The following is a 69719-nucleotide window of genomic DNA, read 5'->3' on the forward strand; positions in this document are numbered from 1 at the left end:
CTAATTCTTTCAGTGGGAATTTTTGACACTGTAACATTTCAAAGCCAGCCTCACTTCTTACATAAAAGACTAGTCCCCAAATCCCTCGGTCCTCTAAAGAACAGCAACAAAAGACTAGGGAGTGCTCATGCAAATTCTTCTTTATGCCTGATCTTGGTTCTTTTTTTCATTCTGATTTTATGTCAAAAAATGTACTATACCAATCATTGCATCTTAATTTCGAAAAGTAAGACTGATTTTTTAAACTTGGGAATCCCGCTACTCGAGAGTGCATCAACAGATTTTGTACTCTTAGAAGTCTCATCGTTATTTCGAATTGAAAGTCAAACTCTTTATCAGCACAGTTGAACAGAAAAGTCATACCTGCTTAGAGAGGCATCGATAGATTTCCTGCCAGCCAAGTTGATGCGCATCCGAGAAGGATTTTTAGGAACAAACAGTGCTCAGCACAAATGGACGACACAGATAATGCTCTTCCAAACCTTCATGGCTTGGAACGACTGCAACGTAAAAGTATCATCATTCACCAGCTCGGGTCCGATTCTAGTCCAGTATAAGCTTTTGTCATCAACGAACCTTCCATATACAAAGAGGCATGAGAAAAGAAAGACACCTTAAATGAGGTGTTACGCCGAAAAGCACGACATATAACCTCGAGTATAGTTCACGGTCCCAGTAAACAAAGCAGTGCGCTAGAGTTCATTACTCTAATTCATAAACTTCCTTTCTTGCTAGGTCTGACTTTAGAGTATGGAGTATTGTTAAAAAGTACTTAACACAGCCGATCATATCATAAGACGTACCAGCTCAGAATTAGGATAGGTTTGTACTCTAAAAATTATTTTACTCAAGTATGAAGAAGTCCGAGTCTCATTAGTTTCGGAAATTAAATACAGTAAATTTTAAAACTGTCCATAGAAATCTGTGTCGAGAAACTTCGCTGTGCGGCTGGTCATTTGCGGCACTTTTTTTTTAAAAGTCGACTCTGAAAACACCAGTTTACTCTACTTTATGAAAAGGTAAAAACTTCTACGGTGATCTTGGCCGAAATTCTCAAATATGCAATTAACCTTTTAGAATGTGAAAGAGAGATAATAATCGTAATGTATCTCAATATTACCGGCAATTTAACAGCTATTACTTAGGTCATTTGCGGTTTCTTTTTTCATTTAAATTAATAGTGCAATTCTATAAGTTTTGACACTGTTCTCGTTTTTCAGGCCTATTGATCGGTTCGGTCATTTTATGTTTTACGTCTTTCTTTCAATAATACCATGATTCGTCTTCTTTTTTTAAGGCTTGTTGGCTTTTTCCTTTGTATTAAAACATATTTAATAACGCGAATTCTAAATTTGCAGCCAATTAAACTGTTTTGCTGATCAAATAGAGTGCTAAATGTGGTAAAAAATAACCGCTTACTTATAATAAGTGACAAAAGACCCTCAAGGTTAAATTCAGTCGATGACATCTTTTACTATTTTTCAAATTTCGAAAGTTAGAAATAATTTCAGCCCAGAGTAGGAAAAACGCAGATAAAAACGTCTCTAAATTTTTTTAATGTCAAGGTTTCTTTTTGTAAACCCCAGAATTATTTTTTATAAACTATCCTTGTTTTAAATGATAACTGAGAGCGTGTGTACTCTATGGCTTCGGTATTTTATCTCCCAGGCTCTCCCTTGCATCGATTTACAGCTGTGTCTCACGTCAGCCTGACAGTTATCCAAAGCGAAGCGAAATATGCCCACAAATTATCATACCGAACTAAACCAAGGTGATAAAAAGGGAGACGTTTCTTTAATCAATTCATCAGTTCATAGGAATTAGGAATAACATTTCGACGTGAGGATTGAAATTGATGTGCCAGTAACGGATTACTTGATATAAAGGAGAGACGATTTTTCCCCCTTTTCAATTAGACTTTATCTCGCATGGTAAAAGAGAACACATGGAGCGAAGAGCAGAGCGCTTTTCACCGGCTTGTCATCTGCTCTCACATGTAAAGTGAACCTCACAACGAAGATAAAAAAGTATCAACTTTGATGATCATTAAACAGAAATCAAATGCAATAGCAGATAATGATATTTCTTGAATGTGTATCAGAAAAAAGTAGGTTCTTTTTGGCTAAGGATAAGAGATCAAACCAACTTCTACAACTAAGTTTGGGTGAATTTAAAATATTGTAAATTAATGCAAGGAAATCACGACTTGGGCATTCATTTTGATTCGCGCGCCAAGATTGATTTCTAAAGCAAAGGCTGAGAAAACAATTCAAAAAATTTTCTGTACACTGTGGTTTAAACAAATTAGAACTGCCAAATTAAAGTCAACAAAAGTGACTAAAGCGGGCACGACGGATATTGCTCTTCATCACCTGTGACAAGTTTTAACCAATTTTCAGTTTCTTAAAAAGGCGAAGTGTCATACATCAAATAACGCTTCATTAAAACGTTCTTAAATTGTTAATTATCTAAAGGCTTCCGTTCAATATCGTTTGAAACCTTTGCTGAATAATCGATAGATTTCGTTCAAATTTTCTCAGGGTTCCTTAAAACAATTTTTAAAAAAAAAAATCGTCCGTGCGACTTTCAATGCTGGCATCATCTGGCTGCGAGTTTTAATTACTTCGATCAATGGAAACCGATATTTATTCCATGTCTGGGGTTCGAAAGACTTTTAAAGTCTTTAAAAGTGATATTCAATTTACCCAGCATTAATCACTTTCTAATTGTTATTGGGCTATTTAGCTAAAACAAGTTCCTTTTGTTCCACAACGTGTGGACAAGGAAAACAATAGGCTGCTATCTTAAAGATATTATACGTGGAGTGCACTGGTGTCAGAAAAGAGCCGTTTTATCCTGATTTTGAGCCACAAAGTATACAAACAGCGTTTGTCATGCAAATTTCTTTCTGAAAGCTTTCTCTAAAATGTAACCTCGAGGTTCTTTTTTTTTTTGGTATCACGAGTCAGCCGTTTGACTTCACGGACAAACAAACGGTCTTTAAGGACAGTTCCACAACATTAAAATCGCTACTTTGGCTTTATTTACAGATTTTTGAAGCCTCTACTAACCACACATGAGCAAAGGATACTCGTTAATCTGAACCTCAATTTTTGGGGACAGTATCTAAAAGCTTACAAAATTATTTTTGTTAAGGGCTAGTGAACAAACCTCGATTTATCTTTTCATCTTTGACTGACAAAACTGATAAAAAAAAAGCTGATAACAAAACGCCCCCGAGAAAATGCTGTGAGTTAACTCATTTGCAATCATGTTAAAAGTATTGATAATAAGTGAGCGAATAAATAAAAACTTACACACAGCTCTTTGCATCTTGTGTGCTGTTGTAAAAATAACATCCAGGCAAGTTCTCAGTTGGATTGAAATGATAGTAAACTGTGCGACTCGAAACTGAAACTAAAATGAGCATCGTCCTCCTTTCTTTAATGTTTTGCCTCAAGCTTCAATCAAACGAAAACTAAGCGAGAAGCGTTCTTTGAAACTTAAGTGAATTATGTTTTTGGCCTAAAAACGTATCATTTAGGATTCACATTAAAAAATTAAATTACAAAAGTTGTGCGCGGGAAAACATACAAGATTTCAAGGAACACGCCATCATACGACTATATTGCTACTGCTAGATGTTGATACTTCAATGGAGGGGGTGTGCATTACTCAATTCAGTGTGCCAACTGGATGTAGAACTGTTCGGATACATCCTATTTCGGAAAGAGAAAAACTGCCTTTCATTTTGAAGAGGGATATTTGTCTCAGATTAGCAATCTATGTGCCCACCGAGAAATACGTTAAAACTGAAAAGTAATGTAGTAAAGTAAAAATAAGAGGTACTTTAATCCCGTGTCGCGCGACAGTTTCCACAAGAAATCAGTGCAAAAGAGGACAGGTGTTACATACGAATTAGCATCTTACTTATTTGCTGCTAAAACGTTGAAAACAGGTCATTTTCAAGAAACTTCATCGCCCTTTGTCCCGACTCCAAAATAATGAAACGGGAGAAAATATCAAAAATGGGGTGGCAGCATTACTTGGGAGAGGTAGGGAGATACGGTTTTGGACGCGGTAAAAGTAATTATTCTCCTTCTATTAAACAGCAACATTGCTATTCAAAAATATGTAACAACAAGATTGAAAAACCCTCAGTTTTTTAAAGGATTTAACTCTTTTTTTCGTCTTGCAGAAAGGGTTCCAATTTTGAATAAAAATGTCGTGGCTACCGCAACAACTTTTATGTCCTTACACGTTTGGTAACTACAACAGCCAAAAGGGGAAAAAAAAGAAGAAAAATAACCGGCAAACGTGTCTCACTAAAACGACAGACAATATTTCCACAGTGTTGATCGTTTTTTAACGGGAAGGCGCTATGAAGAAAAGAAAGACGTTTTAATAATTGCAAGTCCTACTACAATCACAGAGAAGATTAAAGAAAGTTTGTCCTAAAATCTGAACCCTTATCTTCAGTTTCAAAAGATACATTAAGAGAGGAAAATTCGCTTAAATTCCATGCACAATGCGAAAGCTACCAAGACATTAAAATGGCGATCTCTGGGAACCCGTCATCTGTTATGCTTAGATTAAGACTAATTTCTAAGTTTGTTTGCTCACGTTCGATAAAACTGACTTGAGTACACGGAATAAAATCTGTCCGAGTTGTTATTTTTTCACTGAACCTTTCTTTGAAATACATAAATTGGTAGTAAAATTATTTGCATTTGGGCACTAAAGAGTGTGTGCTTTTACGGTTGTGATTTCGGCGTGAATCAAAACAAGTACGTTTGTGTCATAAAGATGACTTACTATGTCAGGTAACTAAGTTAAACTTCCATGTTTTCAGACGTTTTGTTGGCCCGGGTCTTTACGCTAAGTCAATAACTGTAACAAGAGATTGTGATAATTTTCACCGGTTGTATTGAAAAACGACCTCCTTTGTCTTCACAGCCTGTATTGTTTCCCGCTCTATTAATCTTCGCTAACTACCCGCAGAAACGAAAGAATATTGAATAACGAGGGGATTACTATATGTATTCTGAATCATGCCGCAAAATATCAAAAACACCACCACAAGTGCTATTTGCACCGCTCCAGTTTGACCGTGACGATGGATCGAAAAACAAAACAGCCCTGAAGTTAAATTCACTCCTTGGTTGTTTTTCTTTCACAATAGCGCAGCAGTCTAAGTCCCCTTATGAAGCATTCCTCGTTTCAACAGAACAAAAATGACTTTTCTTTGCCCGATCGGCTCATGAGTTTAGTCGGTTTGAGAGTAAAATTAAGTGAAGCCATATAAAAGAAATGCATCCTTAAGCTAATGGAACAATTTTCGAATGAATGGAAGCTTTCAATATTTTTCAAGTTAGTTGAAGTTTTTCTCGAGTGTAGAAGGTGCGATGTGTTGTCATACAAAAAGAGAAGAAAAGAGGAGCGAAATTCTCTCCACCACATGCTCTAAGAAACTTGTAGGTCCATTAATAAGTTGAAGACGTACAGTGCTGATTAGGCCTCTGTTCAATTTAGAAGTCACCTTCTTCTTAGCCTCGGTGCTAATGAGGTAATCAGTACGAGTTTACCAAGTGTCGATGCTTTGTTTCCTATCAGGAGGCGTTTTTATTCCCAGGAAAGGTTTTTAGATTCCGAAAAGTTTTTTGGAAAGGAAAGGTAAAGCGACGTGTTTCAAAAGTATACCGCCATGTAATTTGCATACACAATCAAACCTTGTGTCTACTTACTCTCTTTCCCTGACGGTTTAACTCTTTGCTTGTGTGTGCTTCGGTTATAATAATGGTAACTAGTTTAAAAATTAAAGAGCTAGAAATATCAGTATACCTGTAGACTTGGTTTATTTTGAGAGATTTCTTTATTACAACAGTGGTTGTTTTAAGACGCGATTCACAGCCTCGTCAGTATGTAACTTTCTGTTTGCAAAATGTAACACCTAAGACAAACAGCCTTATGTCGTCAGTAGCAATCACCTTCGCTGCAATTTTGAATTTAGGGAATCATTGAGCAAATAGCGGTGTAAAATGCATTACGTTTCATCGAATCTGGTCTATCCTTTTGTTATGTGGTACAAAAAGTTTATTTACTTCTGTTTTCTATGGAAGTAATAAAAATTGAACCTCGGATGTCTGTGAAACTTATCCTCCGTCCTATCATCCTATCCTCGCACACTAGGCATTACGCACAATAGAACTTCCACAAAAACAAAGCACAAAACTGAGTAATTATTAGGTTACCCTACTTCTCTCTTTTCCTTGACGAATTACTCTCCACAAATAAATAATCAGTTCACTCTCTAGTCTTAAATGTTGATAGAAAAAGTATGCAGAGGAAATATGTTTATATTAAAACAAATTACATTTCTGATGCTTTCTGTCAACAGCAAATTTGGAACGAAAAGATGAACGGAGCGACTGTGAATAAGGCTTGGAGAGAGAATTTCTTGCCAGTAGCCCCACCTGAGTTTTCATGTTTGCAAACTTAGACAGACTAATTACCTTTATTCACCCGCTCTCTGCTTCTAGATACGATCTTCCTTAACATACATATTCAGAGAGATATGATTCATGCAATAGAAGTAAGACTGAAATTGGAAAAATATGTACCAAAAAAGCGGAGGTGAAGTCAATCAAACAGCACAAAAGCATTTTAGAACATTATTCCAAACCTTCAGAGTATTCAGCGAAAAATCGGTTTCCGTTGCGTGCTTTCATTCGGTTTGGACTGTAGTTTCAAGTGTCGATCAATTCACTGTTTAAGGGGGAGGGGAACATGTTTAAGTTTACTTTTTTCACTCGCACATTAATAGGAAACGAATTTCCCTGTCGCTAAAATAACTCTTCACAATTCCATGGGATATCAACAGATTTCGAAGCTATGAATTCATTACCACTCTACACTACGAAGCAGAGATTGCAAACGTAAGTACACTGGCGGAAATGAGGTTCAAATCCCTCCTTAATTGCTCTTTACATTTCACGTATCCCTCATCAACGAAGATTGTTCTCTTTGATAGATTATATTTCGGAATGGAAATTGAAAATCCAATTTCCGACTTTCTGATGGGAGAAATGTGTTAATGGATTTAAGAGACAAATATCTTTCACCTCTGAATTTAATGAGGTTACGGACAAACCAAAATTAATTTCCCAAATCTGATCAGGCATAGCTTAATATTCATTCACTCCAACGAGGAATCGTTCGAGAGTCAGCATTTGCTGAGCAAAATTAGTTACGAAAGACAACGAGAGAAGAAGATATTTACATTACTTGGCTGGCCGTTTTGATCAGCTTTTTCCTAATGACAATTAAAATAAGAAATGGCTAAAACTCAGCGTGTTAAATAATTGGGACTAAACGACTTTCGATTCTTCATTTTCGCTAACATGTAAAAAATTTTTAATCAATTCAATTTCACTAAGAATAAAATAAGGATTCCAGATTTATTTTATTTCATCCCTTAATTATCAAATGTCCACTATCAAAAACAAGCGCTGTAATGAGATGAGCAGTTCGTGCGCCGTTTTAACCGACTTTCACTCAAGCGTTTTCTAATATTTTTGATTAACTAAATGAAACGCGTTTTTCTGGCGAGGAAAAATCTATTGTGAACTTATGAATTTCAGTCGTGGAGAGAAAATAGGAAAGAGCGCAAAAAGGCGCGCATGCGCAAATGCGTCGCTAGTTTTGGTATTATAAGAGCTCCATCTGGTTTGTTCACTTGCTGTCTCACACATTCCCTTCAAATCATCACAACATCCAAAGATAACAGCTTCTAAAGTCTCAATCAACCTGTGACAGATAGCACAAGTCAAGATAATAGAATATACTTTGATAAGCAAACTTTCGTGCAGCGGTAAACTTGCAAAACAGGAAAGAGCAACGTTTTGGGGATGTGCTTTTCAATACGAAAATGTATCAAGTGCTGATTAAGGAAAACGTGATGTAAAAACAAAAAAATAACAAACCGGTCTAGTTTGTGTCCGCTAACGGAAATGGACTGACTTACGTGATACATTTGAAACACGACACGATTCACATTAGAGAAATTTTCCTATTTGGCATTTGTGAACGTAGCTATTACAGGTCAATGAAATATTTCGCCGACTTTAATTTCTCGAGAACAATTCTGTTTTGACAATGTTGTACTCAAAATTAAACTTTTATTCATCCGTTTACCGACGTACAAAATATTGCGTTGATGGGTGGAAAACTGAAAAAAGGGAGCAATTTCCGGCCGGTGAGGGCCGAGGGTGACTTTTACCAATGCGAATGAAATCAAGGGTCGATCAGAAGGAAGATTTTAATTTGTGAAGGACAGATGAATCGGTAATTTTTCTTGACGGATACGTGCTGCGCTGAGAAGGAATTGTCGCCTGATAAACAGATTAACAGTAGTTAATTACTTTTTATGTACCAATCAGATAATTTACCATAGTGGCAAGGGGACTAAACAAAGGATTTTTAAGAATTTCGGGGTTGAGTAACAATTTTGAGATTTCACTGCGGTCTGTAAAGCAAACAATGCAATATAACACGAAAAAAATTAATTTCTAGATGTATACGATCATTTGGCATTTTAATGAGAAATCCTCCGCGAATCGAATGTTTCATACTCGCCTGAGGAAGTCAAGCAAATAATCATATTTCCACCCAGCAAATTTCGAAAAGCTTTTTTCTTTTTCTTTATCATAAAGATGAGAAAAGAGATATGCTTCTGACGCATTTGTCATGTAGAAATGATGTCTTTTTCAGTGTCATCATACTTAGAAATAAACTGCTTTTTTAATATGATTGAATCTTTTGGATCAGATTATTATTTGTTTAAGCGGGGTTCGCCTAAAACACACTGTTGAATAAAAGTACAACGTATAAAACAGAAATATTATTATTGTGGTTAGAAAAAAATGGCACTATATATTGTATCCAATTGATTTGCACAAACAAAATTGAGTTAACATTTGGCCCATCTCTTTATTAGACTGTAACGAGTGTTAAGGGGATTTGAAAGGATCTATTCGAACTTTCATAAAATTAATTACATGGCTTTGAGTCGGTACATCAAACTGTTATTCTTTACTTTCTACATTGAGCCGAAGTATGCAATTTTTCCCTTTCACTTTCACAAACCATGTCCTTCTTATCGTCGTGCATAATAAATTAAGGTGATGGGCTGCCTAAACCCAAATGATTGACTGTTTTGATCTTTTGCTCTTTGATCTGGCGTGGAAAACGAAAATCTGTAGCAGATGATAGTATTTCTTCCATCAAAGAAAAGTTAATATAGAAAATTACATAAAACGCCTAAATCTTTTGTGCCAACAATAAAGGAGTAAAGGTGCTGTTTATATTCAATACATCATCCAGAAAATGGTACATTTCGATCAAGTGCAGTAAGCCGAATCACACGTCTCATACTACAAACGCTAACAACAATCGATTGTACAGCAAGCTGTGACTAAGACTGTCCTAAGGAGCACGATTCATGAACAAGGTGACAGTATGAGGCAAAACAGTCGAATAGGGGGTGCGAAATTTAGGGGTGTATCAGAAATTGGTGCAGGAGGGGTAATTAGATTAAGGCAGACCTACCTAGGGCCTCACGTGGGTTGAACAATTTAGCCACCATCTGTTGACTATTTAGTATTCTATTAGCCATAAACGACAGATGGCAACTGCATGCTAGAATCCCATGTGAAACGTTCCACAAAGAAGAGCGCTGCGGTTCGCGCAAGATTTGTTGTATTCTCTCTCCACTTGGCCCCATTGCTTAGTCTTGATTTGCAATGTGACTCTATTAATAACCTAAACACACAGCTGTGGTGCTGAGAGAAAAAAATGCTGCTGATTTAATTTGATTTTAAAAAGATTTAAATGGGTATAAATTCTGAGTGAACAAGAGAAGTTAAACACTCATTGAAGGGTGATCACTCGGTGCGAGCAAGCATCAACTCACATTCGAAAGAAAACTTGACCGCAGGATAATTACTGTTGAAACTTCTGACCACAAGGTATCAAACTCCAGATCGAACAACGCAATTTGTTTAAAACACAAATGTGCTAAACTACCAAACACTTAACTGTTTTAGGCTGCTCTACGATTTAACGTCTCGAAAGTCAAAACAAGGACGAGAAAAAGAAGCCTTATCGCGAAGGAAATGGCACATCTCGGTAGGTACATATTGTGCACTTTATAAGCAACTCCAAGGTCTCATTTTCACTCTACCTTCAAGCTTCCATCTCTTTGTATTTAAAGTTACAAGCCAAGGTGAACCCGTGGTTGTCTTTTCTAGTCTGATATTGTGAGTCAATTTACTAGTGAGGTAAGCACCAAGCAACTTTAAAATTAGAAGCAAAAATTGAACGAGGCTATGCAGCTAACTTGAGCTGTGTTACTAATATACGTGTAAGAGAAATATCTGTTATATTTCCCTACATTCTCAAAGCGTGTTTCAACTAGTTTCCTCCGTTAAACAAGCTAAGCTCGAGCGAAGGGAAATTTTAATCTTTTCTTCCAAGTCCTCGTGTTTTGTACACAAACGCTTCTTCGACTTTTGTTGCCCCCAGCGTGGTCTCAAAACTAACGCATTGTCTGGCAAACATAAATATCCGTACACATAACAGCAATTTGAAAATGAGCATTTCAAATTCTCCCACATTTCTTTCTCCGTGGAAGATTCTGTACGTTGTTTGTACAAGTCTTTTACACTGCCCGCTTGCGGAAAAGCAGGTTCAGTCTCGATACATACGCCGTCACGCCTTTTCAATAGAAGCATTCTCCCTTTTCAATACCTGTGTATGGTTAAATAAACGTATTTTGTTTAAATCTTTCATTGTAATTCAATCTTTGGTGAATGGATTCTTACTGAAAGACGACGTTTCTATGCGACAACGAAAAGGATACAGATCAAAAGCTTTCTCCGGAACATTGATTTAAACGGGACGGTCGCGACGAAAAAAAACTATGAACTACTTAACATACATCAAGGTTATAGCAAACAGTCATAACAGTATCTTTCTACGCATTTAAAAATTTCTCATTAAGCTTTCGCAGTAAGAGGCATCTTCACTAAGCATGAGATCGTAGCAGCGATAAAAATTTAGAAAGAAACAACTGTTCAATTACATACGGACGGGCTGACCTTCCTTTAATAACTGCAGTGCACTTGCACGAAAAGTGAAACGTTCAACTTAAGGTATTGTACTACTTACATTATAATAATAATAAAAATCAGATTTAAAGACATCCTTTCTCTTGTAAAATTCGCAGCCCCCTCAGCGATATGAAATATTAAAATCCTCTTCACTCCCTCAGGCACCATAGTATGGCGTTGAAAATTGCCTGTATGCAGGATAGATTTTGGCGCGACGTTAGAATGTTTGTATATTGCTCCTTGTTGTTATTACCCCATTTGTGTGTTTAATTAAGCACGGGCCATCAAAGATGATTTACGGTTTCTTAATTGTTGAGAAAACTAATTAACTGACCACTGCGAGAGAAAATAAATGTTAAACGAAAAGCAATTTACCTCAACACGGTCTAGATTCTCATTAGGACGTGCTAAAGCTTCGGAAAAGGAATAAAGGAAGTTACGAAAGACATTTTGAATTCATAAGTAAATTAAAAAACTATTAGGTCGTTTAAATTTTTCATCGCAGAAGCGTTTGCAAGAGGATTCCAGTTTTAAAATAAACTTTTTCTTCTCTCAATTCTGTCACGTGAAAGGCTCATCATAACAACACAAGTAGTGTTAATTTCATGGTTTTTAATTAAAAAAATCTGAATTGTGCTCGCGAAGCCTGAGGTATATAAGACAGGAATTGGTGAATCAGAAACTCATTTACACTCATTCTTATTCATTTTAACGAGTTCAGCAAACATTGGTCACCTTACATCTTGCATTACTATTTCAAACCATAATGCACTAAAAAGTCTCTCTGACCATTTTTTTTCTTTTTTTAATGACAGTGTTCGGTGATTGACACTTTTGGTTAGCATGCTTACGGCAATACCGGGATGTTTTTAATCCAATAAATAATCCGCGAAACTAATGTGGCTAGAAAAATTATATTATTAATGAAGAAATGAAAGGCATGTACGTTTTACATCAGTCCTCGAGTAATATGCAAGTATCTCAAAATTTTTCATCGCCATGGTGAGTCTTAAACAGATTAAAAGAGAAAAAAAAAAGAACAGCGAGAAACTAACGATCGTGTGTCTCTAAATATTGCCAAATACTGATCCTATCTTTTTCCTCTCTTACTTGATTGGTAAAAAGCTGAGTTGGCGTTAATCAGATAAAATTAAAAGTTAGAAAGGCCTCTAATGAACAGGTGAAATATTGAAGGTATCATTCTCAGTAACGACCAACCAGCCATGGTGAGATATTCACTTTAATGTTATTTCGTATAGCAGTCACAGAGTACAGCCTGAATGTGCAATTCCTGGGAATGTGAAGCTTTCCCTCTCGTCAATTCTTTTTAAAAACTATTTATTTCTTCATAATTAAGGTATTTACTTGGTTTGTTATTCTCTACTTAGTATTCCCTAATATTTATTCAATGAGCATTGTTTTTTTACCAGACCTGTTAATTAATATTTTACCATTTTTCTCCTTATTTGAATTATTCAAGACGAGTTTTCTTTATACTGCTTCGTAGGAACACATTTCCAAACATTTTCCAAACATATGTGAAACGTATGTTTGCATAAGTAGGCATGAGTTAATAACCTTTTGGCCATAAGCAGTTTTGCAATAGTTTTTTCGGTGGGCTTACACATTAAAATAAAAGACAAAGAAATATTTACATTTGTAGATATCGTTTACTTACCAGCACTTCAACTTTTTTGTACTCCATTACGTGACAAAAATCTAAAGACGAGTTACGTGACAGCACTGGTAAATTGTACTTGGGACTCGTGGATTATTAACTTCGCTCTATTGACAATGATAATTTTTCCAAATCTCTGGCTGTCTTTCGTTTCCATTTTGGTCCACCTCTCCTCGTCTTCAGTTTAGATAACATGGCTACTCTTCAAGAAGTCCTCTGGAAAGAGGAGTCACCGAAAAATACTTCAAAAGTTTATCAAAACAACATTGGTAGCCACGTTGTGAATGTATTTCCTTGGTTAACCATTCCTTCGTCACGGTTAACGAGCACAAATATGCTTGAAAAACGTATACAAACCTCCCTAATTTCTCTTTTATCCATTTCTGCGAAGCAATAGCTTAAAAGAAGATTTTCTCGTCCACAACAGCTAAACCTTTGACTGCCATTATCTGCATCTGTATAGCAATGTTGTGATGATGAAAGGTCACGTCACAACTCGACGCTTACATCCCGTAGATTTCCCGCCAAAACTAGCCGCTAATTCGTCACCATTCCCACTAGGAATGTTTTTTGACAGCCACAGAAAAGGACGAAATAGGCAATTTTGCCACTTTAAAAATCTAATAACGTGTAATGTCCATCTCTTCAAATTTCATATGTTCAGAAAAAAAGGCAAGAAGGTAAAAAAAACTTAAGTCTCTCTTAGTTAGAAATTTGACAAATCAAAACCTTATCTTTGTTCTCTTTATAAATTTTTCTTCGGCAGCGCCTTTTCTTTTTCAAAGTCATGGAGGGATTAATCAGCTTGGAGGACCCTTTGTAAACGGTCGACCTCTCCCAGATTACATTCGTCACCGTATCGTGCAACTTGCAGCCTGTGGGGTGCGACCGTGCGAGATTTCTCGCCGTCTGTTGGTTTCTCATGGCTGTGTCAGCAAAATCTTGGGCAGATTCTATGAGACAGGTTCCATTCGTCCAGGATCAATTGGAGGAAGCAAACCAAAGGTCGCTACTCCTCCGGTCGTAAGCAAGATTGTTCAGTACAAGCAACAAAATCCCACCATTTTTGCGTGGGAAATTCGGGATCGCCTTGTCGAAGAGGGTGTCTGTGATCGGGAAAACACTCCAAGCGTCAGTTCCATCAATCGCATCCTGAGAAACAAAGCTGCAGAAAGGGCTGCACAGTACGCAATGATTGAGCGTGAAAGACAACATTTGGCAAGTATATATGGCTTCCATCCATGGTCATCCATTTGTGACCCGAGTGTTCCGTGGTCTTGTCACGCTTTGCCTCAGCATGAAGATTTTTCACATCATGAGTACGAGAGACGGGGCATGGAACCTGCCCCTGGGATGTCACTCATGGCACCGTCAGAGAGTAGCAACAGTCACCAGGAGCACAGCGAAGGTAATTTAAAAGTGTGTTTGCACGAATCAGGCTATATGAGACAAAAATATAATTAATAAGATGTTGATGTATATTCGCAACTAAACGAAGGTGTAAAACAACTCCTTCTTCTCTTCCCCCCCCCCCCCCCAAAAAAAAAACATAACTCACATCTAGATCTTCAATTGCATGAACTACCCAATGGTTGCGTGTGCATTCAAACCAGTTGCGTTGAGCTTGAGCCCGCGATCAGAAAACGTCACCTCGTTCAAATTTTTCCCGAAAATTACGAAAAGAAACTAAACCAACTGCCTAGAGAATCCATCAGAATTTCCACACTAACTTTACTGTTTCTTGTGCTTTGACGAATTTTCAGTGAGGCTGAAAGAGGAAAATGACGAGGAGCAACGTGAGTCGCAGTATGCTACCAAAGAAAGAGAGGTCGTTAAAACAGAAAGAGATAAACCAATTCTTCACCGAACTGACATTGAGAATGATCATGAAGACGACCTGGATGAGTTTGAAACTAACATCCAAGAGACCAGCTTCCTTGATGACAACACTTTTAACAGCAAAAACATCAACAACAACAACAACAACAACTACAACAACAAAGACAACGAAAACGACACCCCTGAAACAGAGAGCAAAAATTTCAATAACAATTCAGAAAATACCTGCTACAACAGTGGAAGTGAAAGTGGCAAAGATGAAAACGATTCCCAAGCAAACCAGAAAAGAAAAATACGAAGAAACAGGACAACATTTTCTCCCGAACAACTGGAGATGCTTGAGAAGGAATTTGAAAAGTCGCATTACCCAGACGTAGCTACGAGAGAGGAGCTTGCAAATAAGATTGAAATGTCGGAAGCCCGTGTACAGGTTAGACTGAATCCTTTTAAAACATAACTGTAACTGTCCTTTTTCTCTTTAGATCTCATTAGTAATTCTTCTTATTGTCTGTCATACAATTTTTATAATGATAATTCGGAGGACTTGGTATTGGATCTACGAATAATCCCCTAGTCTGAATTTTTTCTCTATTCTCATCACTTTTCTGTTTAAAATAGTATTAATATTGTAAGGATAAATTCTGCTTTGCTCACTCATGGGAGTTTTAGGGGAAAGTCTAACTGTCCAAAATATTTTTCAGATTATCTGACAGATTGCAAACTGTACAAGAGAATCACATTGGAACGCTCTGCCAATATGCAGAACTTTCTAATGAAGCTATTCATTTCGTTCTGCATTTGACTTAAATGCACAAGCAACTACTCAGTAACTCTGCCACTCACAAGATATTTTGCTTGTTGCTTTTCAGGTCTGGTTCTCCAATCGTCGAGCCAAATGGCGTCGTCATCAGAAAATTAATAGCTTACCGCACATACGTCATTCACTGTTGGGTGGATGTTACCCTATGTGCACAGAATGTGACATGGCTGATCAACAGTGTACCATGATACCTGGTCCTTACAGTCCGCCGATGAACTCTCTGAGCCTTCTGTCACCGAACGCTGACCGAATAAGTTCATCGTCAACTTCCATATTAGGAGGTGAAAATGCTGTGAGATCTTGTTCACCCAAGGACTGCACTTGCTCGCGAGTTTGAGCTTGACTTTTTGTTAAAAATGAAATAGAATGGTGGTCCTATTTTGTAAATAGCTTCCAGGGGTTTTTCAGGTTTCTATGGTAATATTAGAGAAAATGTGTGCGTTTGGTTTTGCGATTTTATGGACAGCCTGATGATGCATTAGGTTTGCGATATCAGATTAATGTAAATACCAGGACGAAAAATAAAGCATTTCATTCCAAGTATGATTACGAAATTCCATTGAAAATTTCGCTTATGAGATTTTCAAAGAGTGACGCCAATTTATCCTAGACTAGTGTTTGTGATTCTTGTACAGAAATAAAGGGAATAAAAACTATGAAAATTTTCACACGTCTTTTGAAGTGTACGTTATTAATTTCCTTCGAGCAGCAGCGTTTCGCGGAGCCGCGAATAGTGTCAAGATCATGGACGCCTTGCCATAAAACTGTTCTTTGGCGCTTTAATTTGTCATAAGATATATAAAATTGTTGTAAAGGGTGTTTCAATCGAATTCGGTGAGGCCACCGTTTCCATTCTGTGGGATATCAGCACACTGACTCAACAACAACATACAGCCTGTCGTCGGATCATATGCGGATAATGATATGGATATTGGTGCCTCTAACAACTGAAAACGCAAATGGGCAAATGATAGGTAAATTCTTGCTACCTCTTGCTTGATTCCTCCAATTTCGAGTTTCATGCAAAATCACAAAGAAAATTAAAGTGTAACAGGTTGATCAGTGGCGCAAAATTTACAAAAAATTATAGAGGAGACTGTTCATGATCTATCAACTACCCCCTAGGTCGAAATTTCCCTAAACCAACATTCTCCTGCCTTCAAAGTCTACTGTTGTGGCCAATCATTTCGTATGGACACCTTCACCATAGCCTATTTTGCCTGCTGTTGCTTTACCCTCCATCTCTCACTCGAAGGTGAGGCCGATGGTAACCTGGGAGCGAGTCCTTAATCCATCATGGCGGGACAACAGATGGAAGTCGTAGTTGGAACCTATGAACAAGTTTTGGTCGGATTTGACGTTGTCGATGGAGAGGAAGAGCTTGAGGTAACTTTCACATGCTTAGAATTCCACAGAGAGAAGATTTCTTAAATAACAATTGAATTATTTTTGTGTTCATCGTCGAGCAGTATAGACTAAAACCGATCTTCGCGGAGAAAGAGCATGCGGGCTGTATCAAATGTGCCGCTAACAATGGCCAGTTTCTCGCGACTGGAAGCTCAGATGAAACGATAAGGTGAGTTAATACCATAATTAATTTTCAAATGTTAAGAGGGAGAAAAGATCAGAACAAGCGCTTGAAGTAGACTGCTGATCAGAGGTAGGTTCCAAGACCTCTTTGTTCCTCATGCTCTTTTCCATGGTGTAGCACCCAAGAGGAGAAACAGCTCTTCACCCTACAGGTCAACAATGGAATAACAATACCTGGTACACCATACTTACCAAGATAATATTAAGGAAAGATGAACAACTTTGTTACCGTATAGAAAATCAAGTCTAATATAGAAAATCAGCCTGTGAGGCCAAGGCCATTTTTTTGAAAACTCACTACCTACACAAGCCTCTCAAGTTTATAAAAGTTTTCATACGTTGCATAATTTTCCTTCAAATTGCACCATGTGCTTACATTATATTGTTTAAATTACGTCATTGTAATTACTAGACTTAAAAATTATGAGTAAAATTAAAACAAAATGGTAAACAAGTGTTCCACCTCTTTTTACTCTGACTTAGATTATACAATCTTAAGGATCACAAAGAGCTTGGTGCCTTAATGCAGCATGAGGGTATGTAGAAATGATTGAAAGCATTTTAAAGGTTTTAAAAAATTGCTAGCTCCTAGTTAAATCATGATCTTCAAGGTTTTTGTATGGTGTCGTAGCAAAAGTGGACTGCCCCCTATTGAAAATTTTGTTGTAATACAGTTCAATTCCTTCAGTCAACTGTAGCTACTGAATGGAATTCATTTTATGATCAGGGTTGTAAAAATAAGGTGGCAATTGGCACATTTCACTATCTACTCTGAGAGATGCATCAGTTACTCCTGGGGAGTGGCATTGAACCCTTAATGCCATGTATTCTATATCACAGTCTGGTCACTCAAAACCTTTCTGACAATCCTGTGTAATGTATAAAAGTAAACATGCCTTCTTTCTGTGAAGTCACTTGATGTTAGTGTGTAGAATTATAATGCCAAAGCAAACTTTAGAAAGCCTTTTGTATGTAATGTTTTAAAGGGAATGCTGTTTAATATATGTCATTAATACATTTCTACAACTTGCTAGGATATTCCTTTGATTCTTAAGGCAAAAAAGAGGCAAAATCTTGCATTTGCTTGCTAATTCATTAACAGTTGCAATATTGCAAATTCTTCTCTCCAGACAATCCTATTCCCACTGTCAATGGCCTCAGCTGTTGCATTTTCCCCCACCACCTTGGTCATTTTCATATTTTCACTAAGTCATAAGTATTGGTTAGTTTCATGTACTTGTTTTGTTATCCTCCAATGGAACAAAGCTCATAAAGAAAGAATGATACATGCACATAACTATTTGGTTTGTTTATTCTTAATACTCCTTTTGTTTATCATAGGCACAATAACATGTTTGACATTTCATAACAGTACTCATATGCTAAGTGCTAGTGAGGACAATACAATTTGTGTTTGGGAATGTCGTACATGGGAATGCCTTAAAACATTAAAAGGTCACAGGTAAATGTTTCTCAAAGTTGTTTCCACCTACATTTAGTCTCTACTGTACTTGGTGTAAGGCCAAGATAATTCTAAATTGTGTAAATGATTATTGATAAGTGTTAAATTGTGTAATAAATGTTAAAAAAGTTCTTAAGTCAAAGGAAACAGTTCATTTCTAACCTTTTCTGAAGACCTGAATAAATATATGATGAACTGAAGTCCAGGCCTTCACATTGTGTAGACCAATGCTTTAGCACTGAGTTAATATGAACTAGATGTAGCAACCAATGTCAGCTATTTTCAGTGACTGGGCTCCAAAATTTGTAATCTTTCTTGTTCTGTTTCTTGTCCAAACCTTTACTAATGAGCAGTCAAAGTCTTAAACTTCAAATTTACAGTACAAGGATTTTTACAGAAACTTTGACCTAGTGAAGGAGAAGTGAAAATTGATCCTCCATATATTTTATTACCTTCAAAATTTAAAACAAAAGGGCTTAATTCACCTTCATTAATCATGATAGCTCTGTAACTAATCATGGTACAATTGTCTGTAAAGCAATGATTTAATGGAAAAAATTTATACTTTTCCCAGGGGCCATGTAAATTCAGTTTCTGTACATCCCTCTGGAAGACTGGCTCTCTCTGTTTCTAAAGACAAAACATTAAGGTATTGTATTAAAGTAAAACAGATATTATCACTTTATTTGACTTACAAATTGCATCAAGACAACTTTCTAAGTATACTTATAACTCTCAAGTAAGTCATTACAAGGCCTTGGTAAAGTTCTGGTATCTCCAAACAATCTTTCCTTTTATCTCTTTATTTCAACTAATGCTTTTCCAATAAAGAGTCAAGGAACCTTTACTATGAAGATAAACAAAATTGATATGATATTCCTTGGATGCCACTGATTTCATTTAAATCTGAATTTCAATTGGAAAACAACCTTATAGCCAATGTTTTGATGAGACTGCTCAGTTCATTTAAACTGAAATATTGCATACTACATTCTGCTAATAATTAAACCACCCTGCACAGTTTTTGCCACATTATGCATAGAGCTTCAATTTCTTTTGAGGCATTTCACCTTTACTAAAGGTACTTTTTATTAAGCAAATAACATTTTTTTCAAACAGAACATGGAATCTTGTGACTGGAAAATCAGCCTATGTCACCAATATCAAAGAAGGTATGCTATTACATATTATTAATCTTTTGTTAGAGCCCTGCTTTCCCTTACCCTGTCAGTTATTTTGGGTGTACAAACTTTCATTTATTTATTTGTTTGTTCCCTGGGACTCCAGCTGCCTTACAGGTTAAGTGGTCCCCTGCAGGAGACAGCTATGCTGTTGCTATTGGAACAAAAGTAGTTGTTTACAAACTTGCAGTAAGTTTACTCAGACTCTAAGTATACTTTATGGCTCATTCAAAAGGCAGCAAGCATGCACATACATTCAGACATGGAATGAAGCTTTTGAATTTTGAAATGTGGCAAAGGCAGCAGTGATCAATCCACTAGACTTATTTAATGTTGAATTGCCTCAATTTTATTCTATTATTTGGCCTAGCTTCCCAATAACTTTCCCCAAAATTCAATTGGTATAATATCTTACCAAAAAATTAGAAACTAGCTCCAGTTTAAATATCTTTTTTTTTTTTTCTATGTTCCATTCTCATTCAAAAAAAATTTTAACATCATTCTTTATTTTTATCATATTTAGACAGCTGCCTTATCTTTTACAATGGAGTTCTCCAGATATGTGTTGGCTTTGGAGTTTCTCTCGGTAAGAGAACAATACTTTGTAGTGTTTGATATGGCAGTTAGATTATTTGATCTTAAAGAACTACACTGTACTGTGCAGTAGAAAAACATTTCTGTTATTTTTAACCATCTTAGGAAAATATCCTGGCTGCAGGTGGAGAATTTGAAGGAATAAGAATATTGGATATTGAAAAGGAAGTGTGTCTTCAGACAGTGAAAGGACATGAAAGCAGGTGAAGAACTTAAATTACCCATAGAAAGTACATGTAAGAAATGCAGTCAGGTAGACCAAGACAATATTGTCTTACAGGTTGTCTGTTTTCCGGCTTTTGAGCCTTGAGTTTCATAATCCTTTTACCCCAAAGACATGAGAGCTAATCTTAATTGTCAATTAACATTCACTTCTACATGTATGTGCTGAAATGGAAAGAATTTGATGCTTCATCAATGCAGTGTCCATTTCCTAAATTTTGTTCATCATTCTGTTTACTGGTCTTGTAAATTGTAAGGAGAATATGGCATAGATCTCTTGTGGTAACGTGAAATTCAATTTTGTTTATATTGCCTTCTTCAAAGAATACCCTTTTTGACTTGCTGCATACATTACATTCCTTTCATGAACCCAGATACCCACTTAAATATGTGATTCTTTATTTAACGCGAGTTTAAGTCCTAATCCACTGTCCAGTTGACAAGAATTTAAATTGGTTGCGAGCTTGATATAGTGCCAAATTCCCCTTAAATTGTGTCTAAGAAAAGATATGCACCCTTGATGGGAGAATTGCTAATCGCATCTTGCTCATCGAAGGTTTAAATCGAGTTACTGCAGCGCCAGTGGTAGCGGTATGAATGTAGTAACTTTAAATTGGCATGTCTTTCTAGGATAAAAGATCTCTGCATGACAGACGATTTGCTGAAAGAGGAAACTGGGCGTTTGGTTTTGTTTTCGACGTCATCCGATGGAGATTTAAGAGGCTGGGCTTTCAACCCTGAAAACGTAAGAATTTACCTTCTTTCGAGTGAGTCTTGAAATCTCTATCTCCAACTGACTTGTTTTTCTATCCATATGTGAAGTTTGAAGAAGATGCTAAGCTTGTAGCGAGGTATCAAGTACCTGGAAGACCAACATGTCTAACGGTCGTGGGCAGGCGATCGGTACCTGCTGCGGCAAAATCTGAGCTGGAGACAAAAGCTGTGGAGTCCGAGCAACCTACAAAAGTGAAGAAGAAAAAGGAAAAAGGAAAGAATGAAAGAAGAACCACAAGTGTTTCAGGTATTTCGGTTCCATGGCAAATCATATGCAAGCATTGAGGTTTTTAAAATAACTCATCGCTGCTTCATTTTTTTTTTTTGATTGACTAAGACGATAGCTGAGAATAAAAACATGTTTTTGAATAAAGTATTTAGGATTTTCTTAGGAAACCTTACAAGATTTCTAAGACAGTCCTTGCCTAGATTAGCACCAGCTATCTGCGGGCCAGACTAGCTGTAGCTTCTATTTTGAGAATGAAAAATAGAGAACGTTGTTATTGTTCTTGTTATTTTAGAAATTTACAGCTACCTGTTTCGTTTCTCTTTAGCTGACGAGCCCAAAAAGAAAAAGAACAGAACAAAGAAGAGGAGAAGGTCCGCTAAGAAACGAGGCGATTCCGGTCTTAAAACGACAGAGGGATTTAGCGGCACCAATGAAAAAACTAAAGATGAAACTGAAATGGTGGAAGGAACTGAAAACGGACAAAGCGATGGTAGTAATTCTAGTGGGGAAGACGAATGAAGTCAAAGAAAAGCGTGGGATTTACTTTATATTGATACACTCAGTAAAAGGATTCAGTAAAAGGTCGTGGTCAAACACTTCTACGAGCGAGGAAACATGCGCGCTATGGGTTCGCCCTATGTGCATCTCACTGCACTGCTGCCCTGGCTCAGTTGTCTGTGTTCCTGTTATCGAGGATTAGTCTGTCTTGAGCTGAAAAGACCTTGATGCTCAGCTAATCGAAAAAGTACGATTAAGTTTGGTTAAAATCTACTCCGTGTGCTCTCTAACCATGAGGTGTAAAGATCACTCTAAAAGGTGGAAAATCTGAAATCCCGTATGGTTAATTCAAACCTTATATGTGAAAAGGCAGACAGCCGCCAAGAAGAGTGGCAAGAAGAGTTGCGCTTAAATTAATGGCCTGGCCAGATACGATCAGTATTTTCCGTCCATCACTCAAAGAAATGCCTCGGTGGTAAATCTACACCAAGCAGTGAATTATTAAAATGGAGATCTGCTCCATGACAATTTTAGCCTCGTGATAAATACGAATGAACTAGCGTGCGTAGCGAAGGAGATTATTCGCATGATGGCATAATCGGTAAGGGGGTTTGTTAACCGCGGAAAGAATGAGAAGAAGCGATTGACATCTCTAGACACTTCGTGGTTCTTACGAGAAATAGTTTTCCGCTCTTTATTGTATAAAGACTATGAATAAACCAGTTTTCCCATGCGTTGTGTGGTATGAGATACTATGAACTTAACACAGAGACAGTAATTGTTGATTTACGTTTTAGCTTTGGGCTGAAAATTATTTTACGGAGAAATGTTATTTATTATCTTTCTCTCTTTCCCCTTTTCTTTGACTTTTTTTTTAATCCCATCAAGATCGCAGATTATTAGGTATTTCTCAAAGCCTGTTCAAGAGTCTTGGTTGAGGGGACGAGTGACATAGCTAAGGAAAGCGCTTGGCAGGTGCTAAGGGAGGCGAAAATTCGTCCTCCCACTTTTTTGCTTTTCTGCACTGAATGAGGTGCTGTTGCAGTTCTTGCCTATTAAAAGTTGCAATTCTTGGCTATTTTTGCAATTCTTGCCTATCACAAGTTATTTGCGTCCTCTGTCGGGTATTAAGTTGTAGCAATAATTCTTGTTTTTTCTAAACTCTTACTAAGTGTCAGAGTCCAGTCAGCTCTGTATGGTGTCCAGAGCGCGGGCACAGCGAGAGCTTTAAAATGCCGTGCAATCGGGGTGGCCTTAACGTTTCTCTTTCCTTTACCGGAACCTTAACTTACCGGTAAACAGCATTGAGGTCAGTTTTATTTTTATTTATTTATTTTATTTTATTTTATTTTTTTTGTCTCGCAACTACTCGCTTGCTTTCTGGCCCTACTAATCTTGTCTTTCCCTCAAAAACTTTTCCCAGAGTTCTTCGGTTCCGTGGTCCTTGACGTGGCGTTCGTACCCAGACTCTTTTTGGTAGCCGCTATTCGCTGGCGTCCGCCATTACAGATATTTGGGGTAGAATCCGGTTACTATCAGGTGAATCATAGGCCATCTCGTCCTTTATGTAGCTGCCTTTGAGAAATATGGCATCCAGGAGGAATCATCTGTTATTTCTGCTTGTTCTTTTGAGCTTGGAGGCTATCACGGGGGATGAACATACCCATAAAGTACGTCAATATTGTTTACGTTTAAGTCTTGATCTTTTCCTTTATGTTCCACCGCAGTTAATCGTATCTTCTCTATTATGTTCATTTAAAGTATCACTGAGCTACTTCGTAAAGTTTAAAATTATCGTGGATGGAAAATTTTCTTTTTGTTGATGTGATCGATCTTATCTTCCTCTGTGGGAATATGCGATCGCTTATGAACGAATTAAATTTATGAGAAATTGACACATCAGCATATGAGATCGTGTCCAGATATACGTTGCATTCATTGCTGTTACGTTGGAAACAAGTCACTCTAGCACCACGATGTGAAGGAAAAACCTTGTTGCAATGTTTAACATCCATTTTACGAAATCTGACCTGTAGAGTGCATTAAATATTGCTGGAACATTGTTTGTTTACGGTAATGGTTGTGTGATCTTCCCCTTGTTATATGTCAGTGTCGGTCTTCATTTGTTGTCGTCTTTTGAACTGTTGTAATTATTACGCAAACTAGGGCTTTTAAGATTTCTCCATAATTCGTGAAGGTTTTGACGAAGCTTTGAAATCTTATCCAAGCGTACCTGTTAACTTAATGGTGTGACTGAACAGATGATCTCTTGTCTTGTCGCGAGTTTACTTTACTTCACCTAAATAAGAGAGAGGAATGCAAAGCATAGCTTCCAAGGTTTCCTTTCCTCAATCCGGACAATTTTTTGTTACTTGGTTACAAGAATTAGGAGCATACTATGTAAGATTTTGTGCTTATTGACTGGGTGGTAGGGCTGCATGGGAAATTGTTTGGTACCAGGTCATGATATCAAGACTCTTCTGTACTAAGTTTTGAACTTAGGTTATGACTCATGGCCAGAAATTTTTTTCCCTCCAGCCTGACCTGACTCAGGCAATAAGCATTTTCCTACATGAGTACTTCACTTCCTCTTTCTTCTTCTATTTTGTCTCTTAAAAGCCGGGTAGGGCTGTCAAGGTTTTTATGGCCCTGCATGAACCATCTCTAATGGGGATTTTTTCACAGTGTATTTCAGTTAAAGCTCATGTGGGTCTGGTCTTAAAAAATAGTCCTCTAAGATTTTTACAGCATATTTACTTAGCTTGTGAACTAAACTATTGCCTCAAATTGGTTATTGAAAATGGTGTTCATTTATATATGAATGACTTTTTGCTTTGAATAATGATGTGCGGCTGCACTGATATATATTTCTGATGTGGTATAGATAAATAGATGGAGACTGCCATGCACAACAGTACTGATATACACAAGACTTGCTTTAATATGCAATTAATAACAATGCATTAATATTCTTTGTCTTTCAATTGTAGTATGAGGATGGTGAGGAGGTAGTGCTTTGGATGAACACAGTTGGCCCCTATCACAACAGGCAGGAAACATACACATATTTCTCACTTCCATTTTGTAAAGGAACCAAGAAGGACATCAGTCATTACCATGAGACACTGGGCGAAGCAATTCAAGGAGTTGAACTTGATTTCAGTGGAATTGATATTTCTTTTAAAGGTATAGTTTTGGAGTTATTTAGTTTTTATTAGAATCCTTGCCTGGTCATGATTTGGAATTGGGATTGCTGTAAAATGAATGAAAATAGAATGTGTGCATGCATGTTTCCTGGTCAAAGCTACGTATGTAGGATGTTGAACAATATGTGCGTGTGTTGTGGAGTGAAACATTTGAGGAAAAAAAGATTTCAAACCAGTCTGATTTGTGTTTTCTTTTTGACCGGCTTTGATGATATTTCATGACCAAATACAAACACTTCAAACTATTGGAAAACATTTAAATCATTTTGATCAGTTATTTGTGCTTTGTTCAAACCAATGTTAACGATTCTTAATGCTACTGAAACCAAAAAATTATATAATTTATATATTAATAAAAAGAAAAGTTGAAAATAACTTACTCTTTCATCCCATTGCTTCCAACTTCACTTGTACATTGTAAATATATGTACAGTGTATCAACCCTATTTTATACCTGTGTTATTTATTTCACTTCTAGTTAATGTACCACCTTTAGAGTACTGTACTATGGATCTGAGTCAGGAAAATCATGATGCATTAGTTTATGCTGTAAAGAATCATTATTGGTATCAAATGTATATAGGTAGGTTCTTGTATCATGATACTTAGTCTTGCATTTATTCGCAGTGTTCACATATGACATATGCTCGTAAGCTGTGTCTAAAAGGAACTTTACAGGACTCCAAATAATTCTTCATTCTTTATATATTTTCTTGCAGATGATTTGCCAATTTGGGGTAAGTGTTGTAGTTTTGTTTCACTTTCTCTAAGAGATTTTCCAGGAGTAGATGTTGATAGTTTTCATAAATGGTCAATTATAGCCTTAGTCAACCAAGAATGTCTTAAATTTGTTACACTGTAACTTGGTTAGAACAAATCAAACAAACAATTTTTCAACAGAAGATGGTGGCTTTATTGCCTTTGCTGGAAAAGGTCACCAAAATACAGTAGCTAAATTATAAATTTGCCTTGTCAAAGTACAAAATCAGCCAGAAATATACTCACACAGAAAACAAATGTCAAAGAATTCTCAGCTCAATTTATAAGTTTTTGTCCATATAGATTTTTACAGAATGACAATGCATATTCATTATATGCATATGACATACTATCACTTGCTTCAACTCTCTTCAGGAATCGTTGGTGAAATTGGTGAAAGTAAGGATGAGTTCTATATCTGGACACACAAGAAGCTTGATATTGCCTACAATGGTGACCAGATTGTAGATGTGAGCTTAACAAGTGAATCCAAAGCAAAACTTGTTCCCAATTCAAAACTAAGCTTCACTTATGAGGTAAATAACTTAAATGAATTCAGCTATAGTGACTGTAAACTAAACTTAGAGATAACACTGTTGTTAAACTAATGTAGTTGAAAGTCATCACACTGTGGAGATGTTGGTTTGAGAGTGAAATGGAAAAAGAAAATTGCTAAAACTATATGGCTTCCAACAATGAGAGCTGCCTCATGATATTTATTTTACATACATTATATTAAATCGTAGTGTTTTGTTGTTTTGTAGGTTAAGTGGACAGAATCCAAGACAACTTTTGAGAAGAGATATGAAAAATACCTTGATCCTAGTTTCTTCCAGCACAGGGTAAGATTCCTTGCAAAGTTTAAATTACTACAACACCTTATGGTCATTTAAAATAGTTTTGCCTATGGTTAAATCTCCGTATGTTTTAGATCCACTGGTTTTCAATCTTCAATTCCTTCATGATGGTTATTTTCCTGGTGGGTCTTGTCTCCATGATTCTGATGAGAACTCTGAGAAAAGATTATGCAAGATACAGCAAAGATGATGATCTTGATGACATGGTAAGATTGTCATTCTCATTGGTAATGTTATGGCCTTTTGCAAAGTTTTTTGGGAGAACCGAGTAGGTTAGAAGCCATACCAAATGTCTGGTAAACTTAATGACATGGTGGGGGATAATCTTGGCATGGACTGGTATCCCATTCAGAGGGGAGTGGTAATACTCCTTGTCTCTTCATAAGGAAACTGGAATAAGCTCCAGCTGGGTGGGCTATTTGGCTCAAATATAGCTGCAACCTTAATACTTAACACCTAATTACATGTTCTTGTGGCTGTCCAGGAGAGAGACCTTGGAGATGAATATGGATGGAAGCAGGTTCATGGAGATGTGTTCAGGCCTGCATCACATAGAGTGATGTTCACCAGCTTGATTGGCACAGGATATCACCTATCTAGTGTTGCTGCCTGTGTTATCATGTTCACTATCATGGGAGACCTGTACACCACGTAAGCCATTTTTATAGTAACCCACTTTTGATGTTGGGATGTTGAGAGAACACTCAAAAACACTCACCTACGCCTTGTGATTTGGAAACTTTTTGCATGTTTTCAAGTTTTCTTTTTTACAGTATACACAATTATAAGATTTTATTTTGTAACTTGTGTGCTTCCTAGGCGTGGATCCATTCTTAGCACTACAATATTTGTGTATGCAGCAACAGCCCCTGTCAACGGATTTATGGGCGGCAGTCTTTATGCCAGGCAAGGAGGTCTGTATGACTTGTTAGATATTTCACCCATTTCAGAATCACTGTTAGGCTTTTGGTGATATAAGTGAAGTTACATGAACATACACTGTTTTACCACAGGGAGACAATGGATAAAACAAATGGTGCTGAGTGCAGTGTTGTTTCCTCTCCTGGTTTGCGGAACAGCTTTTATGATCAATTTCATTGCCATATATTATCATGCATCTAGAGCCATCCCATTTGCCACAATGGTGAGTTATTAAAGTTTCACCAGGAAGTATTAGTGATGTAAACAACAAATTTTTGCAAAAGGATTTCAAGCAAATAACAGCATTGTAAAATTACCCACTTAAAAAGGAAACAGGTTTTTTTTTTTAATTTCGATTTTATTTTTCATTTCATTCCATGTATTTATTTACTTAGTTTTGAACAGGCTTAGCACAATGTTTATTTTAAAACATGTTAAACTGGTACTGTGAAATGAACTCATACTTGTAAAGGAAGATGGAACATTACATGTTGTATATCATCAGCTGATACTATTTGAATCCCTTACCCAAACAAGAATACCAACCTTGTTTAAACTTTTTAATTTGTTAATGTGAAATCTATAAACCATTTACTCTACACTGGGAGTGAAAGTCTTTTAGATGCTCTGTCATTAGCCTATTTCAAGCTGTCAGTCAAAAGAACTAATAGACAAATAACAATCAATAATCGATGTTTATGTTTTTAGTTGTTGAGGTCTTGTTGGTTTGTGATTTGTAGGTTGCTGTGACAAGCATTGTCATCTTTGTGATCCTGCCATTAACCTTAGTGGGAACTGTATTGGGAAGAAATTTGTATGGTGCTCCAAATGTTCCTTGTAGAGTGAACACAGTTCCCAGACCTATACCAGAGAAGAAATGGTGAGACAAGAGTAAACCTTAGAAAATCACCCTCAACACTGTCCATATTGGAGGGTTAAACATACCCTCATTATCTGCCCATAATCACTTAAGTTTTGGAATTCACATTTTTGAAGAGGCATTTGATGCTACCAAGGACGTTTTTTCATTCGAAATACTCTTATAATCGCAAATCATGTTATAATTACACAATGTCACTGAATGGTTCACATCACCTCCAAGATCAAGGAACTAACCCTAACCAGTCCCAACTGATTGCCAGATTTAACGTTAGTCTTAAGAAGTTAGTGTCTTATCAAGAAGAAGGTTTTTATGTACCGAATGAATCACCTTGAAAGAACGAAAAAGTGAATGTATTTCTTGTTTCTTTTTGGTATCTTGTAGGTTCATGGAGCCCCTAGTAATCATAATTCTTGGAGGAGTTCTACCATTTGGATCAATATTCATAGAAATGTAAGTCACTGAGCTTGCACTTTAGATGTCACACATAGATAAATACATGTATTTCTGACGCTTTATGAAAAAGTCCAGGCCGAAGCCTTGGCCAGGATCAATGTGTTGCTTTCATGAGCATGTCAAACAAGTTTCTCTTGACCATCCTAGTAACCTGAGATAGGCTGACTTCCCTTCCTTGTGGGAGAAGCACTACTCCTTGCCGCCTCATGCTACAGAAATCGTGATAGCTCTGGAACCCAAAATCTCTGGACCAAAAGGATTAGTTTAAATCCTTTTACAGATAAACCTCGTTATGTATATTCTCTATAAAGTTCTCCATTCATTTTTATGATACTAACTAGAGAAATTTGTTCAAAGTCATCAAGAGTTGGTGATCATTTCCTCCACTCTCATGACCAGAGTTGATACTGCCAGAAGAAACTAGATGTTAGTCTTTGGAATGAAAGGGTTGACTCTCATAGAGAAAAGGAGATGTGTAGGCTTTAAACTCTAATAGACATCAGGAACTGCATTGCCAACTTGACTGGTGTTATTTTGGCTTCTTTCGCATGTAATGAATCTCTCGTGCGTTTTTACCTGTAGGTACTTCATATTTACGTCTTTCTGGGCATACAAGATTTACTACGTGTTTGGATTTATGTTCCTGGTGTTTGTGATCCTTGCCATTGTAACAGTGTGCGTTACTATTGTGTGCACCTATTTCCTTCTAAACGCTGAAGATTACAGATGGCAGTGGACAGCGTTTTTGTCAGCTGCCTCCACAGCTGGTTATGTCTACCTTTACTCGTTCTATTACTTCTTTTTCAAGACCAAGTAAGCTACCAGTTGTTGTGTGTCTTTTAATTTTGTTCTCATCTCCTCATTTGCATACTCGAGAAAACCATCTTATGTCGCACAAATGTGGGTGGGCAGTCGCGATTCGAAGCTCGAGATTAGAGTGTGAAGACGCTCGAAGAATGTTTCGAGGAAAAGATTTAACTCTGGAAAGTACAGTGACACTGACGATAACAGCGCTTTGCTACTTCATTCAAAAAGTGTCGGTAATTTAATGGTGATATGATACGGGGTACTGCCAGTCTACCTGGAAAAGCTTGAGAGCGAAAAAACTCAGGCAATCAGATTAAAGAAAAGACATACATATACATGTATCGCTTGTTCAGGAACATTCAACACACTTGCAACAAAGTTCGTTCTACATATGATAACAGTGTGAAGTAATCCTGCTTTTGTCGTGATTTTCAGAATGTACGGCTTATTCCAGACAACGTTTTACTTTGGTTACATGGCTCTCTTCAGTCTCGGTCTCGGGATTATGTGCGGTAAGCACTGTTCATGATTGCTTTCACTAAAATGTCTTGATATTGTTAGGAGAAGTTACATGTTTATTACCTCTGGTAAATACAATTTTCCTTGTGTTCAACAGGTACATTTGGGTATGCCGGGGCAAGTGCCTTCGTCAAGAAGATTTATTCTACGGTAAAAATAGACTGACGAGAAAACTTGTCAGAAATGTCGCTTTTGGTCCGATGGCTGTTTTTAAAACAATACCGAACGATAATCTTTGTATTTATAGGTATAAAAGAGTTTCGTGCGTATGTTGAAACGCGTCGAGCGAGGAAACACTATCGCCCCGTTCTCAGATTTCCTTTAAAATGGCGTATTCTTTGAATTGTTCAACTTGAACTAGTGCAAGACATTTCCTACAAATTGAATGATATCTTCAAACCTTCCCTAAGCAGACATTCTCGGAACAGGATGACTTTGATTTACTAGTGGTTTAAGGTTTTAAGGGTGCCGGCGCAGTTGGTTGTGGGTAGTGAAGATAACAGAAGAATACTAGAAACCTGTAATAATTCAACAGAAGGGAAAATCAACCTATCAGTGTCCTAAAATTTAAACATGAGAAGAAGCAGCGAAATTCACCCATTTGGCTTGGTAAATCCTTTTGTTGGGACTGATAGGTTTTTTTTTTATTGGTGCATTTTAAGATAGACTTAGATATAGTAACCTTGTTCCCCTAACGATTCGAATGCTTAAGGAAGGTTTGCTCGTATAGCTCGTCGGGGAATCCACTAGCGCCAGACTAGGGTCACATAGCATTGATACCTGGTACATAACGACTCAAGTGATAATCTTACCAATGTGGACGTGGTAACGCAATATTCTTTTTAGCTGTTATGTTCCAAGTGTGAAACGGTCTAAGAGGCATTGTGCAGTATTCTAGGGTAATGAGCGAGGGAGCTTTTACTGAAACTATCTTTAATGGTAAATAACACAAAAAGGGATTGGCTGTCATCCAAGCGACAAACTGACTCGACCAGATGATGATCTCTGATTTGTTAGCAAGAATTGGAATGCTTTCGCGTCTTTGAGAGTACTCGTCGAAACGGTCGTGATAGCAAATTAATTTAAAAGGTGTCTTACACGACTATTAGTTGTGCAACTCACAAAGTTGTTGGTAGCGCTACGATAATACAGGACAGAGAGAGTGGAGCGCAGCGCTTGGCCTGTCATATCCAGAAGTGCAGTAATGGCATGGCTTTTCGGTATTCAAATTATTTCTTTGTAAAAAAAAAAAAGTAGAGTTATTGAACTTTCTGTGGTAAGTTTATAGCAGTGCTTGTAAACTGTTCGTTTCTTTGTGTGTTATTCAGTTTAAATGTTAGAGGAAGAAATTCATTCACAAAATGTAGGTACAGGTAATATAATTATTTCCTCTTTTATCTCAGCCTGTTAGTTTGTTGGTAGTGAAATCTCTTGTCACTGGAGCATCAAGGTTCCAATTGAAGCGACATTTGTTCCCTCTAAACAAATTACGCTCGCGTCTTAAAAAGTTACCAAGCTAAAGGTGACTGAAATCACTGTCCAGTTTGTTTATATACTGTAACAGGGTCAGAAAACAGGTAACGATTCCACGTGTTCTTAGCTGTGAATTTGGCTATATTCAGAAGAGATTTTCCAACAAAATTAGCTTTTTGAGAATCTAGACTTCATCAGCTGACCCTTTGAAGAACTGATATGTATATTTTTCCGAGGAATATTGGAAAGAGATCAATATACTAAACTATTCGATTAAACAAAGTATCTCGAGCTCATTATAGTTATTGGCCCGTCATCAATAGGTACTTACTTCATAAATGTGTTAAATATTTATTGTGGCACTTAACCTTGTTTCCGTCTAGAACAGAAAAAAAATAAGTATTAGGGTCTTACATTAGTATTGGTTATCTGTTAAAATTGTGAACTAGACTACTGAATGTGACGACCATCGCCATGTTTTTTTTTCCCGTTAAGGGATACCTCCCCCCTCCTCCCTAGGAATTTCTTACTCTCCACCTTCAAGATGTCACCTCGTCCCTTGTCCTCCTAAGGGTGGTCCTGTTCTCTTAATCGCGTTTAATTTTCTATAATGCAAAGTCACTACCGACCGATGAGTGTATTTCCATGTAAGTGAAAGGTCTTTCTGCCAAAGTGTACGCCTATGAAGTGCGATAATTTTTTTTTTTTTAATATGAAATATAATAAGTGAGACTCAGGCTGAATTAACCTGTAATGAATATAGAGAACTCGCTTTACATGAGAGGGTGAACTTATTCCTTTGTCGACTTAAGAGAGATTTTAAAGTCTTTCCAAGAAAGTTTGATTACTTAACTAAACTTAATTAAAATGTTTTAAATGCAGTTGTGCATGGATTTTTGTAATGAGTCGCCATAGCTCCCAAGGAAGAACTACAACTTCATTCTTCAAGTTGCTTGCGCTGCCGAAACAAAATTATCTATTTCCTTATGGCAAGTTTCTTTCTACAGCTGTACTATTAAGTTTCATTGAAGTCGCTCACACCATGAGCCAATTATATTTCAGACTATGTATGCGAGACAAGCAAAAGCGCGGGATAACGAGTTTACTCGGCTTATTAGGTGATTGGAGTTTGTTTACCTTTCTCGTTGTCAACAACCATCGTAATGTGAGAGTGGGCCTGAGCGCAACGGCCTGTTTGCTTAATGTCATGTTATCTAAAAACTTTATGATGACCCATAGAACCTGCGTGCCAGCTTTGGAGGGAGTTGTAGACATGGAGGTATTCCCGTAGCGTAAAAGCCTCTTGAAAATTTCCTGCGGTCGCCTTTTAATAATAAATCAAGAAATAAAGCATTAATTGTTGGGATGAAAACACTCGAAACGATTTTAAATATATCTTTCGTAAATTTTAAAATTGAGGATGTTGGCCGTTCTTTAATTTGCCTCAAACGAAAATGGCCTAGGCTTGCAGTAATTATTAATTCGGCTAAAACAGTACGCTCCTTTGATAACTTCGTACCCTCCTGAGCTGCCTGACCAATTCATAGGGACATGCGCAAGTGGATTCCAACCCAGCTCCCTTCTTTCCTTCTTCCGGTAAACCTCTCACAGGTGACATTCTCGCCCGCTATGCTGACAAAAAGTTTTTCGGCTAGACTGATGTGCGAGCGCAATTTTAGCTAACGAACGCTAGGTATTTCTTCTTAAAAAACTTGGTTGGCACCTCGGATTTTTAAAGTACAGGAAGGCTGGGGAGCGAAAGAAATTACCTTGGTGAACGAAAATGGCGGCCTGGTGAATGATCGTTAGCTTGTAACGCTAAGGAAGCCCCGCCTGAAAGACGATTCCATGGTAATCATTACTGTATGGTACCTCCAGCGCAAGTCCATCTTGCAGTCTTGAGCTCGAAACAGAATATGAATTTTTATTTAAAAAATAATATTTAAAAAGGACTCACCCAGAAGAAATACAAAGGGAGAGCGGCTTGATCAATATAAGATGAGTTTCTCGCCAGTTGTCAGTCAAATTAACGCCACCAGCCGATGCCCCTCGTAATTTTATTGGTGAATATATATTTTTGCCCCAGGGAGGTCGAGACAATCAACACTAATAACATTTATGAGCAAAAATCTTTCTCTAGCACGGATATACAATATCAAACCTTTGCGCATCTCCGCAAAAGTTAGGAAAAATAGAAATACTTTTAAGTAAATAAATGAGAATGATAAAAATGTTTCGAGAAACCTTGCGATCATGACATTAATCATTGATGAAGTGTAAACATCTAAACTGTGGCTGTACACAGCCCTTACTGCTATCATCCTAGGATGTAACAGAACAAAAAAGAGCAATGGCGAAATTTTAAGAAAATATCTGTTTTGAAAAAGCAGTATTTTCTTCAGAAGTCGTAATTCAAAATTGCTTTCTAAGGCATTTTTTGTCATCATAATTGATGGTAGCACACAACACAAGGACATTCAATGTTTTTATAAAATCGTAATTAAACACTATTTAAATTTCAACTCTGGAAGCTTCTTGACAAGAGGATCGCCGCTAATTTAAAATTTAAGGATCATGAATATTCCAATTTTAAACAGTGGTGAAAGTTTATTATCTTAAAGCACTCACCGTTTCTCTCACTCGCGTAAAACAATGAGAGTATAGTGAAAAAGAAATTTCAGATAAATTTCTCACGCACAAATTTCGGATCGTAAGTTGAAGTATTAACACGTTTTAGGATAATAATAAAAAATGTACATAAACATCAGCCATCGCACTAACTAATTTATACCAAAACAAAAGGGTTAACTTAAGCCAAAATATTGCGACACGTGGACTTTCGTGCTCCAATAAGAAACATCCCTGTCGCACTATTATTGAATTTAAGATCTCTTCAAATACACAGCCATTTAAATTTGTTTTCTGCAATTGAACTGGATGTTGAAATAGTTGCTCGGACAACGGATTTACTCAAATTTAAAAGCAGGCATTTATAATTTTTTCGCGGAAATTTTCAATGACGCTTCGAGCTCTCGTCACGCTAATCCACTAACGGTTTCGAAGTTTAAATATTGTTATTCTGTTCCACTTTTTTTATCCCGTTGTTTTCATTTTTCAAATTGCATTTTCAATGGGAGTCGATGACGCCTTTCTTGAAGCTGGAAAGAAGCCTGGCATGGAGATATGGCGAATAGAGGTTAGTTGCAGTTATCTAATGTTCAGCAAATGATTTATATTTTTCTTCCCTTGATTAAAATCATTACTAAGGCACATAAATGGACCTGCTGTGAAGATGATTTTACAGGCGGCTTTATGATAACAGCCGGCTAACCCCGGATTCACATCCTACGCTCAACCATAATTCGACAACTTGTATCGAGTGCTAAATTATTTTCGGAAGCAAAATAATCCTCCTATCATGATATGTAGTCTATTTATTCATATTTTATAAAAACAGCTCTTGGCTATTTAAAATAACAATCAGTTCTAACCTGACGCACGAAAAACGAACTGTAATTTTTTACTTGCTTTTTCGCAACTATACTCATAATTCCCAAGCGATTCGTTTTCAGTTACTTGCAGTGTGTTGATTTAAGTTAAAGCGACAACCTGCATGGCCAATATTTTTTTTTCACACTGGCTCTGGCTAAATTTAAAAATGTAACTTGCTTTAGGTTTTTCTCCCCAATAACAATATGCCTACAATTATATTATAGCCAAACAATAACAAAAGTCAGTGATATTTTTTCTTTGTGTGCTATTAGGAGCGGGCTTTTACTAAGTCGCTACTCCATAGCAAGACCGCTCGAGTTATGAAAATTGCGCATAGGTCGATTTTATGTTAATTCGAACGCGACGGTGTTTGCATATTGCGTTTGGAGTGTTTTTGTCAAGTAGGTTACTTCATCCTGACTTTAGTTACCTTCTATGGATGCTCAGCAGGTGCTTGGATAAGGAAAGAGACTCGATATTTAGGTGTTAGGCACCAAAGAACCACCTAAGTTTGTTTATGATTCTTAAGACGTGAAATGAGCCACTTTCAACGTCTGGAACATTAAATATTTACAATCCCTATTACAAAAGGAAGCGTTTTTTCCCATCATGTCACAGATGATATTTAAGTTACACCTTTAAATTATTTCGAAGAATTAAGTTATTCTCGTCAAAAGCTATCGATGACATACCTTAACTACGCGTTATTGGTTTGATAAAAAGTAACCACATTTTTAGCTTATAACAATAACATATGAAGGAGACCGGGTAAATCCAGCGGTTCAGCTAAATATCGAGGCTCTATATATTTCGTAGCTGTATTCTCGAGTTGAGCGTTTGGATCGGGAAAAAAATAATAAAAAGTGGGTATCATCAGAGGTTGTCAATAGCTGAGGTATTGCGCCTTTCGAAGTTTTCCCTTTAAATCATACGTCTCGTTGTACCGCCTGAGAACGATTAACAAATCTAATGCAGAGTAGGTTGTTGGTCTGTAACTTTGCCTTAAAAAAAGGCGCCAAAGCTATGATTTTTGACCAAACAAAGATAGACTCGTTTGCATCACGATTCGTGGGCGGACACCTGTTATTTTAATTTTATTGCATCATTGAAATATTTGTATCACTACTCCACCTTTCCAAGTGTATTTCTTTCTTACGTACAATTTCAGTAAAGATGTCGAAAAGATGCTTTTATATGTGTATTACATTATTTTGACTAAGAAACAATACAGAAGCGTCATTGCTCTAAAATAAGAGGTGACGCTGTAAGGAGATTAGTAAAGGCATCCTCGGGTTGCTCTCTCGCTCAGACTTTAGCTGCAGGTACGCGTACTTCGCAATCATAATTTTGCCCTCGTGTCGACATGCAGTAGATAACAGCCGAAGAGTTCTAGAAATCGGATTTCATTGTACATTGATTGTAGAAATTTGTCATTTCAACATAATTTCGAATAAAATTTATAGAAAACGGCAGGTGCTGAGCTTCCAGAGCTCATCGCTGTATGGTATGAAAAAGAAGGAGGGATGAAAATAAAGGGGAATATGATTCAAGACTTCTTGTTAATGTTCCCTCACCAAATACCCCGCTTTAGATTCTTACATTTTTCTTTGCTGCCTCCCCACCCTCCCCTCCCCTCTCCACCAGTTCCCGTCTTGCAGCTCGCGAGGAAGCAAGGTCAAAGTCAAACTTAATAAACCCGTTTGATCAAATATTGAAATTTTCTGCAATATCGCCAGCTTCAAAGGCTTCTTTATGATGTTGTAATTATTTTGTTCATTTCCTCAAAGAAACTGAAAGTTGTCGCTCAAGGTACTGAAACCTACGGCACGTTCTATTCAGGGGACTCTTACATCTGTCTATCGGTGAGTTGTGACCATACGCTGATGAAATATTTGATGACATAGTAATCAAGCTTCTAGTAATTTTCTTAATAAATCACCATTTTATTCATCTACCTTTAGGTTGACTTTTTTTAACAATTTCTTTTGTACATATGTTTATTTGTTTAGACCAGAAAAGTTGAATCTCATTTAGAATGGGATATACATTTCTGGCTTGGCACTAGCACATCTCAGGTATTTTGATTTCATTTTGTTATTTTGGTTTATGACAATTCGTGCACCATTTTGTTTTCTAAACGTCCAAACCTCTCTTTCAGTCTCATTTTCAATTTGAAGGGCTAAATTTTTTAAATTTTATTTATTTATCCATTTGTTTTTTTTTAAATATTGTTACCAAAGCTCTCAACAACGTTCATTTTCATGGAGCCACCCCGTTCACAGTTACCTAATCAACCTTTGCTAACTTGTACAACAGTAGCTAGAACCCAATTTTTCTGTCGGAGATCACTCTGACCAGTTTGCGTTGGAGCTCCTTTTTTTACAATTTCATTTTTTATTTCTGTTTTAAATTTTTTTCTGTACAACGCCATCATGAACTTATAACACTAAATCTTTACTATACCACACACCAAGAGAATAGTACAGAAAATACGCCTAACAACAGATATAACTACAATACAACTTACAAACCTTACCACCTTTTTGTAAACTTTATAGATGGTTTGAGCTTATAATTCCATCCTAGCGTGTTTAGTCCCAGTTTCGCGCGGCTCGTGGTGGGCAAATCGTGCAGAAAAAGCGCGGTTCCCTAGACTTGTCTCTTTACACAGGACGAGCAAGGCGTGGCAGCTTACAAGACAGTTGAACTGGATGATCATCTGGGAGGAGGACCAGTGCAATACAGAGAGGTAAAGAGGTCTTACTCTGATCAACAATCAGTGTTGTCAGTGTTCCGTATAAATTTATTTGTGTTCAATGAGACACTAAAAGTGTCTGTCACGAAGGCCGTGTCCACACAAGTGGTCTGCGTTTAGGAATTGTCAGACCGAAAAGAGACCGAAATGTCGCTTTTCCGCACATTTTCAATTATAATTCAGCTTGGTATTGCTTAAAGCGTTCTTGGAAAAGTTTAAATTTCAATTTTGCATCTTTCCACGAAAGCTATGTTAGAAATATTTGTATAAACCATAAGGCTTAATGCTCTTCTGTTTGATTACCTCTAAAGGTTCAGGATCATGAATCAAGAAAATTTCTATCATATTTTCCCAAGGGTATAAGGTATGATCAAAACTAAACTGCAATCATAGTAAATCCTAAAGCATACTTCTCTTCTTTTTTAGAAAAAGTGCTTCATCAAAATAATGTCTGGAGTTCACAAAGCCGTAATATCGATAAGGACCTGGGCCTCTCCTCCGCCCCACGCCCCCTTAGGAACGGCCGACAACAATTGAGTTTAATGAAAATTCCCTAAGTTCGGGTTCTGAATGTGAATGAGGTAGGAAACATTATGACTACAAGATGAATAACGGGCTCTCCTCTCGATTAACAGATACCTTGAAGGAGGAGTGGATTCTGGCTTCAGGAAAGTACAACGCGGTGTGTACGAGAAAAGACTCTTTCAGATCAAGGGAAAGAGAAATGTGCGAGTTTCACAGGTCAGGGACAGGAATATCTTCGCTTCCACCCATTTCAACCCGTTTTACTTTTTATTATCCTCTCTGGTTTTTCTACGTGCTGTTATGCGAAGCCCTATCAACATAAATATTTGGTTTACTGTGGTCATAGACAAAAGTTATCGTAGCAATTAAATCTGGATTAAGGTGAATCACTTGTAAAATGGAAATTCCAGAGTCTCTTATCACCTGATGGAAGTATGACATGAATATCTCCAATTGATTAACTCCACCGAAAAAATTAATAGAAAAAGAAAATGGTGAATTTTGGAAGCAATCGTAGAACTGAGAGAGAAGTAAACTTTTTCTTTCGTCATGGTATTTTGTCATAGTGTTTAATAGTCATTTCCATCTTGTTAACACCTACCCAGAAATGGGCGCAAAAGGAAATTTCTCTATTGTACTGTATACATTTTAAATCTCAGGTTGAGATGCACTACACATCATTAAACAAAGGAGACGTTTTTATTCTTGATGAGGGGATGACCATTCACTGCTGGAACGGATCACAGTGTAGCAGAACAGAACGAATGAAGGTAATGATAACAAAAAGCACTTTTTGCGCGTTCAATTCACATCTTTGTTATCATGCGTATTAGAACTCACTTAATATTAATTAAATGATTTGCTTTTGTAAGGGAATTGAAGTGGCAAGACGTATAAGAGATGAAGAGAGGGGAGGAAAAGCCAAACTTGTCATCATAGGTAAAATGCTAAAATGCACCACGCTTCCAGTCAGTTAATCAAGTTGTACAAATCGCTTCAATTGTGCCCATTTTTGTTACTGTTAGAGGAGAATATGAGGACAAAAAAAATCTAACATTTTTTATTTGTGTTTATGTCAGTGTAAACAAGAGACATAAATATTTCAAACCTCACGCAAGGGTATTTTTAACTGGGTTCGTTCTATGATTTGTCAGACGAAAACAAAGATCATCGGGACGAAAACAACTTTTTCCAAGCCCTTGGGTCTCGCGGTGAAATAAAAGAAGCCTCTGAAGGAGGCGATGACGTAGCGTTTGAGAAGAACAGCCAGACAAGTGTCACACTGTACAGGTATGCTACCTTAAAGGTTTACCTCGTAGATTTAAGAATAAGTTCGCATGTAGTGTCAAAAACCCTAGAGCCAAAGTAAGCATACTAGTCCACCAGACCTAAATTGATTCGATAAAAACTGAAAGCAAGTAAAGCTAACTCACTCAAACGCGGGAAAACGCGGACGACAAAGTTTGGGGTCTGACTCCAACTGGCTGAGAGGGTGATGGGAATTATCTATACCACCACAAAGCGCAGAGAGGATATGCAAGTTCAATCCCGATTTATTTTTGACACTCAATTGAAATATGGACCATGTTCTTTTGCAGGGTTTCTGATGAACGTGGGACCCTGGAGATGTCAGTGATCAATGAAATGCCTCTTAAAAAAGAACATCTCGATCCAAACGTGAGGGCTAAATAACGACTCGTTTTCATTCTGTATTTTTGTTAACAAATGGAATCTCAGAAGCTTTGGACGACATTCTTTACCACGGCTTCTCTCATTTGGACGATAAGACTTAACCGATCAACTGCTTTTCCTCACCTCAAAGCATTCATTGTATTTGCGAGCTGTTTAACTTAATTTAAACTGCTGATACCTCGTTCGCACGCTATTTTGCACAGGATTGCTTCATTCTGGACTGTGGCAGCAGTGGAATATTTGTGTGGATCGGGAAGAAATGTACTGATGATGAAAAGAAGGGAGGAATGAAATTTGGAATGGTAATTTACATTGCAAAATTTTATTTGTCGTTGTTCAATTGGATTGTAAAGCTTTGATCGCATCGTAACCACTTATTCTCTTTCAAAGGATTTTATCAGCAAGAAGGGCTACCCGCAATGGACACAAGTCACCCGTGTAGTGGAGGGTGGAGAGACACCGATCTTTAAACAATTTTTTTCAGGGTGGAGGGATGAGGGCGAACAAGTAGGACTGGGAAAGGTGTTCAGACAAGGGGCTTTGGGTAAGTTTAGCTGTTCAACTGCTGTAACAGGATAGAAAAAAGATCTAGCTGTATATCAATATTCGAACCTTCTCTTAAGTTGGGAAAATCTTACAATGAAGTGAAACCTTTGTTTAAATAGATGGAAAACGTCAACAGGTGCATTGCAGTATTTTTAAGTGCAAAGTAGTTAACAGTTTCTGAAATTTCTCTTTAACGCAAACTGCCTTAATTCATTTTTTAGCCAAACAGAGCAATGAGAAGTTTGACGCTTCACAGTTACATGACAGAGAAAGACCGAAACATAAAACGGAAATTCTTCCTGATGATGCAACAGGAGATGTAGAGGTGCAATGAAAACATTAATTAACTTGATTCCTTTGTTTGACGGATTTTTGTTTAAAATGTGCTGCCTTGATATCTTGCTGATTTTATTTTAATTTGAATCTTCTATTGATTCCCCAACATGTTGATACTTTGAAGTAAAGAAATAAACTGGCCACAAAGAAAAAGGCTTCAATTAATAATACTCCTATGTATGCTTCATTTATTTATCTATTTATTAAGTTATTTGTCAATCTCTCAATCCATTTACCTTTTTTTTAGATATGGCGTGTTGAAGACCATGACCTGGTTTCATGGGAGCCAAACTTGCACGGAGTATTCTTCAGCGGCGATTCTTACGTTATCAAGTACAGCTTTACTGAAAACTGGAGAAGGCAAATAATAATTTATTTTTGGCAGGTATCAATCAAGTCTGCATTTAATATGTATTTGTGCGTCGTTTTTCTGGTCCCCTAGAATCTATGGATAAGAGTTGACTTCGTCTTTAACCAGGGAGCGAGAAGCAGCCTAGATGAGAGAGCAGCATCAGCCATGTTAGCCGATCAAATGGACAAAAATCTCGGTGGGATAGCAACACAGGTAATAACGCGATGATAACATTTTTTTAAAGAGAGCCCATTTAGTTTATGAGGCACTAGCTACTGAACTGCTTTCCTTCACGCAATTAGCATTTATTGGAGCAAAAGATAGAGTTTTATTTTTTACATGAAAAGAGTTTAATTCCAACCGACATTACCGCAATTTTCATTGACTTTTGTCTTGTAAAAACTGTCCATTGTCAAAAAATAACTTTAAGCACTTGGTGAGAAAGCTTAAGAGTCAGAGTCGAGGGGAGGGGAGGGACAGTAAGAACCTCTGAAGGGAGGAAGTAGGAATTTCAGATATGGCAGAAACCAAACATTTTGCTTTTTGCTTTTAGATTAGAGTTGTTCAGAATAAAGAACCGGAACACTTTTTGAGAATGTTTCGTGGACGCTTCATAATACTGGAGGTTGGTATTCGATGAGATACTGTTGACTTTTGGTAAATTCATACTTCATGCATAGTATCATTTTACAGAGATTGTCTCTCCTATTTTAATTTTGTGATTTAACTCTCTTATCGTGTCTCGAACTTAATTCCTAGCTAGCGTTTATTATGTTTTTTTTTCACCTGATTGATAGGGTGGCAAAGGTGCAGGCTATCGCGCTGGTTCAGAGGAGGATACGTATGACAGTCAAGGAAAAAGAATGTTTCATGTTCGGGGTTCGTCGGACATGAATGCAAAGGCGATGCAGGTTTGTGCTTTAGTAAACTAACTCGTAAGATCTGTCAGTAGGTGTGGCTTAAGGCTGTTCCTGTACTCAGTTTATTTTAAACATTTACCATATTTTTACTGTCAATTTAAAAACTTTTCCCAGGAAAAAGCGATACGGTATAATTTAACGTGTTTGTGGATATCTACAGGTGCCTCGAAGAGCCGCTTCGTTAAATTCTGGAGACATGTTTGTTTTGGAGACTCCGTACATAGCCTATTTGTGGAGAGGAAAGGTGACAACTTACATTCTTTACACCTACTATCTCAAGGAGATCGTCCACCAATCTAAAGATTGTCATTTCGATTGGTTCCACTAAGTTTCTATCAACTCCACCGAAATTGATAGCGAAAGCAAAGCTTTAAGGCTGAATAAAACTTTCTCCAGCTCTTGTGAAAAATGTTTAAAAATTCAGTCGCCCGCGGAAAACTGCTATTTGGCATCACGTTGACTTGACAACAAAATATTAAAGTCGCATTTATTTAAACTTACAAGCTGAACTAGCCACAAAACTTAACTCGAATGTTCGAAAACAGTTCTTCCTAGAAATACCCTAATCCTTATATACGATCAGACTGTACCATCGCTTTAAAAATATCTCATGTCAATTGTTGTTTCTGCTGACTTATTTAACAGGGGGCATGTGCCGCTGAGAGAAGAAATGCAAGACAGCTTATCGATTACCTGATGGTTGGCAGGTGAGAAGACTGATTGGCTGTTGAACTCAACATTTAATTGGCTCGACGAAGAAGCCATTTAGGATTAAGTTGTGGAATGTTTCTCTTCTCAGCTTTTCTTTTTTCAACCACAAATTCCAGAGAATATAATACTTAAGTCTTTCGGATCCTACTTAAGATTTGGCATTTGTTTGTATCTTTAGAGATGTGGAACCCATTCGGGAAGGGAAAGAACCGAAGGCATTTTGGGAAGCTATTGGGGGATATGAAGAGTACGCAACAGGAAAACGTATGGAGGTAACAGAAATTTATCAACAGCGTGAAGAAATTTTTCTTAAACCTCTCCTTGGGTGCAGTACTTTAAGGTAGCAATTGGATGTTTCATAATTTATTTATAAGAAATAATATACTGCAAGCCTAAAATTCATAAGCTGATTCAATTTCTTTTTAACTCTTTCCAGGAAGAGAAACCCAGTTACCCGCCGCGATTATTTCAGTGTTCAAACGCTTCTGGGGCATTCAGGGTGGAAGAAATATTCGAATTTTGTCAAGAGGTTAGAAAAAGTTTCCATCAACTTAGTGCTCTTTCCAATTTGTCTCGCTTTAGTTTGTAAATTTTAATGATTAAATCATTCCTTGTAGGACCTGGTTGAGGATGACGTCATGTTCCTGGACACGTATGATGAGGTACAACCATCTTTTATTATCCGCATGAGAATTGTTTATCAAGGGTGTGTTGTTCTCTTGTGGAGACGTTGTGGAGACGGTGTGGTTGAAATACTAATCAAATGGTCAGGGTTTCGATCCGACGACGAAGTCACAGATGCCTTTTGTTATTTATTATCATTTATTTATATTTTTTAATTTTTTTGGGAGGATTGAGGTAACAACGGACTGATTTAATCCCTCCACCCCCCACCACCCCCCCTTGTGCTTCTCGAACTCTCTAACGAGAACAAACAGTTGAGTGAATACCCCGTGATGTCTTCGAATGAGTTGGGAAACGACAATGGTTGGTCTGTGGCAGGTTCACTATCAAATGAAAAAAAAATGAAATCATGGAGTGACGCTGATAAGATAGATAATTTATAAGTTGAGTTCAGACAGGATGGAAGTATTCGATGCAGTTATTTCTTTCCTTCAGGTGTTTGTGTGGATAGGAGAAGGAGCAAACGAAGTCGAAAAAGCCGAAGCTGTCACCGTAGCTATGGTAACATATGATGGCTTGATCTCCGTTATCAAATTACCTTGAAGACTTCAGGAAATCATTTAAAAGCGGAGTGTTCCATAATGGATTTAAAAAAAATTATCGTTTCACATCGCGGTCGCGGTCTTTATTGATTTGTGATCATGAATGTGATCCTGCACTCCCGCTTGCAAACGTCGTCATTATCGTAATCGTTACAAACGCAAGTTTTAAGGAGCAAATATAAAAAAGAAAGATGGCAAAATTTGAGCTCAGTCAGGAAACAAGGAAAAATTTATTAGTTTTGCCACAAGTGCGGAATAAAGATGGAAATCTTATTTCCCACGAAGAATCAAACCCAGACCCTCGGACCGGAAATTCTATCGTAAGCTGGGCCATTGCGTGCTTCATATATGACACGCGTCCTATACCCACTGCTAGAATAACAAAGATGCTAAATTTTAAGGTCGTTAATTTTCATTACCGTTATTATCTTAATTATTCCAATCTGTTAATCCACGAAAGTTTGCTATATACTTCATCAGGGATATTCCGAGAAATAATAGCCGAATCTCATTGCAAATCGTCGAAAAGGAAGGAAAAAAATTTTTTTTTCCTTTAAAGGATTACGTAAGATCCGATCCGTCTGGACGGACACTGGAGGATACAATGATGATCCAAGTGAAACAAGGATACGAACCGTTGAATTTCACGGGTCACTTTCAGGCCTGGGACCGTGACGTATGGAGTGTAAGTTTAAATCTACACATTACCTCGTTTGGAAAAACCTGACTCCTTCGATTCACCGGTTTGATGGCGGAGTCAAGAAGAAAACACATGAATGTTAGCTCATAGAGGTTGCATTAAGACTTGCAAACTTGGTCTTCTTTGCCAGAAACTCGACATAATCTTCGTCGTATAAGAAACAGTAGTTAACCAAAACACTCCTCTGAAACTAATGTTTTTATCTCATCCTTTTTAATTGTCTGCTTTAGAAAGGAAAGACCTACGAGGAACTAAAGAAGGAAATGGGAGAAGATGGCATCAGAAAAGTTTCCGAAATACGAATTACTCCTCAGGTGTGTGAGAAATGATAACATATCACATATAGCTTCATTCCCTCTCCATTTCTTTCCAAAAGAGCTATACTTGTTATGATCTTTCGAAAATGCATGTAAAATGCATTGCACATTTTGAATTGTTGCATCCTAGAGTATGAAAACCATGAATAACAACAACCACAGTGACGCCACAGACGGCAGTAGCTTTACTTACGAAGCTCTGGCCCAGCCATATCACCTTCTACCAGCTGGTATCGACAAGGCAAGGAGAGAGGTACATCATTATCTACCCTCAGATAAAAGAATAGAGAACTAGAGCAGAGTCGTTTTCAAGACGGTGCTGACAACCGACTTTGACGTCAGTAGACCGACTTGAGCATTTTAAACCAAACTTTGCAGGACAAAAGGTGTAGTGAGCACCAGGAATGAGAACTTTTAACTTTTTATTGCCGTCCGCTTCACAGAAACGTTTGTGCTTAAGCTCCTTAAGAGTTGTGTGACCCCTGACATACATTACCTACGACCGTATAAATTCACTGCAAGAGTTCAAAAAAAGAGAACTAACTCATTATTGTAACGTTAGTGATTATAAAAGAGTATCCTTCATGAATTAAGTGAAATATCCCCTTCATTTCTTTTCTTGCAGCACTACCTGTCAAATGAAGAGTTTTTCTTGGTATTTGATATGGAGAGGACAGAGTTTGAATCTCTACCAAGATGGAAACAAGTGCAACTAAAGAAAGAAAAAGGATTGTTTTAATATCAGCTGTTGATGTGTTAGTTATCAGGAAATTATGTCCGTCGAAAGGCGAACTCTAAGTTATTATCAAAGTGATGGTTCAGAAAATGTCAAGTTTTCGAAGAGCTCTGTCGTATTTAGCGACAGTCTGAGTGGTTGAGTAAGTCAATGAATACATAAACACGGTTTTATAAAATTGTTCACGCCATCCAGCTGAAATCATTTTCAAAATCATCTAGCATTATAAAAGTAGTGAAGTTCCCATATTTTGTACGTCAGTGGACAATGAGAACGCTGTTTCATTTATTTCATAGGCGTTTCCTTAGTAGAATCACTATCTTTGACCCCGTTTGGTTTAACAGATCATTTTCCGTAGGATTAACTATAAGACAGTCTTTGTTTTGTCAACAACATAAGTCTAGAAATGTCGCCATATGTACATCTATTTGAGATCTTAATCAAAAGAAAGAGTCTGATTAGTAAGAAGTAGGATAAAGTGGCGATTTATTTTTGATTTCAAGAACTGTGGTGTTATTCATTTACTACAGGGGTGTTGTAAACCGCAGTTTAAAAATTACAGTAGCTACATCGTGGAGAAGAATAAACGTGTTATCCTTGGACCGAAAAAATTTGAACAAAGAATGCTTAAGTTTGCCATAAAGCAAAACTAGTCCCTTATCAAAGAATACTTAGATCAGCTTGCTTACATAATAATGTCTAACAGGTTCTGAACAAGGAATAAGATAAGATACAGCTTCATTATAATAAATTTGAGCGATTTTCCTTTCAGTTGTAAGTGTCTCATTTTTTTTCTGTGCGACTCTCCTGAAAAATACGAGAGGTAAACCAACCTCGCTTTGCGCATACGTAAACTTTGGATAAAAAGCAGAAGTAATCGAGGAGTGATTTTCTTGGCATAACTTAATTTATTTAGGCTTATTTCTTTTTTACCTTTTAATTTTTTTTCTATTTTTGTCCTCATCACTCTAATTCTTTTTCAAGGTACCAGTTCTGATCATTTTATCAGATATACTCCATGAATTAGATTTAAAGATTAGATTCGCACCTTTCATGATATTGGAGAACAACTACTTTTCACATTCTTATCGGTGCTGCACAAAAAATAGTACATATTGGAAAAAATGTCATTTTTATGAGTTGTAACATTTTAATTTTCCAAGTGTGTAGTATCCTTTCTCATGCTCTACACGTATCTCCAAATCTTAACTCAGACACTGGAAGAGTTGACTTATCTGTCAAAAGCCCACTGTCCTCTTTCCACACTTTGTCATTTGAATCACAGTTGCACGGCTTAGATGATAATGCGCAAGTCCTGGTTACTCCGCATGCGCACTTACCACTTCCCGGTGAAGCCCCTCCCCAGTAGTTCATTTGGATACCGTCACGTGACATCCACCAGCTGTAGTCCTGTTCGTGACCATGAAACAAAACCGAGTAGTGGCATTCATATTTTATGAACTGCTCACAATTCGTAGAAGCTGCAATTAAAGCGACCAGCTGTTGTTTACTGTAGCCAATGTATTTTTTTTTCCGCTGTTAAGTTCCCGGATTCTTGAAGCCGCTGACCAAAGTTCGCGCTTCGCTGTTATGACTAATGACTGTCACGCCAATCCCATTTTTGTCACGCATGTCGCAGTGAACAGCGAATGGCATTAAACCTTTTGGACTTATCAAGTACGTCTTGCTCTCTGAAAATCCAGCTCGTTTTATTTCACTACAGGAGCTCGGAAAATAAATATTAACACCTACACGAAAGTCCAGAGAAGCCAAAAAATTTCTTGCAGTACAAATATAAGTACCTTGATCAGCTAGCGATGCTTTTTCAATAAAAAGTGAACCATTTGCGAGGGTTCGATGTCTTGCAGTCAGCTGAGGTCCGTTTGATCGTGGCCACGTGACAACCACTGAAAAGTCTCCACTGTCAGCTTGACAGTGCAGAATAAGCGATTTACCAGCAAAAATCGTGACATTTTGAGGGGGCGGCTCAGTAAAATGAAGTTTAGGAACTACCACGACACTACCCGAGGCGGTCTCAAAATTGATCAGGTTTTCTGCCCTGCATGAGTATGTACCAGAGTCCGAGACTTTTGAAGATTTTAATATGAAGGTGGCGCCGTCGACAATAAGCCTCTTGGTGTCCAAAGTTGATCCCAGTCTTTCCCAACTTATGCTCGGTTTAGGTTGACCTGTTGCTGCGCATGTCAACCTTAGATCTGAACCTTCTTCTATTGCCGTGGATTTGGGTCCTTGGGTGATTTTCACTGGAACTGCAGATCAAATAGTGTGGGTGACTAACAATGTTCCAGTCAAGTAAGACTTCAACATTTTTTTATCTTGATTTGGCACTTAGTGACCGATCATTGTTTATCGTTTGGGGCGCCCGAGGTGTTTAGTTGTGTCACAATAAAAGGCACCGGATCCCCTATAAGGCTCTGTAACATTCTTATGATCCCCCTCCCCCCCCCCTCTTTGTCAGTTCATTGGCGGTCAAATATCTATTTACACTCTGTCGGCGAGCACTGATTCCCCCTCCGCTTCCCCCCTGAAAACCATGTGATTCCCCAAAGTCTTCCATCCCTCCCTTCCCGGGAAATAAATAATGATTTGTCCGTAGGCGAACTGCAACCCAAAATAGTCTTAAATTGACTCAAATACCATGCTTGAGGGGAAGGGGATGGGGCAGGCTTAACTCTGTCACATACCTTGTACTGTTAGGATGGCGGACACACTGTCATTTCCTAACACACTGCTGGCTAAACATATATGTCCCGTGATCAGAAAATATTACATTCCTTAACAACAGCGTGTTATTAGGTTGAGCGGTATGACGGTCACGGACAATGAGAGAGCTTCCATTTCGATACCAGGTTATAACAGGTATGGGTAGTCCCTCTGCCTTACATCTGAACGAGGCTGAATTGTACTCATGCACGGTTAACGAGGTCGGAGACGATGCTATCTTGGGAGGAGATACTGACTCGCCTGTGTCGCCTGAGGAGAGAAGGCATTTGCAATTAATCATGCTGTAGATGAAGGTCGGAATAGTTTGCATTAGCCTTCCATGTCAGTCATTATGTGGATTTGCCACCCACTGCGCAAAGTACTGAATAACAAGTCCATGCACACAGTTTTGCCATTTACTTTTCATTTCCTAGAAAGCTTTTGTGGAAGTGGAAACTAAAGCCACGCCAAATTTTTCATTTAGAATCTGTGTTTCTACCCAAGATATCGGGAATTTACCCCTGAACAACGTATTCAAATATTGGAGAAAATGTGAAGAGGGGAAAGTTATAAAGGTACAGTCAGGTAAGGATGTCATAGTTTAGTCACTACTCGCCAAAATAATAATAATAAAATGGTCATTACTTCTTAAAAGCCAAATTACGCTGATTAACTTGTAAAGCAAGGAAGTTCTACCTTTTTCTCCCTTATTTCCATGCCTTCCCGGTTCGCTTTTTTCTCCACTCAGACCAGCCGGTCCATGTTTACCACGGTAACCTTGACTACCCTTATCTCCTTTATCGCCAGGTCCTCCTATTGGTCCACGTTTTCCTGTGTCACCTTTGGGCCCTTGCAAACAGAGTTTCTCGTCTCGCGCGCAGAATGTGTTAATCATGGCTGAGAGCACGTGTCTGATTTGAGTAGTAATCTCATTTCCAACTGAAAAGTTTTTGGACGGAGAAACACTTCTTCGATAACGTCGGACATCAAGGATATGATCAACTTGAAATCTGAATCTGCTGGAGAAACTCTTTTCAGTAAAACTGAAGCTTTTTTATTGAATTTCTAACCTTCTGAATGACCGAACAAAACCATTTTATGAGCTTGTTACCTAGCTCCGACAAATATGGTTAGTGAAAAAGTCAGAAGAAAATTCTGTGAGCGAACCGTGAAGCAGTGACTGAAAAAAAAAATCCGTTTGTCCCAGAGTTTCCAACTAAAGCCATTAAATTCGGTATGGAATATTTCAAGGTATATATCGGAAGATTAAACAGTTCAGTATTATTCGCTAAATGCGTAACATGATTTGCTTACATGTTGAGGTAACATTTGCGACAAGCTAAAGTTAATTGTTTCACTGACTGGTCGCGGTCAAACCAGATAAAAGTTAGTTGGTAAAGTTATCTTTAAGTGCGATTTTACTAAAACAATTATTCTACTCAGGTTTTCCCAATATGAGATATATATAACTATCGTCTCAAACTCGGCGTGGTCTCGAAGAATGATTTTCAAATAGCCAACAGTCACTTTGTCCGCTTGTGCAATACAATTCCTGATATATTTCGTAGTTGTATGAGCTGAATGTCCTTGTTACGGCTAAGAGGACCGAGGCCTTTGATTGGTATCAGTGCATCTTGGCCATGGAAGGTCAATGCAATTTTCTGATGTGAAAAGACTTGCAAAAGAATTAAACTTACCTGGCAAAATTAAGTCGTAGTTTTGGTTATCGATCTAAAAATAGTCAGTCAGTTAACCTTACCTCTGTTCGTCCTCAAACCATCAAAGTTCGTTTCCATGGATAAAACGCGTGACTAGAGAGCTAAGAAACGTGACTCGTTTCTTATCATGATAACACAGGGTAGAATAAGACACAATACGGATAGTATCTGGCTCGCAAAAGAAATAAAATTCGATGTTTTTGACTTGTCGGACATCTTGACACAATCCTAGCCTTTAAAACAGACGTTCATAGGGCCAGCTTATGTACCATTTTTGAAGCGGAAATCGATACATCTGATCACGAAGAGAAAACGGTTCAGACAAACAGGAAGTTTAAATTGCAGGCTACACAATGATATGTGAGGGGATGAGTTTCTAATGAAACTGTTGTGTTGCGTCGATCGGAGTATAACGGGATAATGTAGTGTTATCAACTAACTTGATAAAGTAAATTGGCCATGATAAAAAGTTTCTTAAAGGTTGACGGTAAGAACGTGGAAACTATTTACAGCGGCCAGTTGACATGATGTATCATCAACTCATTGAAGTCAGTCACCCCGGCACGCTTAGTCTAAGGAGCACCCAATGTTATCTAAGAAACTGTGAAAAAACGTTTGCAAGTCGTAAAATTTCCATTTTCCAAGTGCATCAGGTACAAGGAAGTATGTATATATGAGCACGTAAAAACAGTTTAGACAAAAGGAAGTTAAAAATGGAGACTGAAAGGGAAATATTCTTAGCTCGTGAGAGGCCGTCACGTATCCTAGATTCTGGACTCATGGATACTCTTCGAGACGAAAATAGTTTAAGCTGTCAACACCAATTCATAGAATATGAACGAAGAAATACTGAAAACTTTCCTGATACTTAAGTTTTATAAATTCCTTTATAAACTGAAGGAAATTCGCAGCGTTTTATCAAAGCTATCTGAAAGTGGTTTCAGATTAGTGACACACTAATATTGGTCGAAATTGGTTTTATTTAATTTGGGCGAGAATTTCAACAAGCATTCCCGTCACTTCCGTAAGGGGTTAAACAATTCTTGGGCTTAAAATGAACTTTAGACGACTCTTGTTTTTAACCAAACCATATACTCCCTTATCTCCCCTACACATGCTGAAGTTATTGACCCTTAAAAAGATTTAAACTGATATGATTGACTTTCCCGCTTTTCCAGTATGTCGATTATTGTATATCTGGCTTTGTAGGTTACTCAGCTCAGGAGGAAACTGATCTGAGTTATCAGTGGGAGTCACTGTGTCACGGAACATCGAACTTCTAGCTCTACTGCCCTACAACTGAATGCATCGCAGGGATTAAGTGTGAGCCAGGCAAGTTAAAATCAAGAGACCATGAGCTTTGTGAAAAAGCTTCGCTGTTATTAACGAATATTTCCTTTCATTTCTAAATTTTAGACACCCAGGCAGTCATCAAACCTAACGATAACCTGTGTAGGACAGATTTTAGTGAAAATTCCTCACAGGAAACCATACTCCAGTCGGAGACACGATTTTGGCTCCAAGGTTATCACTCAGCAGACGATGTGTCTACTGTCTAGAGGATTCCTGTAAATTTTCATGAAAATGTCTTTGTTTGGACTCTAGGAATTACATTGCTGTGCATAGCGATTAATTTAAACCTTATATATTTAACATAATATAGTTCATTTAAACTATAAAACTGTCCACTCTGTCCGCAAAATCCACACTATCTCATCTTTTAATTTAAAATGTTCATTTCCTTTCTATTAAGTTCGAGTTATGAAGATCTGCCCATGTTTAAAGTGACCTAGTCAGCTTAACGGATTTAGAAACGGTTTGAATTGAGATATCATCAAACGACCCCACACCATATGCATCTTGTCTTTTAAAAGAAAAGGTCATTTCGCTACGAAGAGGTTTGAAGGATCGATGTAAGCAAATCAACGCTTGGGAATATAGCATTTGAATCCCGAAATTTGTTATAAAAAAAAAAAATCTATCAGGTTATTACTGCAAATTCTCCCGGAACAAATTATGATAGTTTCCAAAATAGGTAACAATACAAGTAAATATCAATGGACTAGTTAATACCTTCATAAATGCTCAACATTTCCGCTTCATTGCTAGGGAAAAGTTGAGCTCGTTCGCACGACAACCGGCGAGTTATTTACCATTGCACATTTAGGGTAATAAGATTGATTTCTTATATCTGCTTGAAGTTTGTCAGGGGTTTATTTATAAGTTAACGTCGTCTGGTAAAACAATCTATTAACTCTGTCTTAAAGAACATGTGCAAAAAATATATTTAATGTTTAACCTGCGGATGACAAATAATAATGCTATGCTGCGATTTTCCTGAATGATAAAGGAAATACTGTCGATATGCTCTTAATTGTAACTCGTCACAAGAAGAAATGACTCTGTTTTTAATTAAGATTAAAGATGATTACGCAGCCAAACAACTGTTTGGCAACAGATTGCAAGTCCAAGAGATCTCTAGATCATGTCTGTCATACAAATCCGATTGGATAAACTCTAATGAATGAAGACGGTAGAGAGTGTTTAACCAGGCGGATGAAAAGCGATCTTATAAATAACTCGTGTGATATTCATTATCAGGTGCAACAAGCCTTTGACCTTCCTGCTAACGACTCAATCAGGAGCAGATGAGAGATCTACAAACTGTCTGAAACAATGGTGGTCGGCTGCTCCAGGCGATTTAAAATGATCCTTTTAAAAGGATCTAGAAGGTTGTGTATAATTTGGAATGATATATTATTTCATGAGTTTTCCTGTTACCTCAGCTCAGAGGCAAATTCCAGCCCCTTTTAGACTCGGAAAATTCTCCGAGATGTACCGAGCGAGTTACCGCCGGGATGCTCCTCCATCTCTCGTTTGCTGAGCCTAACATGTGATTCCATCCAAACGTAGAAACATGCGCACTTTTCACTTTGTTTATCATCGTGGGTCAAATGAGACATTAAAGGGGTAGAGTAAACATGCATATCATCCCTTGTCTTTCTACGGAAAAATTCAAACGGTGCTTTATTAAAGCGTTCATGTTAGTGCAATTGCACCAACATAAATGTTTGTATAAAAATTGCATTTTAATGAGTTTCATTCGTTCTTCTGGAAGCTAAACGCCGGTATGAAAAAAGCGTACTTCATGTGTAATGAGTTTTTTAGCCACACAGACAATGCTATATCCCTTAGCGGGAGTATCATTTTTGCTGCCGTCTAATTTAATAAAAAAGCCGATATTTAAAAAATCAGTTATTACTAATTAATCATTCTGTTGTTTAATTCTTGCGAAACAGCAGGGTGCCAGTTCAAACAACTAAACGACTCGTGTGGGCGGGAAAACTCTGCTAAACGCGACCGCAGAGCTTTAAAAGGTTGTCTATCAAACCGGGGAACAGCAGAATGGCTCCCGTCAGTGACGTCACACAAATCACGACCAGGTAAAATACTGCGGTTGACAATTGTTGTCACCCAGACAAACCTCATCAAGAAAGGGAAACATTGATGTGTGCTTTGATACACTCCACTCGACGTTTATCAGACGATGAGATAAGCCAAGTTTCATTTTTGGCAGTGGCTCCTGCACTTCACAACTCTATCTCAAGGATTTCTGTCATCAACAAACTCTACGTTCAAGTGGAGAAGACATAAAGCGTATACGGACGCTCAGAGCAGGCCCTAATTGGAATATTTTTCTCCCTGGAGTTCAAGACCTGCTCTGCAGTCGATCAGAGAGTCATGAACGGCTACCGTCGACAGTCCTTTTGCGGTTTCATGCCTTCCGTAGAAAGAATGAAAGATGAAAGATATGGCCACGTTAAAGCAAGAAAATATTCCGAAGCCTGCATACAGCATAAAATAAACAGGCCACCAAATGATCAGGAACTGGGAGACTTACGAAGGACTGCTTCATTACCGGACTTTCAAGAAATGGAGAGAATACACTCTAGAAGGCCCTCTCGCAGCAAGGCAATATTTTCCGATCCCCCTGAAGGCTTCAAAAGAACCCGAAGCGTGTCGTTCGCTCCAGAAGTTGTCTTCTTTACTGCAGTGGCTGATAACGATGTTGCAGAGCTCACGAAGATTATTCACAAGCAGGAAATAGATTTAAACCACCAGAGTCCGTCTGGACTCACGGCATTGCATTACGCAGCTGCAGAAGGAAGCTTTGAATGTCTTCAATTGCTGATAGATTGCGGTGCCGAGGTGGAATTATCGGACTCTCAAGGGTGCTCTGCATTAGATTTTGCTGTGCGCGGGGGGCACTTTGATTGCGCATCGTACCTTATCAAAGCAGGTGCGGAAATCAAAAAGATTGTAAATGGTCTGTAAACGTATACCGCCATGGTTCATTTGATTAGCACGACTTACAATCAAAGGAATGCTGCGTGATAATTGTTCACAACTTAAAACCCTATCTCTCGACGTCTTGTAAGGTCTAAAAATAGGCCTTGAGCACAAAGGTCTCCACTGTGGAATTGCAAGAATTGGAGAAGATACCACTAATTTTAAAAGCGGTCAGCATAACCACGTTTTCAGTTTTCAATCTTCTTTCTTCGTTTCTTATAGAACGCAGATTTATTTGTTCAGTTAAGGTAAATGACGTACTTTTGCCATCCAAAAAGCCGCACTAAACATTCCTGGTATGTTTAAATAATCATCTGAAGACTCTTATTTATGAACAAAAACAACTTTAAAAAACAGAAAAGCCCCCTAGAAGTTTTTTTAATGAAATCCTTCTGTAATAGCCCGCCAGCGAGAAACACATGGGCATCGCAACTGTTGATTTAAGGCTTTCGCAAGGTTGAACTTAAGCGGAAAGGTCAGCTTTTAATGGGCTACATACCTGTAAAAGAATCGCTAAATATTTGCAATATGTCACATGCATGATTCAAAGTTAACCCCGTTTGAAGGGGGTCACTTTTCAACTTGTTTACATAAGGCACTGCGCCGAAATTAAAGAAGGACACAAGAAAAACAAACGGCGGATAGATGTTAAATAATTATTTCTAAAACAAAGCCTTGAGGATGAAAATTGAGAGGCCATGTCGTCCTTTGTTTGTGGTTTCGCTTTTGCGCAACGGAAGAGAATATTTTAACATCGAGTGCGTTTGTATTGAATTGTTAAATGGTTAGGGCCATTAAGAAAATAAAGATATAGGTGATTCGTATTGTACTAGAAATAACAGGTTTGAAAGATTTTTTTGTTGTTATTGTTTCGCCCAAAATAGCCAGCCTTCAAATGATGAATGCCAAAGCGAAAAGGTAACTCTCCGGAGGATTATGTATTGACCAATGTAGTTTCACTTTTTGGAGTTTTTTCTTCCAGATTGACTCAGTTGACTTTCAGACTGGTTGGTAGTTGTGGTTAAAATGCGAAGGCAAATAAGTAAGTAAATAGTGAATTAATTAAGATTAGATTTGGTCTGATGAATTCCATAGGTTCCTAAAAGCCGAACACTGTTTGAAAATCATTAGTTTTACACAACAGAATGCTTACCAAGAAAGCGTTTTACAATAAGGAGGCAGAGTCGGCTACTACAATGAACTACTTATGTTAAACTGCGTTCAATAAGACCCTTTAGAGTAAAATTACAATTGCCATTAGTTGGTGTTGTAGTTGATCTGACTACAATAGAGGGCTGTCTCTCTCCGTATCATTGTCCGTACCCATAAATAATCTCCCAACAAGAGAGGCTTTTGTACGATTACCAAGACTGCAACCCATGAAATTGCCGTGAATAAAGGGTCTTTCAATTTTATCTCCTGACCTAACTTTTGAGAAGCCAAAAGTATGTAGAAATCTTTTAAATGGATTTTGCACATGTTGGGGCAAAGATAATATTGATCATCCCCTGAGCCGAAAATCTGTAATAAAAGATTTGTCAACAGTTGACTGAGATAAACCAACATGGGGCATATATCTTTGGATTCTTTTTGCTGAAGTGAACAAACGAAGAGAACATTCAGATCAAAGCATGGCTTGTCAATATTATGCATGAGCCACGTCCACGTTGACAGTAATTTTTTGAGGTAATAAAAAGCCGCCGGAAAAGTCTTAATTAATTAGTCACATAAAGAGTCATTAATTCAGGAAAATGGAGGGATTTTAGCAGGTTTACTTGTCTTAAAGCACGGAAATTACCACATATAAAGATATGAAGACCTATGGATCTTCGAAAAAGCGCAAAGAATAATAATCAATTAAGAAATTTAAAAGCCCTTTGCCTATCGCAAAATTATGGCGCTCCTGATGTGCGCGTCATTTTCAGACGAAACTGTTTTCGAAAGTGGAAGGGAAATGCGTTTTCTCGCGAATACAACGGTTAAGAGTTCCCCTTCATGTTGTCGGATTCGTCAGTTGTAATCTCCAGATCTCTTCAGGTTCTTTAGAGTGTGTCTTGAACTCAGATTAAGGCCCCCTTCTTGTCGAGCCTTACTGAGTTACAAGCACACTGACTTGCTGACTTGTTCCGTGAAAAGAATTAGAGAGATAGGGATGAACAACACCGGAGAGGCAGCAAGGGGAGCAAGGGGAGAGCATCACATCTTGAATCGATTAACGTAATTGTTTGAAGTCTCTGTCTTCAACCATCTGTGTTCAGCTTTGATTTATTTTCAGTATTTTGGCGTTATTCTACCGCAGCAATCGATGGCCTTAAAAAGGATCCTTTCTATCAAAAGAACATTTTCACGGGCCTGTACGTGAGTCAAAACGCACATATTTCTCTGTCGGCTTGTCTTTGTGATCATCGAAAAAAATTAGGTAACATTAGGATTTAAATTGTATTAGATGCAATTGTCTGTGACTAAAGACCGCTTTTGTCAGCTGTTATTGTAAGTGATGTGTAAAATGTCATAGAACAGATGTAGCGGCAATCTGAGAGAAATGGTCTGCTAATGAAAAACAGCGGTTAAGTAAATGTGTTTTGAAAGTCGTAACTATTTGCTCGTCTTATCTGATGTGGAAGACTGGGTTCTACCCATACTCGACCACCTAGTTGGAGCAAAACTCCGGTGAAAAAATTTATCTTTTTTTTATCCTCAGAATGGAAGGGAACAGGACGAACAGGGCAGATGTCACATTTAAAATTCCACCTCTAATTTCTTAATATAAATGCTTTAATTCAGCTTTTATATTCATTTAATCCAAACCTCAATGTTCCACACCTTTGCTTACTTTTTATTCATTTTTTTTTTGCTTAAGTTGGATATTGCACAAAAATAACAGTCGGTAAGGGTAACTTAGCTGATATCATAGCGACAACATGTCCAAGGTGATTTAAGAAAACATCGTTAAACCGGCTAAGACAAACAAGTTCAATATCTGAGGATTCAGATTAATCAGTCCATCATTCCGGCTAAAACTGATTTATTCCAATCAATTAAACGGTTTTTCATCTGTGCCGCTATGAAAATTTAATTTTGGCTGGACCTCCATGAGGAATTGGCTTTACGATTAACACAGGACGTTACTTCATGCACGGTTAAACTTACTGGCGAGAGAGAAATCGGTGTTTTCGCGATATATCAGGAGTTATACAACTGCTTGAACGCATCGTTGAAAATACCAACGATATGCAAGAGGTTTCATTTTGATTTATACAATGAAACAAAGAGTGCAAATTCTGGTTTATGTAACCATTTTGACTGAATACGTATTGTAGAATATTTGAAGCAAGACATAGTCGAGACACCTTTTTTTTCAGAGAGTCAGTGTTCGTAACTGTAAGTGGGCGACATTGCAAGACAAATCGGACCTCAAATCGTACGTTTGGGACACCCTGATTTCAGGGGAAAAATGGCATTTCTAAAAATCCTTCCCCATCCGTTGCCATTTCAATGTTTCACCATCCATGGTGGATAGCGCCTCGTACGTGTCAATTAATAAACATTGGGTTTATGAGTGGTGGGGGATGGGAGATAGAGATTGCAGTGGTGGGAACCAGGACGCAAACGGTGACTTTGTTTCATACATAAATACTTTTGACTTGGGCCACTTTCAAACACTTTTGTCTAAGATTGCTTCTCATTGAGGAAATTAGGTAAAACAATATCGATACAAACGCTGAGCAGTTTCCAGCTTACCGGTCGAACTACAGCGTTCAAGCAAAAGGTGCGATAATTGTGGCTCAATTAAGGGCCTAAGTTCGAGAAATACTCTGCAAGCTGTTCTATACTGTGTACTCAAGAGATAGCCAATCGAGAACAAAGCTCGCAATATAGGTGCATGTTTTACTCTCAGATAATGTTAGACATGAATAAAGGTAATGAAATTAATAAATAGGAAATTAAAACTTGTTAAAGATATAATTACAATTGTCGCCTTCCAGCGTCTAATCAAGTTGTACAGGAGCAAAAGAAATGGTCTCTGTCTCGAGATAAAATAAACTCTTGGAGGATCAGGATATGATAAAATTTTTGAAAGGAAAGGTTCGAGGAAAGAGAATAATAAATTCTGATTCACGATTCTGTACACGATAAAAGACTTCATGAAGTAGGCACCATAACTTGACACGACTATGATAGTTCCTCACCTGTGTGAGAGCATCTTAAGCGACGATAGAGCGTCTTAAGAACGAAAGAAAAATTTTAATCGCATGCTCCGGCTAATATGTTGACCACATTAATTTTCTTTCCTTATCATCTGTTTTCACGGATTCGGGAACAAGAATTAGGGAAAGGATTTAGATCGGAATGTTATTTAACGATTATGTTATTTGATAAATGTAGATTGAAACAGGAAATCAGATTAATCAGATGTTTTTCTCATATCACACATTCTGAAGATAATGAGGACAATACAGAATTGTTTGATCAGTTGTGTGTTTCGTGCTTAGGGGAGGTTTTGGCATGGACAGTGAGACATACAACCAAGATCAACAAGATTTTATCAAAAGTATTTCCAAAAAAATATAAAAGACGGCACATGGACTGGACGCCGGGTTTAGTCTATCAATCAGAAAATAACGAGATAATCAGGCTGTAGTTACATTAAGAGGTGAACCATTCACACGTTACATCTACTTGATGACTCTGAGCCCTAACTTGTAGTCTCTTTGACTCTAATAATGACTTCTGCTCATGTTGCTGCCGCTGACAGTCCATTTGAAGGCTGTTCTCTTTAGGACGATCGGACACACACGATTGTAGATCCAATGACTCGCGCAAAATTGAACAACTACAATATTAGTCTGTGTCAGTACCTTTATTAGTATGGGTTTCTCCCAAGCTACATGGTTTGACACTTAAAATAAAGTTTTATTATTATTGTCAGCTTTGCTTTGTGAGTCTGCTCACTCTACATGGAGTTCGGTAGAGTACCTTCACTTTTTAACTTTTCTGTAGGATTGTTTTCTATCATTGTTGTTGTTGTTGTTTTGATGTTAATTGGAGCCATTTTGCTCCGCACATACTGAGATATTTTTTATTAGTGAGCCTGGTTAGAATAATTAAGGGAGGCCTGTCCAAATCAGCTAATTTTGCTTTGCAACACTAAGCTGTTACTGGAACTGTATCCTTTCCTTTCAGAGCGTAGTAACAGCTGACAAATGCGATCCAGTGAACTATGAAAGGTTCTACTGATATAGGCGCATGTCCACCAAAGATGAATACGCGCGTTGGATGAATTCAAGCATCACTTCCTCTGTAAATTGGACTCATCAGTTTTAAACCTTGATAACAAGCATCATTTCACCTCTGAATGCAGGGTTCATGAAAGTTGGCTCAAACGTGGTGCTCCTCTCTTTTCAAATATTTTCATGGTTCTCCTTTAAAATTTGTCTCTTTTTTATGTTGTGGAGCGTGGAAAGGAATTCAAAGCATTTCAAATTCTTTCTCGTCGATAGCATGAAGGAGTAGCCATGAAATGACCATTTGACGATTTAGTTTGCCAAACTGGATTAATTCTGAAAAACATGATTCAGTGTGTAACGATAAATTGATATTTAGGGCGTGGTTTTCTCAAAATAAATACTAATGATATAGGTAAACACTGATGACAAAAATTTAGCGAAGAACAGCTCTAAAATTGACTAAACGAAAGTTGCGAAAAATTTCAAATACATTAAATAAAATATTGTGACTCAAAATAACCACGAAAAATGTTTTTGTCATCTATGGACCATTGGAGCGAAGATTATCTGCTTCGTTCATTCTTATTGCATGACAGGGCAGTTCATTGGGTGAAAATATCTGTCACAAAGGCAAAAGCTCGACTTATTCAAGTCATTCCAGACAAGTTGTTTTGTTACTGTGATCAGCACAGAAACTTCTAACCAACAAGGAAGATTTTAAGTAGCAATGACAGCACTAGTAAGTTTATTTTTACAAGCGAGGATCACTCAGTTCAACTAAACCTCGCGACACCTAAGATTCCTTACCATTCTTTAGTGACGCAAAGTGTGTTTATGGTAAAAAAGTAATTCATCATATGGAAAAAAAACCGACACAAAGAAAAGGAAATTACTAATTTTTGATTACAGGTGATACATTAATAGATTCAATGACCTGCCTTAAACAGTACACTTAACTATTATCCCAAATGAATCAAACGGTTCCGGTTTGAGTTTTCGCTCTCTCAGCTGTAAGACTTTTCAATTACTTGTTTGTCACTAGGCGTGTTGAACGAGGTCTAAGCTGGATTTAAGGGTCAATGACCGATAGCAGGTACAAGAAAAGGGACTTGCAAGGTAGAATAATTAAGTGGCTTTTCAACGTGTTATTTGCAAATTATTACTAGCACATTCCAGGATTAAACTCTGATGTTTGTAGAGTCAAAGTCGCCCTGATGTGTGGAATTTTGCTGCAAAGATCACTCAAGAGGCCGAAATGAGAGAAAATACGACAAAAAAAAAGTCCCTTGTTTTCACTTTATTTCTTCTCACGAATCAGACTTTATTACATTTTAGCGACTGCCAGCTTATAGACATTCGAAACTCGCTTATACGAAAACATGGAAAATTGAAAACCGAGAACTCTCCGCAAGAGGTGAGTGAGGAAAGCTCTATTTTACTTTTTTCAGGATCAGTTGATTGTTTTTAACTAGCTGGGTAGTTGCTGGAATGAAACAGACCAAACTTGCTGTTTTAAGTTCCCACTGTGCCGAGACTTTCAGACTGAACGCTGTAAGCGAAATTTCCTTGATCCGTAACACGTTATTCTCACCCCGAAAGGAACTATATCTACACAGCGGAGCTTGTATTCTGTAAACACCTCCTATCCCTGAGTTCGAATTGTCCGACTATGATTATGCCATAAAAATATGATATTTTTGTGCGAAGTGGCAAAGAAGAGTAAGCGACTAAAGGGTTGTTTTTAATTCTTCTGGTTGTTGCCGGTGTGCTACCGATAACTTGGAATAAATTAAGTAACAAGCGAAAAAACCCTTTCACTTAATTTACAAATCTAATCGACTTACAAATCTAAACGTACGGTGATGATACTATGAAATATTTTATAGACATTAAATGAGACCAATGTTTAAGGCTTGGCATTAAGTTGAAAAGCTCATCCGCTGTCTTTGTTCCACGATGTTTGTTGCTGAACACGCCACACTGAACATTTCACAAGGCCAGTTGCTTCTGCTTCTCATTATACTTGAGTACTCGACCATCCACACAAAAGTTACATGATAATCAGTTGGCACATCAGAGAGCAAACTTTATCCTTTCTTGGTTTGTACCAATGTGAACTTTACATACACGAAAAGCACATAGTATTTGGCTTTTGAAACATTTTTAGTGCTAAAAATAAAAAAAAAAAACAAAAATAAAAAATGGCTAGCCCTAGTTTATTTTTTACTATAATTTTTTTTCGTGGTGGTTATGTGGGAAAACCTTTGGGGAAAAAGACTGCAAAAAAAGAAACGGTGGTACTACGACTTTGCAAGAGTTGGGCTTGTAAGTTATATTATTTTTAAAATATTTATGACTAAGATATGATTCGATGTTCTGTTTTTCTTGTTTACAGCAAGTAAAGTTATTTCAAGAGGAATTAGGGTACGTCTCATTTTTGCATGCATCTCACGAAATCAAACGCAGAAAGGAGAGAGATGTCCCACACAGGCGCTATCTCCACAAAAGAGGAAGCAATGTTCACAGTGGAGTAAGGGCTGAAATTGCTCGAGCCCTTGCACATCACATCGAAGGTATGGAACCTAACTTTAAGTCAGCGTCATTCCAGCAACTCTGGAGTGAACTGAAAGCGCCACTTACTGTTGTAATGAGACCAAGGAAAGTAGAGGAACTTTTAACAGACCTAGAGAAATGTCACTTGGGGAACACCCTGCATGGTTATGAAATTCCATCAGATTTGGATGGTATTAAAAGAGACTTGGTTATTTGCAAAATCTACGAAACACTGGAGAAGAATGCTGAAACCTCTTCTGGTGAAAAGTCCAACGACAACAAGCGTGAATACGCCCATATTCGGAATCTCCTCAAGCAGCCGCTAACCAGTTGTTTTAAGGTCGCAGAGCTGTCGTCGTTGATGAATGAGTTGGCGCAGTGTTTACCGCGGTTTGAGTTGGCTGGAATAAATTACCAGGTCCCAAGCAAGATGTCTGAGGTGAAGAGAGATGTGGTCATTTGTAAAGTTGATGAAGTATTTAATAAAACCGATGACAATGACTCGTCAGGAAGTGGAAGAGAGGTTTAATTCAATCCCGCCCCGAAGAATAAATGATATGCAATTTCACGCCCTAAAACATCGAATAATACTTTATGGACGTTTAAGTTATACCAATGCACTAAAGAGTTATCCTCACAGCTGCAAGTCGTAACCATGAATTACTAAAAAACCAGCAATGAAACTAATTTAAACCCATTGATAGGATAAAAAACCAACGCGGAATGTGCTATGCCTTTTATATTATGAAATGTTCCTTTCGAAAATTTAATTTCTCTTACTAACTACTGAAAAGATAAATCTATCTAAAGGAAAGAAGTTGCTCAGTAATAGACTCTTCGGAAAGATTGCTGTAAAGTTCACAGATTACGAATTATCCTATCGACTAAATGATTCATCCATCTAACCATCCATCCACCCAGGAATACATGATAAAATCCTTCTCATCATGCATACTCACGTCAACTGATTCATTTATGCATGCACGCATGCATGCATGCATTAGTGGCATGTCTGCCTGCATTCAAAACCAGGGACTCAGTTTTCGATTATTGAAACTGTCACAGCAGTAGCAGAGATGGTGATTTTCTTAAACTATCTCTCCCGTGATTGAAATGCATGACTCCTTTATTTCATTTCAATGTCGAGAAATGACGAAAGTGCTATAAACGTGTAATGTAATATTTGATTATAAAATAAGGAAGTCGAAGAGATAAGTAAATTAGAAAAAATTACTCATGCCGAAAAAAATAAAAAAATCTAAATATAAGAACAGCTGCATTTTAGCATAAGGAAATAAAAATTTGTTTTGTAATTAAAATTTTCCAATAAAATTACAAGAAGGAGGAATTTCTTTGTTTGCTATTTCCTTGATGTTTTTTGCGTCAACACCACCCCACTGTCGCATTCGAACTGAACTTTTCATACATTTCATAAATCACTCGTTTTCGAGTGATTTACCAATGAAAACCTGACTCTTGTATTTTCTTTTTATATCGAGTAATATCCTATGAGGCTATTGGATATAACCTTAGGTCATGCACTCTTTCAAGAGAGAACTTTGTAGTATCTTGGTGTCTACACGAACGTTTAAACATCGTTTTCTGATAACCAGTATATTTTGGACTTATACTGAGCGTTATATCTCGATATCCAAACTGATGCATTCTTCGTTGTTGCCTCCGAAATCAAACGGGGAGTACCATCTCGATTTGAGTACGGATTGTACCTAAACAAACGTTCCTTTGTATCCATCTTTGAATCCAAATAACTGAAGAACAGGGTTTATGTTGAAGGGCTTTCGAAGTTGTAAAAAATTACTATTTGTTTGTAACTCTTGATTTTGTAAAATCTCGCCAAGGCACACTCGATGTTAGCCTGACGAAGTCAAGCGAAACAAGAAATACCGCTGAAGCGAACAAGATTAACTCAACGAAAAGCGTGACAATGTATTGAGGTGTAGCGAGTGACTCAAGCCTATGCATGCTATACGGACCTATGAGTCTTAAATTATAACGAATGTAGGCAAAGGAACTTCATTTCCATGCAAATAAAAGAAAAAAAACAAAACCTAAATTGGCGAAAGTTGCGCTGTGAAAGTAATGATTTCAGTTTAGGTTGAATAAGTTAAACCCAACCCAGAAGAAAACTGACGCCTTTCTGAGGAACGAACGCAGAAACTGAACCTACACGGCGTTTCATTTTCCTTATTTGGTCTGAGGCAATGCCTCACAAAAAATTGTCCTCGTTAGATTCGAACTGTCCCGTCAACCAACACTCTAGACGGGAACTCATAGATAATGACAATCAAAACTATAACGCTAAACAAATATCATGTGATGATCATGTTGGATTTTGTGCTATAAAGTTTACATAAAAAATTTTTTTTTAACACAGAAAATTGCGAAACCGAAGTGCTGTTAAATAAGAATAGCGATTCCGTCGAGAGATAAAAAAAAGTTCATATTTTTATTTGCTGATCTGATCAATTTTCATTTCAGTTTAGAGCCTCCGTGAACTTTGCTATCCCTTCGGCTGGCGGTTTATAAGTGCAGACACCCACTCATTCTGTTCATCGCCAGCAGTCAAAATACTCGTCATATATAAGCCAACCACACTAAACAGAGTTGTACTTCAGTTTTAAGGAACATTGATTAATTTGCCATGATCTCTTGTCACAAGTCACTGACTTCAAGATGGGGATTTTATCTTCAAATTGACGAGCAGGGAAATGTGCATGGAGTGCGAGAAAAGGACGATTACTGTGGTAAGAAAACTGAAACGTCTTTGTAATTTATCAAGTTGTTACCGGTGAACCAATATGTAGACATGCGTTTTGATTAGATGATTAGATTCTTTCATCTTTCAGGTACAAAAGAACCCTCTAATCGGAAATGAATTTTTTTTTCCTTCTTAGTTTTTGAAATGAAAACGACAGATTTCGCCAAAGTCACCATTCGCGGACTGCAATCCAATGCTTACTTCGCGATGAATGACCGAGGGAATTTATACACAACGGTGAGCTCTCGGCTACAGAAATAATCAGTTCAATTTTTTTTTCAAAAAATCATTTAAAAAAGTGCTTCGCGGTTTACATGGATTTTTAGTCCTGTACATCCAAGTTCTATCTTTGGGAAGCGCAATTAATCCAAATGAAAGAATCACATGAAAGCGCTTTGGGTGACCTTCCAGACATTTTATCAAAAACTTCGTGATATTTAAGCATATGTCAGTAATACTCTTAGAGTTGTTACAATATCGGCATGACTAGTTAAATATACTAATGAATAAATCCGTCTCGATGAAATCAGACCTCCTGGAGAAACACTCCACGAAACGCAATACGTCGTCAACAATTCACTTTGCGTGACTTATTAAGATTGACATCACCAAAATGATTTCCTTTTGTATAAACAAAGGACAAAAAAGACCAGATTATACGACCATTTTAAATAGTTAAAAATATCTCAGTAGTCTAAACGGCACAAGATGTTATTATTATCACTTTGTCAGGAATTGAGGCGTATTTTGCGAGCTAAAGTGGAGATTTTAGCGGGCTGAAATGTATTTTTGCCCGCCTGCTCGCTCGCGTGATTGTTCAAACTGACATGTAATCTTTTTTTTTCAGGTTTTATTTTCTTCATGCCTTCCAAAGTGATAATACTACACAAAAATAATGATTATGTTCGCTTCTCAGAGTCATTTTAATCCTCGCCGAACGGCTCGGCTTAAAGTGACCCTTACTTGGGCCTAAAACATTTTTAGGCCCGCGAAATGTTTTAGGCCTGCGAACATAAACTCTGTTGCAGATGAAAATATGAAGGCCACGTTTTATATTCTGCTTTAATTACTAGGATATTTAGAAATGGACTGAAGACCTACACTGTTAATTTCATTCAACGCTTAGTCATATTCATGCGTTTTTATGTCAGCTTAATGTACATTCGTTTTGAATCTGTCACTCCTTTTTTTTCTTGTAAATTGCTTTTTTGGTTGGAAAAATTGTTTTTAACACCCGATTATCTAGTTATCTTTTCAGGAATTCAGTCGGTGTTTCCATGAGTTCAGTTTGTTACAATTTGCATTTCGTTAACAAGGAATAATGTTATGTTATATTATTTTGAAGGACACTCAGAACCCATCCTGTATTTGGAAGGAAATTCACCACACTGATGGATACAACTACTACGAGTCCGATCAACACAACGGATTTTTTCTGGCGCTTAAACGGAGAGGTGATCCAAAAAATGGCCGAGAGACTGCCTTGGGACAAGTATCCTGCGCTTTTCTTGTAACTACGATAACGCACAATGCAACATGAGCTTCTTGTGACAAAGAAAGAGGTTCAATTTAGCTCGGTGTAATGGTACACTTCTAAGCCACTGGCGTCTGCTAGGTGGATAGTGATGAAACTAAAAGGAAACATAATCCCCATTATCATGTGAAATTAATGGTTTTTCTTAAAATAAATGAACGCGGAAGCAGGATGTACAGCACATTTTCTTGGCTAAGTTTTTCTTTTTCATTTTCAGTGTGAAAAAGTACACCACAACCAACAAATTTCGAAACTAAAGGGCAATCCAGACACATTTACCGTCTCTTTTAAACCCGATCAGTAGATAACTCTTGAAGACCGAGGGAGACATATACATCCCAATTTTCAGACAAGGGTGCTCTGAAGCATCTCTTCAAAGAACGCCCTGCGCCGACAAAGTAGTTTGTTTTTCTACGTGACGCCAAAAGAATCAAGATTTCGTTTGAGGGCATGTGTGCATCAAGGCGACATTTTATTTAACTAGTCGGTTTTTAAAGAGGGAGAATGCTAGAGCACCCGTGAAAAAGTGAACGGAACAAGGCCAAAAAACCAGCGAAAAATTCAACTAACACGTGACACTAGATTCGATAATCGAACCGAGCCACCGTACTGGAACACAAACGCTCATGCCACTGCGCCATCGGCGCGGAGAGCATTTGACTGGCGCGTCGCACCGGCGCTTTTTCTCTTGACATGCAGCCACTTACACCTTTCCTAATGACAGACAGGAGGACTGGTGAATATAGTGGCATCACGTTCGTGTTTGCCTACGAGAAAATTAACCACGCAACATCCCACTAACGCAACACAACCGCAATATTTCATAGAAATTTCTTAACCCAGTTTTCAAAGCGTTTTCATTAGTGTGGATGATCACGGACTCATTTGAACATCAATAAATCAAATAGTTATCATCACTAGACAATTAAACCTAGTTACAACTTTGTTTTCACATATTGATTTCCAATCAAATACTAACTTAATGAAATTTAGTAATCTTTTCACTTCAGTTCCTATCTTTCTCTTAAAAGGTCAGAACAGCAGAAACCACTATCTCTATTGTATAAAATTGCGCAAATTCTAGCTGGTCTCATACTAACGTACTGTGTGCGCTCTAACTCTTGAAAATAAAATAATCTCAAATTCAAATATTATATTATTTTCAGTCTCAGCTCTTTGTGGAACAAAATACCAAAAGTTAGTATTCCACTGATCTTCAGCCTTTCGAATGTAATATGACGAGTTTTGAAGGCCGCTTGTGGCCGCCATTCGTGACGAATAAATATCTGTTGTTCATATCTCTAATTTTGGGTTCAAGCTCCGTGAAATTTATGTTCTTTGTAGTTATCGTGACCTGCTCATGGCTCTGGGTAGAAAATTATGTTCCTCTTTTATACATTAACATCTGTCGACCAACATCGTAACAGAGACTGAATACCAAGCGTATATACTGCTTAAACCATAAATCGAATTTTCAATTCAGGATAGAAATCTACAGAAGTTGTGTCGTTAAAAAAATCCAGCCATTTTATGCGCTACGACCTCAGATGGATGGTAACAAAGTTTTTTTTTTTCATAATCCAGTGGCCAGCCCTGTTATACATTGTAAAGGAGGTTTGGTTTCTTGTCGAATGGTTCCACCCAGTGAAAATACTCCAACCAATTTTTGAGACATCCTCTATCAAAAGGGTTCAAAAAGATTCCAGACGGTCCTCTCAGATACGCGTATCGCTTCTTATTGATTCTTTCGTTTGTAGTGAGGTTGGTTGAAATTTGGCTCATCTGTTTTGAAGAAGAAAAGGACAAGAAAAAAACTTTATATCAGTACAAATACCACAAGATGCTACTCGTAACTTGCGTGAAAAGAGCAAATTGTAATATAATAAGTATACGCTTGATGGTGAGGTCAGATGACGTCCATAGAGACAATGATTATGCATGCCCGCTCTTAAATTCATTTTTTTGAAACCCACATGGCGAAAAGTTATTGCAGGAAACGAATGGAAACTGCCCTACGCTTCTACCATGCCGTTTACTTAAAAAATTTTTTAGTTAAAGAAGAGACATATCTATATGGTCCAACTAAACCAAAGGTATCAGTGAAAAGGTAACGTCTGCATTCGAGCCACGTGACCCATCCGGCCGGAGCTCATCCCAGTTTCCTTGTAGCATGAAATGACTAGCAGAATTACTACTCTCCCCTGGAAGGGATGCCAGTCCATCACTAGGTTACCCCTCCTCCTCCCCCCCCCCCCTCCCTGACAATTCGCCGGTACCCAATTTTTCTCCTCAGTGGAAAAATTTTCCTCGATGAGGAGGCTCTGAAGGCATGTACATTGAACGCGTTAGTAAAATAACTGCATGGCAGAAAAATCGCTTTAGCAGTATTGCTGCTTTTGTTTTGGCATGAATAACCGTTTTGACTGGACCTGATACCGTGAAGTTCAGAGAGCCGCATTCACTTTAATTTGAATCGAACAGGTAAGTTGTCCACTAGCCAATCAGGATAAAGTTCAATAAACGAGCAACCAAACCACCAATGAACCGGCTACAAGTACTGTTTGCGGTTTAGTTTTCTGACGTCTGATTGGT

General features: G+C 37.6%; 7 protein-coding genes, 1 long non-coding RNA gene and 1 pseudogene across 10 annotated transcripts in view; 7 read left to right on the top strand and 2 right to left on the bottom strand.

Moving 5' to 3' along the window:
- The first annotated feature begins 9867 nt into the window (after positions 1-9867).
- LOC131776471 (paired box protein Pax-6-like) lies at positions 9868-16147 on the top strand. Its single transcript, XM_059092655.2, has 5 exons — positions 9868-10025; positions 10104-10185; positions 13613-14254; positions 14610-15115; positions 15555-16147. Exons 2-5 carry the CDS (start codon positions 10173-10175, stop codon positions 15840-15842), a joined length of 1449 nt encoding a protein of 482 aa, XP_058948638.1. The 5' UTR covers positions 9868-10025; positions 10104-10172; the 3' UTR covers positions 15843-16147.
- A 637-nt stretch (positions 16148-16784) lies between these two features.
- On the top strand, positions 16785-22780 carry LOC131776504 (p21-activated protein kinase-interacting protein 1-like). The gene is made up of 12 exons (XM_059092701.2): positions 16785-16891; positions 16975-17081; positions 17579-17631; positions 18437-18557; positions 19132-19206; positions 19677-19729; positions 19845-19927; positions 20262-20324; positions 20438-20535; positions 21185-21299; positions 21377-21575; positions 21883-22780. Exons 1-12 carry the CDS (start codon positions 16802-16804, stop codon positions 22074-22076), a joined length of 1251 nt encoding a protein of 416 aa, XP_058948684.2. The 5' UTR covers positions 16785-16801; the 3' UTR covers positions 22077-22780.
- A 760-nt stretch (positions 22781-23540) lies between these two features.
- Positions 23541-32814, top strand: LOC131776580 (transmembrane 9 superfamily member 3-like). Its single transcript, XM_059092789.2, has 15 exons — positions 23541-23725; positions 25046-25241; positions 25740-25844; positions 25981-25998; positions 26396-26556; positions 26785-26862; positions 26952-27083; positions 27362-27528; positions 27697-27791; positions 27891-28021; positions 28539-28678; positions 29063-29131; positions 29717-29947; positions 30377-30453; positions 30558-32814. The coding sequence occupies exons 1-15, from the start codon at positions 23642-23644 to the stop codon at positions 30623-30625; spliced, it is 1752 nt and encodes a 583-aa protein (XP_058948772.1). The 5' UTR covers positions 23541-23641; the 3' UTR covers positions 30626-32814.
- LOC136278130 (uncharacterized) lies at positions 31701-33950 on the bottom strand. Of its 2 annotated transcripts, XR_010716213.1 has the most exons (4): positions 33891-33950; positions 33703-33766; positions 33071-33257; positions 31701-32312 (listed from the first exon to the last, which is right to left on the bottom strand). It is a non-coding gene; the product is annotated as an uncharacterized lncRNA (long non-coding RNA). The 2 variants fall into 2 exon arrangements; XR_010716212.1 differs by lacking the exon at positions 33891-33950 and having other exon boundaries at positions 33703-33838.
- Positions 33951-34863: 913 nt separating this feature from the next.
- LOC131776579 (gelsolin, cytoplasmic) lies at positions 34864-47000 on the top strand. Its single transcript, XM_059092787.2, has 27 exons — positions 34864-35129; positions 37213-37287; positions 37435-37500; positions 38097-38174; positions 38492-38544; positions 38816-38921; positions 39365-39475; positions 39578-39644; positions 39860-39995; positions 40304-40382; positions 40601-40699; positions 40788-40941; positions 41165-41268; positions 41527-41664; positions 41758-41844; positions 42185-42256; positions 42429-42542; positions 42712-42795; positions 43197-43258; positions 43441-43534; positions 43699-43791; positions 43880-43924; positions 44382-44447; positions 45048-45173; positions 45419-45502; positions 45636-45758; positions 46131-47000. Exons 1-27 carry the CDS (start codon positions 35064-35066, stop codon positions 46242-46244), a joined length of 2496 nt encoding a protein of 831 aa, XP_058948770.2. The 5' UTR covers positions 34864-35063; the 3' UTR covers positions 46245-47000.
- Positions 47001-54190: 7190 nt separating this feature from the next.
- On the top strand, positions 54191-56427 carry LOC131776585 (uncharacterized; annotated as a pseudogene).
- Positions 56428-61466: 5039 nt separating this feature from the next.
- LOC131776597 (uncharacterized) lies at positions 61467-64085 on the top strand. The gene is made up of 2 exons (XM_059092814.2): positions 61467-61675; positions 62657-64085. Exons 1-2 carry the CDS (start codon positions 61517-61519, stop codon positions 63341-63343), a joined length of 846 nt encoding a protein of 281 aa, XP_058948797.1. The 5' UTR covers positions 61467-61516; the 3' UTR covers positions 63344-64085.
- A 1142-nt stretch (positions 64086-65227) lies between these two features.
- On the top strand, positions 65228-67286 carry LOC131776574 (fibroblast growth factor 7). Its single transcript, XM_059092781.2, has 3 exons — positions 65228-65579; positions 65730-65830; positions 66939-67286. The coding sequence occupies exons 1-3, from the start codon at positions 65477-65479 to the stop codon at positions 67131-67133; spliced, it is 399 nt and encodes a 132-aa protein (XP_058948764.2). The 5' UTR covers positions 65228-65476; the 3' UTR covers positions 67134-67286.
- A 193-nt stretch (positions 67287-67479) lies between these two features.
- LOC131776460 (uncharacterized) overlaps positions 67480-69719 on the bottom strand; it is a 16110-nt gene continuing 13870 nt past the window's right edge. Inside the window, exon 10 of one of the 2 annotated variants that reach the window (XM_059092633.2) lies at positions 67480-68909. In XM_059092633.2, coding sequence (XP_058948616.1) covers positions 68724-68909 — 186 coding nt within the window. In that variant the 3' untranslated portion in view covers positions 67480-68723. The remainder of the gene's footprint in view (positions 68910-69719) is intronic. The other variant, XM_066161471.1, reaches the window with a different exon arrangement.

This window comes from Pocillopora verrucosa, chromosome 14 (genome assembly GCF_036669915.1).
Source record: "Pocillopora verrucosa isolate sample1 chromosome 14, ASM3666991v2, whole genome shotgun sequence".
Lineage (NCBI taxonomy): Eukaryota > Metazoa > Cnidaria > Anthozoa > Scleractinia > Pocilloporidae > Pocillopora > Pocillopora verrucosa.

What these genes read in the sequence shown, in the direction of transcription:
- LOC131776471 (XM_059092655.2), top strand. An exon ending in TCACCAGGAGCACAGCGAAG is followed by an intron (nt 14,255 to 14,609) that starts GTAATTTAAAAG and finishes ACGAATTTTCAG; the next exon opens with TGAGGCTGAAAGAGGAAAAT. An exon ending in TGTCGGAAGCCCGTGTACAG is followed by an intron (nt 15,116 to 15,554) that starts GTTAGACTGAAT and finishes GTTGCTTTTCAG; the next exon opens with GTCTGGTTCTCCAATCGTCG.
- LOC131776504 (XM_059092701.2), top strand. Translation starts at nt 16,802, where the DNA reads ATGGCGGGACAACAGATGGAAGTCGTAGTTGGAACCTATGAACAAGTT. An exon ending in AAAACATTAAAAGGTCACAG is followed by an intron (nt 18,558 to 19,131) that starts GTAAATGTTTCT and finishes TACTTTTCCCAG; the next exon opens with GGGCCATGTAAATTCAGTTT. An exon ending in TCTAAAGACAAAACATTAAG is followed by an intron (nt 19,207 to 19,676) that starts GTATTGTATTAA and finishes TTTTTCAAACAG; the next exon opens with AACATGGAATCTTGTGACTG.
- LOC131776580 (XM_059092789.2), top strand. Translation starts at nt 23,642, where the DNA reads ATGGCATCCAGGAGGAATCATCTGTTATTTCTGCTTGTTCTTTTGAGC. An exon ending in GGGATGAACATACCCATAAA is followed by an intron (nt 23,726 to 25,045) that starts GTACGTCAATAT and finishes TTTCAATTGTAG; the next exon opens with TATGAGGATGGTGAGGAGGT. An exon ending in CCTATACCAGAGAAGAAATG is followed by an intron (nt 28,679 to 29,062) that starts GTGAGACAAGAG and finishes GGTATCTTGTAG; the next exon opens with GTTCATGGAGCCCCTAGTAA.
- LOC131776579 (XM_059092787.2), top strand. Translation starts at nt 35,064, where the DNA reads ATGGGAGTCGATGACGCCTTTCTTGAAGCTGGAAAGAAGCCTGGCATG. An exon ending in AGCCAAACTTGTCATCATAG is followed by an intron (nt 39,645 to 39,859) that starts GTAAAATGCTAA and finishes ATGATTTGTCAG; the next exon opens with ACGAAAACAAAGATCATCGG. An exon ending in CAACAGGAAAACGTATGGAG is followed by an intron (nt 43,535 to 43,698) that starts GTAACAGAAATT and finishes AACTCTTTCCAG; the next exon opens with GAAGAGAAACCCAGTTACCC.
- LOC131776597 (XM_059092814.2), top strand. Translation starts at nt 61,517, where the DNA reads ATGAGAGAAAATACGACAAAAAAAAAGTCCCTTGTTTTCACTTTATTT. An exon ending in CCGAGAACTCTCCGCAAGAG is followed by an intron (nt 61,676 to 62,656) that starts GTGAGTGAGGAA and finishes TCTTGTTTACAG; the next exon opens with CAAGTAAAGTTATTTCAAGA.
- LOC131776574 (XM_059092781.2), top strand. Translation starts at nt 65,477, where the DNA reads ATGATCTCTTGTCACAAGTCACTGACTTCAAGATGGGGATTTTATCTT. An exon ending in AGAAAAGGACGATTACTGTG is followed by an intron (nt 65,580 to 65,729) that starts GTAAGAAAACTG and finishes TTTCCTTCTTAG; the next exon opens with TTTTTGAAATGAAAACGACA. An exon ending in GAGGGAATTTATACACAACG is followed by an intron (nt 65,831 to 66,938) that starts GTGAGCTCTCGG and finishes ATTATTTTGAAG; the next exon opens with GACACTCAGAACCCATCCTG.